General features: G+C 35.3%; 1 protein-coding gene and 1 pseudogene across 1 annotated transcript; both read left to right on the forward strand.

Moving 5' to 3' along the window:
- Positions 1-417: 417 nt before the first annotated feature.
- LOC133324628 (uncharacterized) lies at positions 418-1,311 on the forward strand (annotated as a pseudogene).
- Positions 1,312-7,632: 6,321 nt separating this feature from the next.
- On the forward strand, positions 7,633-8,265 carry LOC133324633 (protein archease-like). Its single transcript, XM_061533467.1, has 3 exons — positions 7,633-7,687; positions 7,776-7,800; positions 7,875-8,265. The coding sequence occupies exons 1-3, from the start codon at positions 7,633-7,635 to the stop codon at positions 8,263-8,265; spliced, it is 471 nt and encodes a 156-aa protein (XP_061389451.1).
- The last annotated feature ends 63,824 nt before the right edge of the window (positions 8,266-72,089 follow it).

Raw genomic sequence — 72,089 nt, forward strand, 5'->3', positions numbered from 1 at the left:
CCCGTTTCGTTTTTGAAATCTTCAAAATGTCCAAAAGTAGGGGTAACGTTACATGAACCTGATATTTATAATTTTGGATAAAATTTTTGACATCTAATCAGAACCCAACATCTTTGTATGTATTTTAAATGTACACCTCATTTCGGCAAGACTGAATCTAACGGCAATTTGACTTGTTTTATGTTCCAAAATTTTTTCGATATGGAAGTATTACCACTTACAATTTCGCTCTTACATAATTGTAATAACATTAAAAATTATGTAATTCATCTCGTTTTGTATTTGTTTTCTTTTCTTTAGAATTTAATTTATAGCTACTGAGAAATCGAATCGAATACGCACAGTAAACAAAGGTAATACATGAAAAAGTCATTAAAAACAATGACAATCATCAAAAGTAGTTACCAAAAGAAGGCAATGTCAATGATCTTGGCCTACGCTACAGCATTACTTGTCATTTGTGGCATCAACATTCCCACCACCGATGCCATTGAACAGCCCTCGATACGTGAAGAGATGACACGTCTGTTGGGCAAATGTCATTTGCAGAGTGAAGATTTTGATTTTTGTATGAAAGATGTCTTCAATGATTTCAGAGCATATTTTCCAACAGGTATGTATGCGTGTGTGTGTGTCTAAAGAATACCGTTGTTTTCTAATGAGATATTTTGGGTTTTAGGCATACCCGATTACAACATTAAACCCTTCGATCCCCATCATGCCTCATTTGTTGAATTACGCAGAGGAGATCAAAAGCTTCAAGTTGATTTTACGCAATGTCTCCGAATATGGTTGGACCCAGTCAGAGGTTACCAAATTCCATTCGGATTTTGAGCAAAATCGTATCATCTATTCACAATATTTCCCCGAAAAGAGTCTAAATGGCTGGTATGAATTTTCGGGTAAATTGTTTGGTACACCCATTAAGAGAAGTGGATTTTGGAATATGACCTTATATGATTATAGGTAAGTAAAGTTTGATATCTTGACAATAAAAAAATTGAATGTCTATTTTATTCTCTCTCTCTCCATAGTCAAACAACCAGTGTCAGACGTTTGGGCGGACCTGGTACCCTATTGAAAATCCACGTTGAAGTTGATCGCATTGGTGGCATGAAAATGCATGTGGGTGATGTTTTGGCTCCGGGACGTGCACGTCTTGACAATGTCTCAGATGGTGTTATAAATAGTGCTTGGCCTCTAGGCCTTCCGTTCATTAAACCAATGATCAATGAATTGGTTAGCACAGCTTTTACAGATATTTTCAATGAGTCATTTAGATATTTTCCCTTACATCATTTCATTAGTTAACCAAATTTGTTGCTATTGTTATTTGTATTATTTCGAGATAGCAACACTTTTTCTTGCTCAAGTCACTATTATTGCCTATTTCAAGAGAAACGACTGTTACTTTTAGGTTTATATTAGAATAATTTATGTTTTACTTTTTTGTTGTTATTTTATATGAGATGGTGATTTTTTTGTTTGGAATAGTCCTATGAATGTATACAAATATATTTTAGTTTTTCAAATGTACGATACTCAATAAACGAATAAATGGAAATAAAACATGTAACATATCTAAAATCGATCGGGACTTTAACATTGGGGATACATCATAGGAAATTTTTATAGAAAGATTTGACACCCAATAAACACCCAAAATATGTGTCCAAAATACCAAAAATTACCGAACAATGAGCGGTAGCGTTATAGTCGACCTTCCTAAGGAGATTTTCTACAAAGATTAGGAGTTATCAAGAAAAGCATTGTACATGGCAGTTAGAATTGGCCTTTTGAAACTGGATCATGCCACCATCATTCTCCATAGAAATACCACATTTTTTAATTCTTCTTGAAAAGTAACAGACTGGATGTTTTGCTTTTTAAAAAAGTCTTGCATAAATATCAAAGTTCCATGGTGAGTTTCTCCAATTTTTATACCCTCCACCATAATTTTGTCATTCCGTTTGCCACCGAAATATTCATTTCCGACCCTATAAAGTATATATATTCTTGATCAGGGTAAAATTCTAAGACGATCTAGCCATGTCCGTCCGTCTGTTGTAATCACGCTATCTTCCGAAGGAATTTAGATAGGGTGCTGAAATTTTGCATAGGGTTGTCTTTTGTCAGGTCAAGTTCGAACGGTCCACGTTTAGGCATAGCTCCCATATAAGGGTACCCCCAAATTTTCGGTATTTTGGGGTTCTTGAGCGCGTTTTTCAACCGAATTCGCTGAAATTTGGTACATTGAGTTCTTATTGGGTACAAAATGTCGCCACAAAAAAATATAAATATATGTCCACTTTTTCTGGTAGCTCTTATATAAGGGTACCCCCAAATTTCGGCATTTGGAGGTTCTTGAGCGCGTTTTTCAACCGAAATCACTGAAATTTGGTATTTTGTAGCCGTATATGGAAACAAATCTCCCTACCAAAAATTATTAATAGTCAACCCCTTTTAGGCGTAGTCCCCATATAACCCCCTTTTTTATATTAATAAATTTATCTGATTTTTTCCGCGTTTTGGGTTTGGTTCTAACACTCTGTTGTAATCATTTCACCTGCGAAGGTTATCGAGATAAAAAACTAGAACGTACGGTTCGATAATGAGCTATATGTGAACTATAGCCCGCATTTAGGCTTAGCCGTAGCCCCTGTGTGGGAGGTACCAGAAGGCATGGGCCGATATTCCTTAAATTCGCACTTGAACTAAGTTTGGAAGACATAATAAGATGGGATGAAATCAAAATTTTCTGAAACGGATTTGGTCCCAAGAAACGTGGTTTCTAGAACCAATATTTCGATGAGGCACATTTTCACAGTGTAGTAAAGCACTACCCACACTACCCAAGATGGATTATCATCACCACAAAAACCCGACTTTTAATGTGTCCGTGTCCATAAATTCAGAGTCCTCCAAAGTAAAGTAATAGGCAACTAACTAACTAACGTTACAAAATGAGTTATATATAGATATCGTCAGCTAAAATGCAAAAAGGCGTAAGTAACAAATGAATGAATTTTGAATGAATATTGTGAATGTCAATAAACTACATGTGTTGACAAAGTTTTACGCGTCTGCGGTCAAAAAAGGATCTTCTATTAACAAAAAACAAAAAGACGTAATTACAAGTGGGTTTATTTGATAAATGCAAAAAGGCGTAACTAACATAAATTCAAATTTTTACTTCATTTTATGACTGCCACTAAACTAAATAACTAAATTTGTTAAAAAAATTATAGTCTATTATTCGTCATATGCAATATCACCCTGCCGGGCATACTTTTTCATTCCAGATGACATGTTTATAGTTTTCATTCAAAACAGTTTTTTGCTTCTCCTACACAATTATGCTTTTTTTAGTTACGCCTTTTTGCATTTTAGCTAACAATATATATATATATATATATATGGGCAATATTGCCAATTTTTTAATATTCTATTTTTAAAAAATCGGCTTTTTTTGTTTTCGTGGTACATCAATGATTTTTGGAAAATGTTCTGACTCCCAAACCATTCGAGATCAAATTTTTGGTTGATGCGAGCAAAAGTTATCGAGGTTTTAATTTTCGGCAAAAAAAAAAATTTTTAAATTGACCAAAAACGTTGATATATAGCTTCCTTCGTAAAGTATGAATATGCAGATATTGTAATAACCGCGAAAAAAGTTACACATCTTTCTTGGATTCTTGGATTTTACTTAATCCCGTGTAGACGTTGTTTTATTTCCCAATACAGTTCGTACTAAATAAAACGCGGGTTCTTTCTGATTACGAATATTACAATGATTTTATTGACACAACTTTACGTTGCACGTTACTTTACAGCTTTACGTTACTTGACGGTTTCAATTCGCGATCTGATTCACAACTAACTCACTGCCTTGCCATTTCCTCTATTTATATGAGCCTTGCCTGTCGCTACAGAAGTTTCTAGACGATCTGGTAACACCTAGATTACGAACAATCTACCAATGCAACAAACACATACAAACTTACATTGAGTGAACAATAACAACAACACATATACAGGCGAGGGAGTAACAAAGAAAGAGGAATTAAGCGATCATCAATGATGACGTTTAACAAGAATTGTACGTCAATAACAAAATAGAAAATGAAAGAGGAAATGGAAGGATGTGGAAAAATCTATACAGTAGTTGTTGTTGTGAAGTTATTCGAATAAACTGCGTAGTAGACATTTACGTTACAATTCAAATTCTTAAATTAACGGAAATCATCTAAATTAACTTAAATCTAAAGTTATATTCGTAACAATATTAATAACATGTATCAGCCTAAATGTTAATTTAAAATTATCTACATAATCTAAACACCATGATGAATCAAATGATATCAAAATCACACAAGTCTGTGTAGTGGTTGGTAAATTACAGCGACAACAAAATAATATATTGAGGGAAAGTATTTGTTTTTGGTTCGAAGAAAAAATGTCATCATATTTATTTTTTTTTTTAATTTTATACAAGAAATTTCAGGAAAAAATTACATATATAAAAATAATCACTTTTTGTGTACAAGTATACACCTAGCGGATTATAGCAAGACCCTTCCGATAAATCTTGAGGTTCTATAAGTAGGAATAAATCTTAAAATAAAACTATATTATGAAATATATCTACATAATCTAAACACCATGATGAATCAAATGATATCAAAATCACACAAGTCTGTGTAGTGGTTGGTAAATTACAGCGACAACAAAAAGAAGAAAAAATAAGTAGGAATAAATCTTAAAATAAAACTATATTATGAAATATACAATTTAAATTGTGTATAAATCGCGTAATTCTCAAAATCAGTTGATGCGCATGCGGTTTCCAGGAAATACTGAAGTTTATATTCCAATCCATGCATGTTTTGCGAAATTTCATTTGACGGCTAAGATGTACTACATGTTGCATTGAAGTTCCCAAAAACTCGTAAAACGCGAATAATTTCCGAAAACTCCATATGTCATTAACGCGATTTCGGTGTGCACCCTAAAAAAATACAAAAATACATCTATACCGATTTCAATGCGGTCCATTAAGAACCATGGATGACCCAGGTCACTCTATTTTTGAAATAAATTGTGTACATCTCTCTTTCGGCTGAAGTTTTTAAAGTTCTGTTTTTGACAAAGATCAAAATCCGTACCAGGCCATTTATTGAAGCGGAAATGATCCACATACATCCTATATATTTTCAAAAACATTTTTTTTTGCCAAATTTCGTGTATTTGGAAGGCCAGTTCCGCCGTTCTACACCTTTTTCAAATGTTATTCAACACATTTCAATTGCAATTCGAGAATTTCATTCGTAATTCGAAAACTCAATTTGCAATTCATAACATTTCACTTGTAATTCGAGTATGTAATTTGTAATTCACAACGTTTCATTTGTAATTTTAAACTTTTCGTATGACATTCAAAAAATTCCATTTGAAATTTAAAAAATTTCATTTGTAATTCGAATATTTCAATTTGAATTTCGTAGAGTTTAAATTGAAATTAAAAGAAATCCATTTGAAATTCAAAGAATCAAATTTGAAATTCATAACATTTCAATTGTAAATCATAAATTTTCAGTTGTAATTCTTAACAATTCATTTCAAATTCATACATATTCCTTTTGTGTTACCAATAATATTTTTCGAATTTAAAATTAAATGTTATGAAAAACAAATGGAATGTTATGTATTTCAAATCAAATGTTAAGAATTTCAAATTGAATTATATAATTTTCAAATTGAAATTTTATTAATTTCAAGTGGAATTTTATTAATTTCAAACGCAATACTTGGAATTTCAAATGGAAGTTTATGAACTTCAAATGGAATTCTATGAATTTCGAAAGGTATTCTAGGAATTACAAATGAAATTCTCGAATTACAACTTATATGTTGTGAATTGCAAATGGAATTCTCGAATTGCAAATTATATGTTGTGAATTACAAATGGAATTCTCGAATTACATTTGATATGTTTTGAATAACATGTGAAAAAGGTGTAGTAGATGGATTTTCACGAAGGAGGTTTTATATCATTCGAAACGTAAAAACCCTTACTGATCGCGGGTACCCATATTATTCATTTGAACCTCCGCTTCAGCTATGTTAAAAAATTTGCAATATTGCCCATATATGTTATGTACAGTGAATATGTAATATGGCAGACTAGATAACGAAGGAATAAACAAAAGAGAGAATGAGAACATAAATGCGTATGCGTATTAATGTAAATAAACTAGAACAATTTTGCCGCACCTGTTATTATTCTAATTACTTCAGGTATTATTGTTAAAGGATTACCAAGCTTATCCAAAGTACAATTGTAAATATCAACAATTATTTTTAATAGTACCTCTTCCGAGAAGCACAAAGGAATATTTCTTATCACTGTAAAAGTGTCAACAAAATTCTTTGGAATGAATTCTCTTAAATTCCTTTTCCTTATATCTTCATTGGCAACCAATTTATTTGTCTACATCATGTCTTCAAACGTGATTTTATACATGTCATATCAATAGCTTTCATTTTCTCTAACTCTTTTGCTTTAGCACCTCTGTTTTTTTCATAAAATAAGGGTATACACCTTTTTCACATGTTATTCAAAACATATCAAATGTAATTCGAGATCATTTGTAATTCACAACATATAATTTGCAATTCGAGAATTTCATTTGTAATTCATAGAATACCTTTCGAAATTCATAAAATTCCATTTGAAATTCCAAGTATTGCATTTGAAATTCATAAAATTCCACTTGAAATTCACAAAATTCCATTCGAAATTTAAATAATTCCATTTGAAATTCTTAACATTTGATTTAAAATACATAACATTCCATTTGTTTTTCAAAAAATTTAATTTTAAATTCGATAAATATTATTGGTAACACACGAGGAATATGAATGAATTTGAAATGAATTGTTATGAATTACAACTGAAATTTTATGAATTACAAGTGAAATGTTATGAATTTCAAATTGGATTTCTTTGAATTTCAATTGAAACTCTACGAAATTCAAATGGAAATATTCGAATTACACATGAATTTTTTTAAATTTCAAATGGAATTTTTTGAATTTCATACGAAAAGTTTAAAATTATAAATGAAACGTTGTGAATTACAAAATACATACTCGAATTACAAGTGAAGTGTTATGAATTGCAAATTGAGTTTTCGAATTACGAATGAAATTCTCGAATTGCAATTGAAATGTTTTGAATGACATTTGATAAAGGTGTTCTTTCTTTCCGAACAATTGAAAACGATTTTTCTAACAATCAAATCCCATTGTCTGATTTCTTTGAAAACGAACAATTCATTCATTTACACCTCTGCCTTAATTGAATTTAATACATTTTGTAACGGAATATCAACACACATTTACCGGGTTAATCTATTACAATTCTCAAACATATGATATTGGCCGGCTAACAGCTGTTCTTGGCTTGACATATGAAAGCATGTCCCTCAACGCAAAAAAGTAAACAAACTCGATGACACATTTCTCAAATTGTTGCTGACGATCAGTCTGTGCTGCCTTTTTTAATAAAAAATAAAAATAATTTAAATTCTAATTTTGCATAAGAATAAAAAAAGAAAGAACTAAATAAAAATGGAAGTTGAATTCAGCAAAGAAGATTTTCGTCTACCCGACATTAAATACGAATGTAAGTATTGTTGGGTAGTGGGATGTGATGAATGGAATATTGGAGCAATAATGGATTTCACCACATTGATATTTTATTTCATTTGCAGATTTGGATCATACAGCCGATGTACAGTAAGTTAGAATACCAAGAATTAAAAAAAAAACATAATATCAAATTAATAACATCTTTCCCTATTCAATTTTAGACTCCACGCCTGGGGTGAAACTCTTCAAGAAGCATTTGAACAATGCGGTATGGCCATGTTTGGTTATATGACAGAACTGGACTATATATCCGTGGAGACCTGCTATCAAATTGAAGCCAAAGGTGATGATGTTGAGGGACTGCTTTTCCATTTCTTGGATGAATTGCTGTTCCTGTTTTCAGCCGAACCTTTCTTGGTCTGCAGACGTTTGGAAATAACTAAATTCGATTTGGAAAACTTTGAAATTGAATGCAAATGTTATGGCGAACCTTTCGATTTGGATAAACATCCTCAGGGCACCGAAGTTAAGGCCATCACATACTCTGCAATGCAAGTAATTCAGGAACCTGAAAAGAGTAATTATGAAGTGTTTGTAATTATAGATATTTAAGACTAATTTTGCTTTTAACTGTAATATATAGTAAAATTAATAAGATTTTATTTTGTGTTTACGAATAGACATACACATTTTGTACTATATTAGTGTTTTTCATGTTATGACAATATTTTTTCTAATAAATGTGTAATAAATATACAACATGAAGCAAATAAAGTCGTGTTTAAGAATTTTACTGGAATGACAAGCACAACTAATTATAACAAGGGTTCTTTCTATAATTCTTGAATACCTATAGAATGAATCACCAAATCATGTCTTACAAGGATTTAAGTTACCGTCGATATAACTATGATGAGTTGGAGCTATAAAATTGTATGATAGTGTAAACCATGGTACAAGATAGGCCATAGCAACTTATAAATTATATTTTTCATGTTGTGGCTTGTTATATCAAAATCGTATACAAAATGTGATACTGTGCGGCTAAAATTGTGAATGGTGTTTATGGTTCCGATACTGTAATTTTGCTTTTCGTAGATTCCGTTCAGGAATTTTTGATGTTAACGATGCACAACGCACAGGTAGGTTGTCGAAAAAGTCAATAAAACTGTTTTAAACCATTTACAATTGACCGGAAACGGCCAGAATTGGCCAACAGGAGAGGTGTCCTGCTCCACCAGGACAACGCTAGGCCACACACATCTACAGTGACTCGCCAGAAACTTCGGGAGCATGGTTGGGAAGTTTTAATACCTCCGCCATACAGTACGAATTTGACACCAAGCTATTATCATATTTTTCTTGCAAAAATTCTTTCATGATAAAAAATTCGTAACTAGGGAGGATTGTGAAAATCGACTACTAGAGTTTTTTGCAGATAGAGAGCAGAACTTCTATCAGAGAGGCATTATGAAGTTACCTTTAAAATGGTAACAAATCATACAACAAAATGGACATTCCGAAGCATGTTAAAATATAAAAATAATGGATTTCTTTTTCCCGAACCTAATATATGTGACAAATGGATAGAACGACTTGTTGCATTTGTTTTTATTTATTCGGGCCGTATAGACCATAACGTAGAGATGTATTTTTCATTATTGACAAAAGATACCAACCTTGTATAATTGTACTAGCGTAGTACGTATTTCGGTAAAATTGAAATATGTATTCATCTGATTACAATGTTACAAAGTTTTCTATCAAATAATAATTCATATTTTGCGTATGTGTGTGTATTGTTCCGCTCAGACATGTGTTTGGCATTACTGCAAAATAGGGACAAGGTCAGCAGTTAAAGTTGAAAAGGATCTTTCAGAGCCTCCCATACCGATCAAGGATTCAGACAAAGGTTTGTCATGTGACCGGTTTAACATCCTGCTGGAAAAGATCATACGAGATGCAAATGTGAACAGAAATGACACTCTGTACACCAAACAGCACATGTTACTCGCCTACGACATCGACATAATGGGTCGAACATTGCGAGCGGTAACAGCCACTTTTGAACGAATTGAGAAGGAGTCTGACAAAGTGGGACTGGCAGTAAATGGCGAGAAGACCAAGCTGATGTTATCAACGTGCAAGAAGTCCAGTAGACTCAGACCAACTGTGGAACTTGAAAACTGCAGCTTCGAGGTAGTGAATAATTTTATATAACTCGGTACCGCCATAAATAAAACTAATAACAACTGCTTTGAAATCCCGAGAAGAATAGTGTGTTGGCCAACATGGAAAGATCTCGGAACATGGTATTTCAAATTGAATGAGCTGTGCACAAGAGCGACGCGCCTGGAAATCTTTTTTGGTATTTCGCGATTAAAATGTTGACAGCAAGAGGAGACTAAGGCATGAATTCGGCTGCCTGTTAACCTTATGAATAAACCTTGGTCTAGTACTTTTTTCATAGTAAAACTAGTAAAAGGGAAAATGTTCCGTAACGGAAAATCATGGTATAATTATTACTTTTTCTCAGGGCGGCTTGTTCCTTGAAATCAAAATATTTTGTGTATGTGTGCGTACTGTTTTGAATACTATGTCAAATAAATTCAAAATATTTTAAAATTTATTAAATTTAATTGAAATGAAAATGATGTTTTTAACGCGTCCGTCTGGAAGTAATTACTTTGTTCATCCATAATAAATATTTCATGGTATTCCCTACTGGAATTTGGAAATAAATAATAACCTTTCATTCATTTTTCGCGTTTTTAGTTATGTGTTGAAAAAATGTCAAATAAACACAACCACTTGTTGCGTATATTTATTTTATATTTGGCAGAAGACGCCACCAGCTACATAGTTGTTTTTTTTTTTTGTTATTCAACTCAACCTGCGCTACCTTGTATTATTGTACCATGTTTACAACGTTACCTAAAATTCGACGGGGCGTACAAAAATATTCAACTTCCCCACTATGGAAAAAGGTTGTGTACGGCCGTATTACCCAAATACGTCGAATCCATATCTTCATGCCATGGTATAATAATAAAAGGTAACAGCAAGTGTTGTTGTACAAAAAACGATACAACAACCACATGGAAATTTGTTGTTGTAAGTTCTACTAGTGTCAACTCATTTGACAGAAAAATGTAAACAAACAAACAAATTATCATCAAATTATTTTTATTTTGAAAATGAAATATTTTCGAATCCTCAGAATAAAAATTGAAAAACATGAATGAAAATCTATCAAATTTATATTTCTATCGCTTCCACATCTTTCCTTTAATTGAGCCATTGCCATATATATGTGTAACACGTATGAAAATGCTGGGAATAACGAGTTATTCCTTTGCTTCCTCAAACTTTCCCAGCAGGCAGATTGAGTAAATTGAATACGAGAGCACATTAATAAAGAACAATTTCAAATTGTATGCGTTCCCAATTTTCCTGTTGGGTGATTTTTAAAAACATAATTTGTCAAATTCATATTGACACTAGTATTACATTGGAATCAAATCAGCTGGGATTTGCTGTTACCTTTTATAATTGTACCATGTCTTCATGCAAATAATAAAAACCGCAAAACAAAATTGAAAATTTATTAAATTAATCCACGTATTTTATTTTCCAGTCGAAATTTCAAATTTTCAGAATGTTTTGTTTTTGTTTCCAACAAAAGAAAAAAATGAAAAATACGTTCTGTCAATGTTGAAATTGTTCAACTTGAAATTTTGTACGTTCGACGTATTTCGGTAACATTTATATAAATACATGTGTTCTACTTTTGTGGTGAAAAACATCGAACGAGCTAGTTTTTTTTATTTTTTTAAATATCCCTAAGCGCGCTGGGAACTAAAAAACAAGGGGATTTGAACTCTCTGTGTACGAAAAACAGACTTTGTCTGTGTGCCTTCATGTTATATTTGTGATTTTGTTTCTTTTATAAACTTGACCATATCATGCAGATGTTCCCAGTGATGTTTGGCTATGAAATCTTCGACGGTGAAGATTTCATTGAAGGATTTGAACTTGCTTCTGATGTTGTCGTGTTTGGTGCAACTGAACAATATGTGTGAAATGGTTTCTTCTGCGTTGCATGTTTCGCTGTCTGCTGAGGGTACCGCATTCATTTTATAAAGGGTGCTCTTGCTGAATGTATGGTTGGACAAAATTCGATTCATCATCTTCTGGTCGTCAGGGTGTAATTTAGATTTTTTATACCAGGGGGTCCTTTCTGGTTTGGTGAAAATTTTGAAGTGGGAATTACTGTGCTCTGCAATCCTGGAGTATTCTTCTGACCAGTCTTCCCATATTTTGTCTTGTATATGGTTTATGGCATCATTTATGGGCCATCTGATGTTTAGAAAGGTGCCTTCATTTTCTGCGTTTTTCGCTGCTAGGTCTACTGTCTCGTTTTGGGTTATGTTGAGATGCCCTGGAATGTAATGCATTTCAACGTTGATCTGTGCGCTGTTTGATATGTGTACTAAGTCATCGATTAAATAGCTGTTATGGTTTTTGGATTTTATTGCTTGTATTCCACTTTTGCTGTCAGTTAATATTGCAATTTTGGTCAACGCGTTATTTTCAGCAAAGATTAGGACTTGATGGATGGCAATTATTTCCGCTGTCATGGACGCAAGCTTCTTGTCGGTATAGAAGGATTTTAAGGTATTGCTGTTGATATGCAAAAATGCGGCTCCACTGATATTGTCTATTACCGATCCGTCGGTAAAGAAGATTTCGAAGTTCTCTTCTTTCAGTTGCGCAATTTTCTCATTTATGAGTTGATTGACAATTTGAATGTTCGCTTCCGATTTTTTAGTGGCAATACCTTTAAAGAATTCTGTAACTATGTTGATGTATTTTGAAGACGCAGCTGTCGTTCTTGTTGGGGCAACGTTTAGGATGATCTCATTGAACTTTCTTAGGGTTAGTGCATAGCTGGAATTAATGTTCCCTAATTTTTGAACCTGCTCTATTACAGGGAGGCCGTATGCTTTGCTTTTTATTAACTCTTTAGCTGTACTTATCTGAAATCTGTACCGTGGTGGAAGTTCGGCTGTCAATTGGTAAATGATTGGAGTTGGGGTGGATCTGATAAGGCCCAGAGATTTGCGAAGCCATCCATGAATACATGTTTTAGTTCTTGTTTCTGCGGTTTTTGTCAGGTTTGACAAGGCTGCTGCACCATATTCGATTTTGGGACGCGCAAAGGCTTTATAGAAATGAAGCGCCCTGTATGGGGCCACACCAAATCAACATCCGCTGAGAATTTTTAGGAAATTGCAGGTATGATCCACTTTATGCACGGTTTCATCAACATGGACCCTAGCAGACCCACTGGCTGTGATATGTATACCAAGGTATTTAATACGGTTTGTTTGGTTCAATTGTTCATTGTTGATGCTTATGTCCAGATCGCGTGGCCGCCCACAGAAATGAATGATGTTGACTTTGCTCATGTTGAAGGTGAGATCGAGGTTGGCACATTTAGAAAACATATTGTGTAGCTCTTGAGTTAACAATTCTTTGGCTTTGTTGAAAAGTTTATCATGGCAAAGGATGAAAAAGTCGTCCGCAAACTGAAAAATGGTGGTTCTATCTGAGGTGGTGTGATGCAACTGTGCTGTGTATATGTTAAATAACACAGGGCTAAGTCCGCTGCCTTGAGGAATACCATTTGTTATGGTTTTGGTGCATTTACCCAATTCTAATCTTCTGGTTCTCATGCCGTCGAATATCCACTTGATTATATGCATGTTAAAGCCTTTCTCGAAAAGGATTCTTGATAGTTTGTGTACGTTGGTGTTGTCAAACGCCTTCTCCACGTCAACACAAGCGCCAACAACATGATTTCCTGATTTCATGCTGCATAAATGATCTCATCAATACTGTAGATCATTTATGCAGCATGAGGTGGATCTGCCTGGCCTAAATGCATACGATTTTGCAGTGATGATTTTTCTTTGTTCAGTGAACTCCAGGATTAGCTCTTTTATACCGCTTTCAAAGATTTTTTGCGCAGTGCACATTAACGCTATCGGTCTGTAATTGCATATGTTAACAAAATAGGTCTTTGCCCCTTTTTGGAACTGGCGTTATTCTAATTTTCCGCCGTTCTATTGGAAAGTCACCTTTTTTCCATATTTCTAATAAAATGTTATAGAATTTCTGTCTTTCTTCTTCTTTAAGACTGGCGATTATGCCGTAGGTGATATTGTCTGGTCCAGCAGCAGATCTGGAACTACGACTGGTCAAAAAACGTTCGAATGATTCCTTATTCAGTAGAGGGCGGTCACTGATTATATTTCCAAATGCGATTTCCATTGATCCTGTACTTGAATTTGCTTGTTCCGCTACTAGGTTTAGATAATCGAATTGTTGTTTCTCGTTCCACACGTTGTTGACGGGCTTTTCTTGACCATATTTTTTGGTGTTTTTGACCATGTTCCACATGTCTTTGGTTGAGTTTGCGGTGTTGAGCTGGCATTGAAAGATTTTAAAAAGTTTCCTCTTTTTCTTTGCTATTCTATTGTACAGCTTCCGTTCTGCTTCACCAAGGGCTAGAGCATCTGTCCATGATTTACTTCTGGTGTATCTTCTTCTAGCAGCCATGCGTGCTTGGTAGAGCTCTCGAATCTCCTCATCCCAGGGGCCCAGTTTGATCGTGTTTTCTTGTATTATTGTATTGACCTTACTGTTTTCTTGGTACATTGGCATTGACGGATGTTTCCATTAGAATGGGCAAATGGTTGCTGCTGGTGATTTTGTCGGGCAGGACTTTCCATGATATTGCAAAATTTGGTGAGTTTATGAAAGATAGATCAATAGCCGAATGCGTGTCATTAAGAGTGAAGGTAGGGTTGCCATCATTTAAGCAGAATATATTGTATTCGTTTATGTGAGTTGTTATAATATGGCCCTTCGCGTCAGTGATTGAGTTGCCCCAACTGACCGCTTTCGCATTGAAATCTCCAGTGATTAGAGTGACACCACTGAGCCTTGATGCGGTTTCAAAGATAGCCTTCTCATAGTTTTGAAGGCGTCTCTTTGAGTACTGGGCGGAATGTATGCAGTGATTATGTTTTTCCGTAGATTGTGGGTTGTGATACCCATTATTTCGTATTTCGGGTCGAATCCGATGATACTGTAGGTGATATTGCGTCGTATGGCGATACCAACTCCACCATATCCATCCGATCCCCCCTTGCTCAGAAAATTATAGTTGCATAGACTGACTTCCGCATTGTTTTTGACCCAGGTTTCTGCATTGTTTTTGACCCAGGTTTCTGCTATAGTTGCATAGACTGACTTCCGCATTGTTTTTGACCAAGGTTTCTGCTAGCAGGGCTATGTCTATATCTTCGTTTTGTAAAAATATTTCAAGAAGATCCTTGTTTTCTTTTTTGTTGATACTTTGTATATTGTATTGGAGAATTTTCATTTTGCTGTTATTTTATGGAAAAGAAGAGTAACGTGTTTAATTGGTTACATATTCTTGAGATGATTACATCTCCTGTACTTTGGATCTCATTATGAAGGTGTCTATGTCAGCTAGCTGCCTATCGATCTTTTGCTTAAGTTGAATGAGAAAGCGCATATGTTCGTTTGCAATTTTACCAGTGTTATTTCTGTTGATGGTTCCGAGATCTGCTGAGATTCCAGTTAAGAAGTTTCCTAATTCCTCAACTTTGTTGGGGTTGACTAGTGCCGTGCCGTTGCCGGATTTGTATACGTTATCCACTTCAAGTGCTTTTTGGTACTCTAATATAGTTTTGGCAGCGTTCTCTTGCTCACGTTGTCGATTTAAGTTTACTTTGGGCACCTTGGCATAGGATTGTTTGGCATGGATTAGTTTTGCCGACTCCACATAGCTATTTATTGTTTCAGTCTTTTCTCCTTTACTTTTGTTGGACGACTTTGGAAGTGCCGGGAAATTGCCCTCTAGTTCCTCATCGAGTAAACTATAGCGATTTGAGAAATCTTTAGCGTACTTGATGCGAGCTTCGCCTTGGGACACGTTCTCCATGGTCATGATTCTTTTAATCTGGTAGGCTCTTTCCCTTGCCGGGCAGTCCTTAACGATGGGTGAGTGGTTACCTTCGCAGTTGGGGCAGACAATTGGGAGAATGCATGGTGCATTTTCTTCATGTCTGTGGTAACTGTTGCGGCATGAGCTAATTTTTTGCTTGCAATGCTGTTCATAGTGGTTGTGCCGGTAACACTTTAGGCACGTTCCAAAAGAGATGAAATGTTTAACGTCACGTTTGGTAAATTCGTACAGTCTTATCGTCTTGGGTAGATCGAGGCCTTTGAAAAGAATTTTAACCCTGGGTATATTGACACGTATACCTTGTTCCATTTTACTCGGATCACCTTGAGGATGTCCACATCAGACTGGATGGCTCTTGTGAGTTTGTCTTCAGTGATGTCGACTGGAACTCCAAAAATGATTCCCATTTTCGAAACGAAATGTCCAAATATTTTTCCTTGGTATCCTGACTCCATCAATTTTTTATTACCAGCTAGAATGTTCGCCGCAGCAGCATTTCTGCATACAACTTTGGCCCTGCCAAAGCCAATCTTATTTACTTCTAGGACGCCAGCGAAACCTAGATCTTTAATAACACTGGATAGTGCGACACTGTTTATGGAGGAGATCTTTCCGTTTTGGTCTACTTTGTCCACGTATACAATGTATGGACCACGATGATCGACAACGTATTTAAAATCACATTTACCACCATTATTTTTTTCTAAGTTTGAGATCTGAGAGTTTCTACCCTCAACAGAAGGTACGTTAAAATTGTCTTGGGTTTGGCTCATTTTATAATCTTCTGAATTATTGCTGTTTATTTGGATTTCAATAATCGAGTTATTTCTAGAAGGTTCATCATCTACGCGTGGTTTTTTTCTCCTCCATTAGGATTTAACAAGTAACGCATTGTACGTTATTTACGTGTTCGAGAATGATCTCGACCCAGCAAGTTCGTTTCGGTTTACCCGCACACACACACAATGTTCTGGAGTTTTTAGAATAGAACCGAAAAAGGTAACGTGCGTCTACGCACAAATACACACACACACACAAAGCACGCCAACAGCAGCCCGGCCACAACGAACACCAAAAACACCACAATCTATCTAGCCAAAAACACCACAGACTAATTGGGAATGCAATTTTGTTCCTTGATGGATTTTTTATGCACACTAAAAGGCACTGTGTTTGCACAGAATTATGCGCATTAGATTTGTAAATTTTCCACCAACAAAAAAAGTTTTTGGTCTTCACAAAATGTTTTCGTTTTCCACAAGATCGAGTTCTTATTTAATTAATCTTTTTGAAAAAGACTTTATTTTTCACAAGAAATGTTTTAGTTTGATTTGCATTTGTTCATATAATAAGTTTGGTTAGTTTTTTTACTGTTTTGATAGCTCGGTTTTTTACGCGAAACGATTTGCACTCAACGAGATCTAGCTTACGATGGCGGAACGAGCTAGTTGAATTTTAGGTAAGGCTGTTACTGACAACTTTCAAAATGAATATTATTCACCAGATTGATAGGGTTTCATTTTCAAAATCAAAACCAAGGCACATATATTAGGTAGTCGCATCGGCGAATTACTACAACAAAGCAATTTTTTGGTAACATAATATGTCAAAATTGGTGAACAAGGCAAATACAATTCAATTCGCCTTGACATTCCAAAATTTAGGCTAATTTGATTCAACCAATCAGAACAAAATATTTGTATACCCTACACATCTATGTTAAAAGTATGTGTTGCCTCAAGATTTTGACTCCTAGACTCAAATTTTTGTATATCGTTTATCATCTGTCCGTCTGTCCATTATAATTTGTAATATGATTATCACGACTCGAATCAAGTCGTGATTGAAAAAATTATGTTCTGAAAAAACAACATTAGCACAATTTTCAACAATTTCCATTGATGAATTCTGGAAATTTTGTATGATTATTCGGTTCTAGCCTAAGTCGATTTCTATTCGGTTTGGTAGTGACCGCTTTATATTTAGAGGAAATTACGGAGACGGGTATCTGGCCTACGATACCCGATACTACTGAAAGATATAGATATAGATTAATAGTATATCCAAGAGGAGTGGTTGAATTTTATAAAGACAGCAATTATATTAATGTATGTACATGTATGTGGGATTTATAATTAAATATTTGCAGGCACTACATATTCTGAAATTATCTAATACTAATATTATCGCACATTCTAATATCGGGCCGATCGATACGTGACCGCATAAAGTTCAAAGATGTCACAAATGATGATGAATCAATATCCTTATTTGTTGTTGTTGTAGCAGCTAGTACTGCTGTGTTTTTCCAATTTCTTTAATCTGGTTCTGCTTCTAACTCCAAATTCAGAAAGGCTGCGACCTGTACAGGTTGAGTCCAGAGAGAAGATGGGGTTAGGAGAGTGGGCTTGGTTGGGCAGTTGAACAGATGTAGCGTGTCATGTGGTCCGTTACCACATGCCGGGCAGACATTGTCGACCTCTCCATCAATCCGTGCCCAATACGAATTGAGGCGGCTACACCATCCAGATCTCAGTTGTGCCAAGACCACTCTAGTTTGTCGAGGTAGCTGCTGCCTTCTGCGGCTATCACAGGCGGATGGTCCCCGAGGAAGGTATTCACGCGATATTCTTGAACTGCGTCCGTGTGAATACTGTTCAATCCTGCTTGATAGGCCTGTTGATCTAGAGGCTACCTTTTGTACCTCTGGACCTCTCTCTCCAGATCATGGAGATCCTTCCTGAAATGCCTTGGTGGTGGGTGCCTATCCATTAGGTAGCGGTTCGGATGGCTGCTCCTATAACACCCAAGCAAGTATTGCATCGACAACATCTTGTATAAAAACATTTTGTTCTGATTGGTTGAATCATTTCTTGAAAATAACAACTAACATTACGGGCTCTTGAAGTGTTAAAACACCTTTCAAGAAAATCTTTTCAGTTTTGATGTAGCCTTCATATAAAATTCCTGTCCATTTTTAGGTTTTTTCTTTCTCTCGAAGTAAAATTCCGAAACTTCAATTTTTTGTAAAAAAAATAATTAATTTTTTAAGGCGAATTAAACATTACAACAATTTGTTTTGACATTCAATGTTACAATCAACTGGGTCGATGCGACCAAGGCCTATATAAGGTCGGCCAGTAAGCAAATTCATAGAGAAAACTTAAGTTCAACGTCAATTTTTTTGCCGAGGCGAAAACTAATTGTTTCGCCTTTAAATGAAAAATACAGCCAAGACACAACACAATCTATAATTTGTAGGATAATTTACTTGAAAATCTTCTTTAAACTCTTGAAGTAGTCCAAATGTGCTTCACAAAGACAATAAAAATTAAAATTGAATTGAATGTTGAAAAATATTAGTATTTTCGTTTTGACGTCTGATATAATTTTGTATGTATGTATAGGTTTCAAAATATGGTTTGACAGCAAACTTTATACTCACCTGTGCTTACTGGCCGACCTTATATAGGCCTTGGATGCGACTACCTAATACATCTACCTTGAAGGTAACCGTATCAAACCAGGTGATGGTAACATTAAATGTCACAACATATTTTGTTTTTTAATTTGCCGTAAAAATAAATATAATTCCAAATAGAAACTGGAAACATTTAGAAATAAAGAACAAAAAACTAAGAACAACAAACGAATTGAGAGGAGACATTGGGATTTCAAAAAGAAGAGCATTTGGTGGTAAAGAAGACTACGGATGGAAACATGACTGATAAGCCGCCTATAAAAGCACCGACTTTTATAAAATGATCGGTTTTCCTTTGCGAAGAAACACTATTTGGATATTTGGAAAAATAAATATGATATAAAGCCGATAAACGGATATTTTGATTGTATATAAGCATTTTTCGGTTTCTGTATGATGTCCCATTAGAATTTTATTAAAAAGTCAATTGAATTGAAAGAAGAAATTTTGGTCTCTATAGCTCTTTTATCTTCTGAAAACAAAAATGCCGTTTGTTTATTATGTATGTAATGTTGGTCTTATATAATCTTTGGGTCTTTTGGTATTCAAAAAATCTTTTAGGCTTATATAAGAATATGTCCTGATCATGTACTTGAAGCCTATTCCCAAAGGTATATAGTTTATCAAAACAATGTTTTGGAACAAAATTCTACATCCAGAATATTTTGTCCGTATTTGTGAATCTTGGAGCAGTTAAATTTTGCTTGATTTCCGACACAGAAACACGTTTTGTATGCCTTTATCATGGTATATTTAAATTTGTTTCTAATTTCTTTTGGAGTCCATGAAATGCATTAAAATTCAAGGATAAATAGTCCACGTCCACAGCGAATTTAAGTCGCTGTTTGATGTTCTTTTTCATTCACCAATCTGAATTTGCACAAACATTCACCATTTTAAAAATTACCAAGAAGTAAACAAATATTTTTAATATTTCAAAGTGATGAATTCGGATTGGTTGAATGAAATTCGCTTCAAATTTGTTACGGCGAATCAATTATTATTCGCCTTGTTAAAAATTACCAATTCGCCGATGCGGCTACCTTATGTATCTAAACAAAAATATTTTTGGCAAAATATTTCAAAATGATAATGCAAATAATGCAAACCGCAAAACAAAATTGAAAATTTATTAAATTAATCCACATATTTTTAGTTTCCATTCGAAATTTCAAATTTCCTGAATGTTTTGTTTTTATTTTCAACAAAAGAAAAAATGAAAAATACTGTCAAAGTTGAATATTTTCAACTTGAAATTTTGTACGTTCGACGTATTTTGGTAACATTCATATAAATACATGTGTTCTACTTTTGTGGTGAAAAACGTCGAACGAGCTAGTTGAATTTTAGGTAAGACCGTTATACACAATGCGTATTTGGGTGACATACATTGAAACATGGTACAATAATACAAGGTAGGGCAGCTTGAGGTGAATAACAAAAAAGCAACTATGCACGTGTGGCCTCTTCTGCCAAAAATAAAATAAATATACGCAACAAGTGTTTGTGTTTATTTGACATTTTTTTCAACACAAAACTAAAAACGCGAAAAATGAATGAAAGGTTATGATTTCTTCCCAAAAATCAATAGGGAATACCATAATATGTTTGTTTCTCCCATAACAAAGTAATACTTCATCATTCATTTCAATTAAATTTGAATATATTTCAATTTATTTTGAATTTATTTGACATTGTATTCAAAACAATACACACACATACGCAAAATATGTATTTTGATTTGATTGAACAAGCCACCTTGAGAAAAAAATTGTAATCAGTTGGTAGCTGTGCCCTACCTTGTAATAATTATACCATGCATTGAAATACATGTATTTAACTTTAAAGGTGAATAAAATAGTACGCATACGCATGAATTTAGGAACGACCCTGAAGAATAAGTAAATCAAGGTTTATTCATAAACTTAAAATAAACAAGAAATATATTTATTCGAACCAAAATATATGTGCACATTACTATCGTTAGGTTTTCCTGAAATATATTTTGAGTTTTTATACTGTTTTGGATGGTATTTCGCGATTAAAATGTTGACAGCAAGAGAAGACTGAAACTGTAGTACCTTGTATTGTTGTACCATGCATGTACACCTAAGTCTGTTTTTACACGGTCTTTTTGTACACGGTTTGAAAATTTAATATTTTTAATTTTTTAGACGATTTTATTCCATTTAGCACGATTTGAAATTTTATGTACTTACATTTTTTTGTCAAATTTAATTTTTGCGAAGTATGTTCATATCACAAAAAAGTATTTATGAAAGAAAAAAGTCTGAAACCATCGATAGTATCGATAGTTTGTGAACACTATCTTAAAGATTTAAGTGAATTCCCCTTTAGCGCGTACAAACAATTTTTACTGGTCAAAGCAAATGTGAATAGCACTAATTTAGGCGAATTCCCTTTATGTATAAGATCAATGTTTTTTTTTACACGGCTTCTTCTGGAACCAATCTACCGTGTACAAACAGACTTAGGTGTATTTAACTTTTGAGGTGAATAAAATTGTACTCATACGCATGAATTTAGGTACAGGCCCCAAGTTGAAAATGTGTATTTTGAATTTTTTGAAAATAGAAGTTCAGTCATTGAAAAATTTGTGTAAATATTGACATTATTCGATTCGATATTTTATTGCAGTCACATTTTGAATTTAATATTTCCAAATATGAATATGAAATTCTGTATTTTTCTATTCGTTTTCATTATTGTCCCGCTTAATGGTGGTGGTGAGTATCATTAGACAATAACTAAATAATTCATGCAATTAACATCTCATATCTATATACTTAGTCTATACACTGCATTGCCATAAATGCAACAGGGACGTTGAAAGCAATTGTCGTGCAGAATTGGGCAGTGATAAATATCTGCAAATTTGCCCCAAACATTTGACATATTGTGCCGTCTTAAGGAATGTATACGGAGTGATAAGTCGTGGCTGTTCCAATGGAACCTTTTGCAAAGAATACAGGTCTAGAGATGATCAAACTTGCTGCCTTTGTCAGAAGGATGGTTGTAATGATTTTGTACGTTGTCCCTGGATAAAAGAATAAAAATATATTACTTAGATTCAACCATTTGTACATATTTTACGGACAAAATAATGTACGTATGTATGTTTCAATTATTGTCATCTTGGAGTATAATAAACATAACCCCCCACATTATGGTCCGAACCCATTTATGTACGTCAAATTACAGTTTTTTTTTCGCTTTCAATGTGTAAATTTTGATTTAAAGGGACCCCCCCCCATTCTCGGGGCCAAAAAATTTTTGACTTAATTCGAATTTACACTAATTCTAGATTGTCCCTACAAAATTTCAAGTGAAAATCTCAAGAACTCTTGAAGATATCGCCGATTTTTTGTGTCAGCATCAAGTGACGGCTGAAGGGCTTCTCAAACTTTAAACGCGTTTTTCTCTAAACATTGGTTTGCGAAGCCGACATTATTGCCTTACAGGAAATGCGATGGAAAGGGACAGGCGTAAGTAAATCAGATGATTACGCCCTGTATTATAGCTGCCATGAAACGAACCATGAATTTGGCTGCGGATTTATGGTTAACAGGAGAATATAAGACCTTGTCTCCAGATTCACTCCAGTAGATGAGCGAATTGCTATAATCCGTATAAAAGCGAAGTTCTTTTACATCAGTCTAATTTGCGCCCAAGCTACGACCGAAGATAAAGATGAACAGACCAAAGACATTTTACGAGCGCCTAGAAACAGCATATGACCGTTGCCCTGGCCATGACATTTAAATTCTGCTAGGAGATTTTATTGCAAAAATCGGAAGGGAAAATATCTGTGGCCCCACCGTCGGAAAATACAGGCTTCATGAAGAAACATCCGACAACGGCATGAGGTTGATTGACTTCGCGGCAGCAAAAAACATGGTAGTTAGCAGCACCAGATTCAAGCATCTCGATATACACAAGGCCACCTGGATCTCTCCTGATCAACTAACGAGAAATCAAATTGATCATGTTGTGATAGACGGAAGGCATTCATCCAGTGTTTTAGACGTCCGATCGATCCGAGGAGCGAATATCGATTCGGACCATTACCTTGTGGCAGCCAAGGTACGCACCCGTCTTAATGTAGCAGCAAAGGTGCGATCTAATACAAATTTGACGTCGAAAAGCTGCAAACACAACAGGTAGCTGAGGCCTACTCCGCTCAACTTACCCATCTGCCCGAAGAAAGCACTTCTTGTCCCGATAATAGTATAGAAGCACAATGGCAAATAATTGCCCACTCCCTACAAACTGCAGCAAAAAGAACAATTGGGTACCAAAAACCACCCCCAAGAAACCCATGGTACCATCAGGAGTGTCGTAATGCTGCTGATGTGAAAAACGCAGCGTATAGGGCAACCCTGCAGACAGTAGCAACACGTAACGTGATGGAGAATTATCGGGAGAAAAGGAGAGAGGAGAAACGTGTTTTCAGAAAAAAAAGAAAGAAAAAGAAAAACGTGAACGTGAGCAAATCGAGATGTACAGGAGTAAGAATGAAGTCCGGAAATTTTACCAACGAGTAAAACACCAATCCGAAGGCTTTGGTGCAGTCACATCCTCCTGTAGAGATGAAGAAGGAAACCTGGTGACAGATACAGACAGCGTGTTGAGGATCTGGAAGGAGCATTTCGAAAAGCTTCTAGTATCAAATAGTGGCGGTGAAGAAGATACCCCAGAACCAATAAGAGATGATGGTATAGAGTGTATACCACCTAGCCAAGATGAGGTCATAAAAGCAATTAATCGGCTCAAGAACAACAAAGCAGCAGGAGCCGATGGGTTACCATCCGAACTATTCAAGACTGGTGGCCAGATGCTGGTCAGGAGCATGCACCAACTGATTAGCACAATTTGGCTAGATCAATGCATGCCCAATGATTGGAACCTCAGCATCCTGTGTCCCGTGCACAAAAAAGGAGACAAGACGATATGTGCCAACTATAGAGGAATAATTCTCCTTCCCATCGCATATAAAGTGCTATCCACTGTGCTGTGTGAACGATTGAAGCCAATGGTCAATGACATCATCGGACTATACCAATGCGGCTTCAGACCTGGCAAATCCACCATTGACCAGATTTTCACTCTGCGCCAAATCCTGGAAAAGACCCACGAAAAACGCATCAACACATACCACCTATTTGTCGACTATAAAGCCGCATTCGACAGCCCTATCCGTTCAGAGGCGTTTAAAGCCATGTCTGCGTTCGGCATTCCTGCTAAATTAATACGGCTATGCAGGATAACTTTAAATGGCACAAGGTCAGCAGTTAAAGTAGGAAAGGACCTATCGGAGTCCTTCAATACCGAACGAGGATTCAGACAAGGTGACAGTTTGTCGTGTGATCTTTTTAACATCCTACTGGAAAAGGTCATACGAGACGCAAAGGTGAACAGAAATGGCACTCTGTACACCAAACAACAAATGTTACTCGCCTATGCCGATGACATCGATATAATGGGTCGAACATTGCGAGCGGTAACAGCCACCTTTGAACAAATTGAAAAGGAGTCTGCCAAAGTGGGTCTGGCAGTAAATGGTGAGAAGACCAAGCTGATGGTATCAACGCGCAAGACGTCCAGTAGACTCGGACCAACTGTGGAACTTGAGAACTACAGCTTCGAGGTAGTTAAAGACTTTATATACATTGGTACCGCCATAAATAAAACGAATGACATCAGTTTTGAAATTCGGAGAAGGATTGTGATGGCCAACAGATGCTACTATGGTCTAAGTAAGCAGTTTAGAAACAAGGCCACCTCCCGCCAGACCAAACTCACACTTTACAAGACGCTGTTACTACCCGTGCTATTATATGGATCAGAAAGAAGCATGGGTACTTGCGCAAGCAGATGAGGCAGCCCTTGAGGTGTTTGAGAGAAAAATTCTCGAAAGATCTACGGGCCGATCTGCGTCGACGAAGAATATCGGCGTCGAATGAACCACGAGCTTTACAATTTATACGCGGACATGGGCATAGTCAGTCGTATTGAGCTGCAGCGACTACGGTGGCTAGGCCATGTTGTGCGGATGAATGAAAATGCCCCAGCTCAAAAGGCATATACAAATGAGCCTACTGATGTTTCCCGTAGAAGGGGAAGGCCACGAATTAGATTGAAAGACCAAGTAGAAAACAACATCTTGGAACGTGGACTTCCAAATTGGTGGACTTGCGCACAAGACCGACGCGCTTGGAAATCTTTTTTAAGCTCGGCTTATGGAACAACCGTTCTGTTACAAGCCAGCTAAGTAAGTAAGTAATTGGTTTGCGAATGGCGGGTTTTCGATTCCAAATTTTTACACATGTCTCTGTGAGTGTATAGCTATCGTATGAACTAGGATAAAGCCAATCGGTGAAAATCTTCCTTATTTTTAAACTTGGTTTTTGGTCAAAAATCGGCGATTTTCCGAAAATATATTTTAAAGGTCAGCCATTTTGTTAATTTTAGAGCGATGTCAATAATCCTAGTTCATACGAGAGCCATACATGTACTCTTTCCAACACCGTTGGAATTTTCGGATTCCGATGTTCCAGTGACGAGTTGTCATGCCCGCCATCAAAAGACTTTTCATCAAAGGACTTTTCTTTAATTACAAAAAACAACAACAAAAATTGTTTGTAAATTATTTTTCTTCTCTTTTAAATCCTCAAATATATATTTGCAAAGTTACAAACCTTAACAAGCATTGGTATTGATTTACCAGTCCATTGAAAATCTTGAAAAATTAAAATCGTGAAGGGGGGGTTCCCTTAAATAAAAACTTTCCGTACTGAGGAGGCTCTGTAATGGTATGGCCGTATGAGCGCTGCCCGAGTAGGAAATCTCGTTATTATAAAAGGAATTATGGATAAGATTTGTTTAAACATTGTAAAAGATAATTTACAATGTAGTCCTGAAAATTTGGTATCGAGGACAACATTTCAATTATATCAAAATAATGACCCCAAACACAAGTTCCAGATCGTTCGACAATGTATGCTTTATAAAGGTTCTGAAGTGATTCAAAAATCTCCTCAGTCCTCGGATTTGAATCCTATATGGAGTATTTTGAAAAAACAAATATTGGAAGCCATACCATCTAAAAAATACTAGAAGGGGGAACACATAAGAAGACTTCTGGTCTGTTCCAGTACTTTTTTAATAGTAAATCTAGTAAAAGGGAAATATTGCAAAATTGCTCTCAGAGTACAAAATAATTTGAAAAGTTCGGGAACGGGCATATTCTAGTAAATATGCCAAAATTAGATGGCAATACTTCAAAATCAACGTAACAGCCAATCAGAAGTAGGCATTCCTGTTTACCATTTTTACTCGGCCAAATTTCTCGAGTAAAAAGTTTACAAAGAGAACTCCATTTTGTTTTGTGCTCTCTTAAATTTGATTCAATGTTTTACCAGTTTTGTGGGTTGAGGAACGGTTTTCGAGTAAAAAGTTGCAAAACATGTAAAATGAGTAGATTCTTTTAGGTTCTGGAACGGAACTTTCAAGTTGGTTTCTTTTATCGTAAAAGAATAAAGGAGAACGGCGTCCAAAATCAAGTTTGACTTTGATATTCCTTTATAAATTGAAATTCCATACAAAGCCAACATAACAGGCCAGGCCTGAATCTTCGTATGTGTTTCTCGACTTTAGTCTGGAAAATGCTTTACAACTACAATGGGGAAATTTTCTGACATCTTACACGGAAAACCTGGTAAAATCTATGTTGGCAAGGTTGAAAGGTGTAAAAGATAAATGTGGATACCATACAAAGTACCAACAAATTGAATTCACATAAATATCGGTTATTTTATTGCCTCCACCATAAGGTGGAGTGTATATTAAATTTGTCATTCCGTTCCGCACCTCGAAATATTCACCGGAGACCCTATAAAGTATAATTATTCTTGATCACTATAAAATTCTATGTCGATTTACGCATGTTGAAATCACGAAAATCAGATCTTAAGATAGAGCTAGAGAAATTTTGCACATACATTGCTAGTACTCCTAAAATATTTGGTATTGCAAATGGCATATATCGCTCCACTTTTTGGTGTAGCCCCTCCAACGTTACATCCAAATATTCGGAATTTTGGGGATTGTGGACACGTTTTCAATCTGAATTGGCTATAATTCCGCATTTTGGGTTCTAATGGTAATACAAATGTCCGTACCAAAATTACTTATATTGACCCAAGTTTCAGGGTAGCCCCCACATAACGGTACCCCCTAAAATTCGGTATTTTATTGATTTTGTACACGTTTTCCAACCGAATTGGTTGCAATTCCGTATTTTGGGTTCTAAAATATATAATTAGTTTAACTCTTCTGATATTTCCTCTACGAAATATTGAAGCATCTGAAATAGTGAATATCGTTTTGTACCATTACCTTGCACTCGTCTCAATGTAGCAGCAAAGGTGAGATCTAATATAACAAACAAACGAAAACACGACTTCAAAAAGCTACAAACTCAACAAATAGCCTATTTCTGTTCAACTTACCCACCTGCTTGACGAAAGCACTTCTTGTTCCGATAATAATATAGAAGCACAATGGCAGAATCGCCCACTCAGTAAAAGCAACACTTGGGTACCAAAGATGCTACTGAGTTGAAAAATGCATCGTATAGGGCAACCCAGCAAACTGTAGCAACGCGCAATGCGAGAGAGAATTATTGAGAGAAAAGGAGAGATGAGAAACGTATTTTTAAAAGAAGAAAGAACAAGAAAAACGTAAGCTTGAGCAAATGGAGATGTGCAGCAGTCGAAATGAAGTACGCAAATTTTTCCAACGAGTAAAACACAAAACCGATAGATTTGATGCAGGCACAACCTCCTTTAGAAATTAAAAGGGAAACCTGGTGACAGATACAGACATCGTCATTGATATTATTGGACCATAGCAATGCAGCTTTTGACCTGTGAATTCCACCATAGACCAGATTTTCACACTGCGCCAAATCTTGGAAAAGACCCACGAAAAATACATCGACACATTCCATCTTTTCGTCGACTATAAAGCCGCATTCGACAGCCAAATCCGCTCAGAGGTATTCAAAGACATGTCTGCGTTGGACATTCTTTCAAAATTAATAAGGCTATGGAGTTAAAGTCGGAAAATGACCTGTAGGTGTCCTTCAATACCGAACGAGGACTCAGACAAGGTGACAGTTTGTCGCGTGACCTTTTAAAGATCCTGCTGGAAAAGGTCATGCGAGATTCAAATGTAAACAGAAATGGAATTATGTACTCGCCTACGCCGACGAAATCGATATAAAAGGCCGAACATTGCGAGCGGTAACAGCCGCCTTTGAACGAATTGAGAAGGAGTCTGACAAAGTGGGTCTGGCAGTAAATGACGGGTAGACCAAGCTGATTGTATCAACGCGCATGACGTCCAGTAGGTTCGGACCAACTGTGGAGGTAGTGAATGATTTTATATAAATCGGCACCGCCATAAGCAAAGCTAATAACATCAGCTTTGAAATCCGGAGAAGGGTAGTGTTGGCCAACAAATGCTACTATGGTCTGAGTAATAAACTTAAGAACAAGGTCCCTTCTCGCCAGACCAAACTCACACACTACAAGACGCTTATACTACCCGTGCTGGTGTATGGATCTGAAACATGGGTATTTGCGCAAGCAGATGAGACAGCTCTTGGCTGTTTGAGAGACTATTTCTCCGAAAGATCTATGGGCCGATCTGCGTTGACGGTGAATATCACCGTCGAATGAACTATGATTTGTACCATCTATTCTAGGACATCGACATAGTCAGACATCTCGTGCTGCTGCGACTACGTAGGCAAAGAGGCCATGGATGAGGGTGACCCAGCTCAAAAGGCATATAAAAGAAAGACAATTGATTGTTAACGTAGAAATTGAACGCCAGGAATTCGATGGAGAGATCAAGTGGAAGACAACATTTCGGAAGACGGTCTTTCAAACTGAAAGAGCTGCGCAACAGACCAACGCGCCTGGAAATTTTTTTTAAGCTCGGCTTATGGAACAAATCTTCTGTCGCAAGCCAGCTAAGAAAGTAAGAAATAAAAAATTACTAAATATATTATATTTTTGAAGAATATTTTCCATATTTATGGTCTGTTCCAGTACTTTTTTAATTAAAGCTAGTAAAAAGTATCAAAAGCTGTTCTATTTTATATTTTTGAAGAATATTTTCCAGATTTAATTGTTATCGGAATTGACATGTATTGAAAATCTGTAATATAATTATGTATTTATTGTGTTGCAATACCAAAACTTACCTCAGATCCATTATATGCATTTTTAATTCAACACTACTTCATCTTGTAACGAATTAAATAATGAACGCTTTTCATTCGAAAGTAAGTGACTGCCTTTCGTTCGAAATAGAATAACAGGCTGAAAATCAAGCCATTTGTAGTATTTTGTGCTTTTCAGACCTTTTAATATTAGAATATTTCTCACAGTGTATTTCTGCATAATAATCATAATATCAAATTTGCAACCACAGCACAACAAAACAGACAAGTTATTGCACATTAATATAGGGTGCATGTTTCCGACGTCAAATCTGTCAGTGACGAATCCTTTGTAGCCCAGAACAATTGGCTACGAAAATTCCCATGAAACGGATCCATTGAAAGCTTTTGCAAACATCATTTATGTCAAATTGCCAAAAATTAAAGAAAGGAACCACAGAAATTTGCATTCAAAACAACAATGTACGAGACGCTGTGACGCAGCCGATGATGGAAAGGTGGTAAAAAGGGTGGGATTTCTTGCTACTCAAAAATTTTGGAAGGCATGCCTTTATTCACGACTGCATTTGCCGCTAATATTTGTTGCAAATACAACAATAATTGTGTTGTTGTTATTTTTGGTTGCCAAAGGAAGTGAACGAACTGCACAATCAAGGATACTATACCAGGTGAGTGTGTGTGCGTGTTTGTGTCCTTTTTAATACAATCAACTAAAATGTAATCTCTCTCTCACACACACACATTCAATGAATGCACAGAAATAATCTCAAATCGGGTTGAGATCTCACATCCTGTGCATTTCCCACAAAAACACGATCGAAGAAAATAATCAAAAAGGACCAAAAAAACGTCAGATAATCAAAAAATAACACAGCTCAAATTATTATTTTTACTTTTTATAAGATTTTGCATTTCTATTGAAGAGATTTGTTTGCCGATAAATGGTAAGATACGATTTCAAATAATGAAAGGTATCATTTCCATTCATGTTTAGAAACAATTGTGCATGTGCATCGTGACAATGGATCAAAGGTGTTACCTTTTTAATGCTTTGCTGAGCTACACGTTTAGACAGAATGTGTGAAAATCGGGAGAAGGGAACATCTCAAATTTCAGAAATCTGCAACAAATGTAAAAGTTTGTATCCCATAAACAAGAAATTTTGTACACAGAAATAATCTGGATTGCCACAAACAGCCACTTCGGTTGGAAAATGCGGATAGAACCATGAAAATGTCTAATATACGTCAGGGTCTTTATATGAGAGAATGGACCTATACATAAGATTTTTTATTTCTTTATTTGCAATCTATTTATATATAAACATTAAGCAAATTTCATAAAAAATAATTAATCGCCCATGTGACATGTTCCGAGAGTTTTTTAATTCCCATACTTTTTTAAATTCCCATGTTGTGCAAAATGGTGTGCTCAATTTCGAGCGAAAGTGCGGCTGTTCAATAAAAAAACATATGTTTCATTGGAATTTGCTATTTGTTTACCAACAAAATTAAGAAAAAATATGCCTGCTGGATACTGGAACGTGTTAAAATAAGCATTTATGGATATTTTGAGAGAAGTGGATCCTTTCATACACAAGGGTGCCATTCCCGAAAGCCTCCAGTTAGCAGGTACCTTTAGATTTCTGGCTGTTGGTGGGTTTCAGAGGGTAGTGGTAAATGATTTAAATATAAGTGTTGATCGCACAACATGTGTAAAATATTGTGGAGAGTAATGAATGTCTTGGAAGACAAAGTGTGTGCAAGCTGTGGACAGCTGCAGACCAGGATCCAGCCATGATGCTTTTATTTGGCATATGAGTGCAGCTAGGCAGCATTAACAAAAGAGGAAATGGTATGCAAAATAGTTGGCTTCTAGGAGACAGCGGTTACGCTTTAGAAACATTTTTTGACGCCCTATAAATAAGTGGAGCATGGATCTTGTCAACATCGATATAATAAAGTGCACACATCTGCAAGAAACATTATTAAAGGGACTATTGGAAATCTTGAAAGTAGATTTTTTATAGATTCTATTTTTATTTTGATCATATGGTGGTTGAGTGCCAGATTGATCTCAAAAATGTTACGCACTGTTTTTAATAAAAGGATCCCTTTTTATTTTTTTAAATATTGTGAAAACACGTTAAATATTACTTCAGAGTTATTTTTCAACGTGCTCAGAAAAATACGTACGATCTCATTTCGTTTTCAATCCACAAGGCTATATGTGCTCGAATTATATTCCCAATATTTTTTGGGAATTCGGAATGGAGCACACCAAATTTGGGAAAATGTTTCACATTCGAGAAACTCGAAATGCAACACATGAGCGAATGTGATAGATTTTATAAATTCCAGTGAATTTACAAAATATCTGTGATTGTTGGTCTTTTTCTAAAATAATTTATTATTTCATAAAAGGAAGATCGAGAACGTGTTGCCTTTTTAGCCTCCTGACTTCATTGCTATCATCAAGTAGAGTTATAGACAAAATGTTAGGATGATAACTCAACCTATATAGGTAGTTTGTACTATATCTTGCAATCTCATTTTTAACTTTAGGTACACCTAGATCCCTGTGGATGTTGTTGTTATTGACAAACCATGGGACATTTGTTATGGTTCTAAGTGTTTTAGACGGGTATCGTTGAAGGATGGTAGTACTAGCAGTTCCCCATAATTGAATTCCATAAGTCCACACAGGCTTTAATATTGTTTTGTACAATAAAACTTTTTTTCCATACTAAGTTCGGATTTTGGTCTAAGTAGCCAAAACATTTTTCTGGTTTTTATATTCAGCTGTCCTCTTTTTTTGTTGTATATGATGTTTCCAAGTTAGACGCCTGTCGATATGCATTCCAAGGTATATCTGGCTAAAAAAATTATATAATGTAGATCCCAGCACGCTTCCTTGTGAAACACCAGATTTAATAATTCCAAATTTTAGACTCTTCATTATTAATACTAACAAAGAAAGATCTGTAATTTATGTAGGATTTGAGTAAAAGATAGTATGGAGTAGGCAACTTTACTTTTAGTTCATGGTATAATAATAGAAGGTAACAGCAAGTGTTGTTGTACAAAAAACGATACAACAACCACATGGAAATTTGTTTTTGTAAGTTCTACTAGTGTCAACTCATTTGACAGAAAAATGTAAACAAACAAACAAATTATCATCAAATTATTTTTATTTTGAAAATGAAATATTTTCGAATCCTCAAAATAAAAATTGAAAAACATGAATGAAAATCTATCAAATTTATATTTCTATCGTTTCCACATCTTTCCTATAATTGAGCCATTGCCATATATATGTGTAACACATATGAAAATCCAGGGAATAGCGAGTTGTTCCTTGAAGAAAGATTTGCTTCCTCAAACTTTCCCAGGCAGATTGAGTAAGTTGAATACGGGAGCACATTTAATAAAGAACAATTACAAATTGTATGCGTTCCCAATTTTCCTGTTGGGTGATTTTTAAAAACATAATTTGTCAAATTCATATTGACACTAGTATTACGTTGGAATCAAATCAGCTGGGACTTGCTGTTAGCTTTTATAATTGTACCATGCTTTTAGTTTAAATAAAAGGCCATAGTGCCACACCTTGTCAAAAGCTTGTTTGACATCAAGAAATACTGAAAAGTATTGTTTTACCTCCAAGCAATTTCTTAATACATTTATTACTCTGTGACATTGTTCAGGTGTACCATGACTGCTACGAAATCCAAATTGATGGTCTGGCAGTATGTTTAATGATTCTAGCACAGCTGTTGTTATCAAAGCTGTTTGAAAGACTCTTCTATACTTAAGATGTATGCGAAGAAGCTTCTTACCCATCCAGAAACCGGGGTTTAAAAGTCACTAGGCGCTAAATCAGGCAAATAAGGTGGGTGGTTAAGCAACTCTTACATTAAATCGTGATTTAAGCAATTGTTAAAACACATCTGTGCGCTGGGGCGTTGTTTTGATGAAAAAGTATTTTTTTTGTGTTATAAGCCAGGACGTTTTCTCGAATTTGTACATTTAATTGATCCAAAAGGTTGCGATAGTATTCTGAATTTATTGTTTTATCCTTTTACAGATAGTCAATCAACAATATACCTTTAATGTCCCAAAAAAAAAACCATTGTCATAACCTTACCAGCCGACTGAATTGTTTTTGCCTTCTTTGGGGCACTTCCTCCAGCTTCAGTCCATTGTTCATCAGGATTGTTCTTTTGTCTCTGAAGTACAGTGGTGGACCAATGTCTCATCAACATTTATGAAATGATGCGTAAAGTCCATTTTATTTCGCTTAAAACTATCCAAACCTGGTAGGTAAGCCAAAACTTCGTTATTTGTTAGTATAATGCGATAGAGGAATAAGACGATTCGAAGAATTCTGTTTGGAACATGAACAGGTTTGAAATTTCTGAGTTATCAGATGATTTTCTGTTTCAAAGTCTCATACTACTTGAGAATGTTTACTAACTTATTGAAACTTTTAACATTATTTTTTAAATTATACTTAAAATTAATAAGAAAAATTTTGTAAAGTTTTGATTTTTTTAACGGTTATTGCCCTAAAATATTAAAATTTGGTATGGTAATCCCTACTGTGCAGTGTTGAGATGATATATGGTATGTTCCAGTACTTTACTCCGACAAATTTTTCGAGTAAAAAGTTTACAAAGAGAACGCCATTTTATTTGGTTCAATGTTTTACCAGATTAGATTCAATGTTTTATCAGTTTTGTGGGTTTTCGAGTAAAAAGTTGCAAGACTTGTAAAAATAGTAGATTCTTTTAAGTTCTGGAACGGAACTTATATTTCAATCGCTTCCAGAACTTTCCTCTGATCAAGCCACTACCACTTATATGTGTAAAACATATGAAAATGCTGAAGAAAGATTGGTTTTCTCGAACTTTCCCAGCAGATAGATTGAGTAAATTGAATACAGGAGGACATTAAATAAGGAACAATTTCGAATTGTATGATTACCCATTGTTTCTGTTGGGTCATTTTTAAAAACATAATTTATCATATTCATATTGACACGAGTATTATAGTACGTTTATATTATACCAGGTTTATAAAATCCAGTAGATCTAAATTGTCGATTGCATTATTCCATATGTCAAATAAATCATCATAGAGGAGGTTAACCCGGTAAAAATATCGAATGCAGTATTACGTTGGAATCAAATCAGCTGGGTTTTGCTGTTACCTCTTATAATTGTACCATGACTTCTGAAGACCCTTATTACGATGTAACGGAAATGTAACATAACCAATAATTTCAAATGACCAGTGTTTTCTATTTTGTTTCGATATTAAAGACTTGAAACTTCTGAAGACCCTAAACGCGCTTATACGATGTAACGGAAATGTAACATAACCAATAATTTCAAATGGCAAGCAAGAATGCCTATTTCTCATTGGCTGTTGTGTAAATGTGCCAGGGTGTAGGGCTTTTATTTTTGCTTGGGTTTTACTATAAATTAATAATAATATAAACAATAATAATCATACGCCATATATTTAGTATAATAAGAAATATACGCCCCATGGTACACTAATAGAAGACACGATATACTGAGGCAAACAACAAATATCAACTCTGTAGGTAGCGCCTTGTTCCGTCAGATATAAAATAAATATACACAACAAGTGGTTGTGTTAATTTGGCATATTTTCAACTATAAATAAAAAAAAATATAATATAAAAAAATTATAAAAATGAAGTTATTACCAAAATCTAGTAGGGAAGTCTTTATTTGTAGGAGAGAAACACAATGGAAATCGATTTTCTGGCAATTCCTTTTGTGTATTTAGTATTGTAATGTCAGTAATTTGAAATACCAATACAAATCCAGATTTTTTCGATGAGGGTATTTTTGTCTGCTGTTGTCATATTTCTATTATTTCTTCCTTTATTTTTTATACAAAAATATACACATTCACAAAATGTAAAAATGTAAAAAAATATTTCTTAAACCGAATTGCCTTGTGTAGACGCAAGAAGCAAGTTCAAAAGAGAGCTATAAAGGGGGAAACACATAAGAGGACTTTCTGGCTTGGCATGTTAAGTTGGTTTCTTTTATTGTAAAAGAATAAAGAATAACGGAGTCCAAAGTTTGATATTCCTTTACAAATTGACAATTCTTTTTTTTCTTTAAATACAGGTGGCAGGTCGTCATCCAGCTTGTTCACTTTCTATTAAAATAGAAGGTATAGTACCATACACCATATATAACGTGATCTTATATTTTTCGCTTAGTTCAATAGGTAAAACACGTGGCATGATAAGCGAAAACTTAACACAGTGCCATTTTGTAAATTTTTAAGCCTATAGGCGTGGTTAACTCTTTAAACGCGTCTTTCTTATGAGCCGTCCGAAGGCGAACTGAAATTGACAATTTATACGAAGCCAATTTTACAGGACAGGCCTCAATCCTCGTATATGTTTCCCCCCTTAAGAATTGCCGCAAGTGATTCTGCCTAATGTAAATTGGGACTAACAAAGTAAAGAGGGAAACGCATTTGACGATTCAGGTATGGCTTAGTAACAATTTTCTACGTAGTTTTTGTTGAGATGTTGTCGTTCTAGCAGCATGTACTGCTGTGTATTCTCTTATTATTCTCTTAATCTGGTTCTGCTTGTAGAGGATGGAGTTAGGTGAGTGGGTTTGGCTGGGAAGTTGAATAGGTGTAGCGTGTCATGTGGTCCATTACCACATGCCGGGCAGGTATTATCGACCTCTCCATCAATTCGTGCCCAATATGAATTGAGGCGGCTAAACCATCCTGATCTTCATTGTGCCAAGATCACTCTGGTTTGTCGAGTTAGCTTCTGCTCTTCTGCAGCTATCGTAGGCGGGTGATCTCCGAGGATTGTATTCACACGATATTCTCGAATTACTTCCACAACTGCATCCGTGTGAATAGGATTCAATCCTGCTTGATAGGCCTGTCGATCTAGAGGCTCTCTTTTGTACCTTTGGACTTCTCTCTCCAGATCATGAAGAACCTTTCTGATATGCCTAGGTGGTGGGTGCCTGTCCATTAGGTAACGATTTGGATGGCTACCTCTATAACCCAAGCAGGTATTGCATCGATAACATCTTGTTGTGTTGACGCACAGGAAGGATCTTCGTCTCCTCTTGTAGAGTGGTGGTCTATTAGAGTCATGAGGAGATACCCTGATGCAGTCCTCAGGGCGGCATTTTAACAGGATTGAAGACTTTTCCACTGTGTTGCACTGACGTTAGCCGACCACAGACCGACCTATTGCTGTGTATGTCGTTAACACAGTTTCTTGGTCAGCTCCCCAAGTGCTGCCGGCTAGCGCCTTGAGAGCCTTGTTTCTGCTTCTGATATTATCGCAAATAGCTGTGGAACCTAGAACCCTGGGGTAATTGATGGTCTGAATTGTGGACCCCTCAACCTCCACATTCAAAGATAGCCGCATCTCCGCTGTCCATGTGGTAAACAGTGTGACCGTTGACTTAGTGGCGGATATTTCCATATTCCTCGACCGGAAAAAGTCTGCAATATCCACGATATATTGGTTCAACCTCTCGCAAATCTCATCAATTTAAGTCCTGTTAGACTGGCTTCTTTTACCGTAAAATAATGCAGAAGAACGGCATCCAAAATCATGTTTGACTCTGATATTCCTTTATAAATTGACCATTCATGTGAAGCAAAATTAACACGGCAGGCCTGAATCCTCGTATGTGTTTCCCCTTGACTGACGGTATAAAATGCCTTTGATAGGTCCAGCGCCACCACAGCCATGTTACACGTCCTGTTCTGGTTGAGTCCATCCGCTATGTGTGTGGAAATGACGTGCAAAGATGTTGTTGTACCAAGCTGCTTCCGGAACCCATGTTGATGATCAGCAAAGCCGCAAGTGTCTTAGCTACTGGCGACAAATGTGAGATAGGCCTGTATGACTCACCTTTGCTGGCATCCTTGCCTGGCTTCAGTAGCGAGACCACCCTGCCCACTTTCCAGTTTATATGTATTTGTCGTAGTTAGTTTTATAGACAATTGGCAAAAATCCAAATATATTTTTGGTTATTTGCTTCATTAAATAATACTGAAAATGATTAACTAAAATCTTGTTTGTGTGAAAAAAAAACAAACTGTTTAATCATTTAATTGTACATTGTGATTGTAGTAGGATTCCAGCAATTCACTTTGAGTGGTTAATTTATTCCATATAGCCGGAAGTGATTTTATTTCTTTAAATATAACGTATTTCGTCGTAATCTATTACAATTACAAAATAATAATACAGCTGATTTACAACAACCATATGACGGAGAGACACCGAAACAGCTGTATTCCACTACAAACAAAAACACATGTGAGCATGTTTTTGTTGTTCTCTTTTTTCTGAGTTTTCTCAGTTGTTTACGACTGCAAAAATGCCGGTCATTTTTTGTCTTGCTCCGACACATGGCCCTTAAATAGGGGGAATCACAGATGACTCGCTGGCTGATATGTTATGCATCTCATTTTTCGAACTCGTGTATTGTTGTTGTTATTGTTGCATTTGGGGTTTGTTTACAAAAATGAATGCTAGAGTAGCCAGCAATTGTCAAATTGTGCCATCAACATGCGCTAACATGTGTGTTTGAGGGTGTGTTTATCGTCACATCAGCTGTAGTGGAAAAATGTAAACAAACAAATGAATACGAGTTGGAATTAAAAATAAAATCAAATAAAACAAAGAATTGCAGTTGGATTTCAAAAAGGATTTTTAAAAATTTTGAAAGGATACTAAAAAAAATAGTAAAATTGAATTTTACTTAGTAAAAACTGCAAAATTGAAAAATTGAAAATTTTTGTAATAGATTTCTCGTAGATCCAATTAGAAACAAAACAACAACATAACACTCTGTCAAAATTGTTGCCCTACATCCTCTTGGCTATAGAACCGTTTCAATCCCTATACCGCCTACATTGGCCAACCAGTATCAAAGCACACCGAACCGAACAAGAACAACGTATCAGATTTTACACCAATATACCCACCTCGCTGCACGACATTGTCGACGACGGCAACGACGAACTGCTGACAACGAGTGGACAACGAAACGACCAACCCATGTGTAGGGTATTGTAGCTTGCTGCTGTCACAGAATTTGTTGTATTTTGTTTCGAAAAACGCCAACACATGTACCGAACCGAACCACCGAGAGAGTGTCAAGTGAAGTGAAGTAAAGAAAAAATAATTGCTTAAAAGTCCATAGATGAAATTCATTCGCGAGACAGGCCCGTAAGCCACAGAAAACCCTAGTCGAATGTTTTAATTCCAATGAAAATTCTCCGGAAAATCATGAAATTTCATAAAACCAGGCAAACAAATGTGAAGAAATACTCAAGTGCGCTTTACATAAATTGAAGAATTTTTTTGTTCGTAACCTGCTGGGGGAAGAAAAAAGAGGCAAAACAACCAGTCAGCCAGCCAGTGAGCCAACCAACCAGCAAGTCAACCACAAATACACGATTCTCCTCGTATCGTTGCTTTATTTTGTACTTTTAATATTTTTTGTTGCTTCTGCTTTTATTGCGAACAAAAAAGTCTAGAAAATAAAATTTGTTCATATCGAAGACGGACGGACATACGGTCACCACATGATGAACGGTTGACGGTCGGTCGTGTCGACTTGGTTGTGGAGTGTGTTATGAAGTAACAAATCAATTATCAAATGTTAAAACAAAATGAAACCCACAACAGCATTGAATTCCAGAACAAAAAACCATACAAATTAGCAGTCGGAAAAAATCCGCAAAAAGGTGTCTCAAAAATTCAAGTGAAAGAAAGTAAGTTTGCCACCACCTCCTCTAACACCACCCCGCCTTTTATTTAATGTTCTTATTCTGTTTCTTATTGTTACTACTCTCTCATTTGTTATATACCCCCTGTCCATCCCAGCAATGTTACAACCACGGATCTGGAATTGCAAAAAATCATGCCTTTCATTTTCCTTTTTTTGAATTTCTCATATATGTGCATGTGTGTGTGTACGTGTGTTCTTTCGATGTGTTATCCTCGCATTTTTTATTTAGCATTTCTTCCTACCTTTTTTACAACTATTTCCACTATCATATGCTGCGCCGCCAAATGGAAAAGTAATTGACAAACGAAAGCCTGCGAATCCGCCTTCGTATAGCAAAATAATTAGCTGACAAAAAATTATGACCGGTCCTAGTCGGGAATTATGGTATACAACGGGAGCATAGCGTATTCACCGCATTCACATATCCCGATTGTGTTGTTGCAAAACCTATTGTTGTGCGCTTTATTCTCTTCGCGATTGTCGTCATTGTCAATGTTGAAATGCAATGTTACGAAATACCATTTCCGAACATTAGCCGTTATCATAACTGGATTTTGTTATTTTTGTTATTGAGTATATAAACTTTAGATAAGTTGCAGTGTATGGTCACCTAAACATGTACCACTACCGGAAATTATGCAAAAACAATGTTTAATGTTGAATTATTTAAAATAAAGTGGAAGGCGACAGGGCTAAATGTAGTCTTGGAGAGGTCTATATTTCTCGAGAAAAGGGCCTATATACTACCGTCAAGATCCTTGTTTTGTCCCATTCCTTTTAAAGGTTACAAATACTTCCATAAACCATATTTCCATAAGTCGCAATATAATCAATTTTAAATAGATTTTTTTTTGTGGTATGAATTAGGAATATTTTACCATAGGTAGCCCTCCTGATAATGTTTACGACAATGTATGTGGAGTTCAAAGTTTAAAAAAATATCCTCCCTTTTTATACCCTCAGCCTTATGGCTAATGAGGGTATATAAACATTGATACAATGAAAATGTGCATCATCGAAATATTGGTTTTAGACCCGATATTTCTTTGGACCAAATCCGTTTCAGAAAATTTGGTGTCGATTTACAAATGTCCGTCCGTCCGTCTGGATGGCTGGTGCGCACGATAACTCTCGAAGGGAATAATCAATTTCATCCAAACTTTGCACATCATAATATTTCTCCCAAACTTATTTCAAGTTCGAAGATGGGGAGTATAGGTCCCCTTCTTTTGGTACCTCCCCCACAAATTGGTCAAAATTGTGTAAAAAATTAATTTTATGATATGCGAATGGACTATCCGATTTGATCCAAACATTTGTACAACCTATTACCATGGCCAAGCGTATATGAAGTCCGAAGATCGGACCCATTGGTCCACTCCTTCTGCCTTCCCCACAAAGGGTCAGCATTTTTTAATATTTATAAATCCCTCTCTTCTCTTTGATAAAAAATACACCTTATATAAAGCGAATAATAAAACCTGTGTATAATTCCGAAGCCCTCTGGTAGCCATAGGCAGAGGGTATATATCTGTCGCAACACCGACTGGCACTTGTTTACTTATTATTAAATTATTATTATTTTTAAGATTACCATTCTGAAACGTTTCAGATTTTTACTGGAGATAGCCCTTTTGATACTGATTAAATCCACATTATATTTGGGGAATAACTTCATTTTTTCGGCGGTATGGGGTTCAAAATTTTGAAAATAAACCCATTTGTTTTTCATTTGGTCTTATGGGAAGTGTAAGGGTTGAGTTTAAATTTGAAAGTTTAGGTGAAAGTTTTAAATCTACGGCCGAAGGTCGGCTATTTTGAGAAAAGACTGACATTTAAATTAATTTGTTTTTCAAAATTTTAGAAACCCATACCTTCGGACATAGAAGTATCAAATTCTTCTCTGGCTGTATTTAAGTACTATCTGTAGTAAAAATTTTAAAACGCTTTGCAGTGGTATTCTTAAAGATATTTAAAAAAGTTCGAACATTTTTGGAACTTTAGAGCCCCATATCTCGGGAAGTACTAATATCTAACCGAAAAAAACGTATGTTGTTGTAATCAGTGTCAGAAGATCTAACTAAGAAAGAAAGGTATCCGTATAGAGCATTTACTCCATAGATACCAACACTGGCTAAGTGACAGAATCTCATTTTAAATATAAAGCGTGGAAAATACCAATTCACATATTAGTGAATTTAAAAAAGCATGTAGTCCAGAATGAAATGTTAAATCGGAAATTGGTTAAGATTGGGATATAGGTTAGGTTAGGGATGTACGGTTGTTAATTACAACCGTTCACTCAGAGACAATTGTCCATTGTGATCATCCTTGATACCTGAAAAGAAAAGGGAAAAGAAGAGAGAATTGAAGAGGATTATTTTAGCCATGCCAGTTTTTTGACTAAGTCTAGGATCTGATAGGGGTCTGTTTTGGAGAAGAAAGCTAGATGATCAATGTCATATCTTTCAAACTGTGTCTTCTGCCACTCAGCGATGGACATCTACAGAGGATATGTTCAATTGTTTCTAGCTCCTTTTCGTCCTCACGTAGACGACAGTAATCCTCTCCGTTGGAGTCCCATTTCGAAGTGAGGGATCTAATCTTCCAGTGACCTGTTATGATCCCCACAATTATTTTGATCTCTCTCTATTATTATGTGACAACAGCGAAGAAGTTCTTCGGCGAGAGAATTCAGGCCTGATAACTTTCGTGATTCTGCAACCAGGTTCACTTGACCATCTGTTGCCAACTACATCGCTAATGGGTGGTTGTACAGATCTCTCAATCGGAAGATTGGACGACTGCAAACCCCCTCGAGCAAGCTCGACGGCTATCGGATTCCCTTCTATGTTGCTATGTCTTGGAAACCAACATAAATTAACTAACCGTCGTATATCATGCAGACAGATAATTCTTATATATATTTTCGTCCGATTTAATATAAATTGTGCTCCAAAGGCCCAATGTGACATCCGTTAAGTTTAATAGATATTTTCTTTAGATTTGATTTAAATTATTCACGAAATATCTTAACGTTTCTCCGATTGTGATGAAATTTTTCACAACATTCGAAAGTCAACATAAAATGGCGGGTGAGGGGTTTTGTTGAAATTGAGGGAATTCACTGTGGGTGAAATTAAAATCTAGCGGAGAAAAATTAATAACTTTAAAAATAATGTATATAGAACATTGAAAATTGGAACATATGTTGGTCGTGTGTATATGTATTATCCTTTGAATAGGTCCACGTTTTTATATAGCCCCCATATATAATTCTATATTGGATTTCAGGTAATTTAAAGGTTTTTAATATTTTTTTTTAATTTTGGCTCTAGTTAATAATTAATCTGCGGGTATAAGATCGTATTACAAAAATTTATGAATGTAGGTTTAGAGTATAACGGTACATTATGGTTAATGCCACACTTCGAGGAAGTTTTTTCTTTTGAAGATCATTCTCTTAAAATTGCAATAAAATGAAAAAGGCAAATGAAAATTAAGAACTTACTTCCTGGGAGTGTGTATTTTGAAATAGAAAAAGTTTGAATGCTGGACAAGGCAAGGCATTCAAGTTGGAGCTTATACAAAATCATATTAATGGGAAAATTACATACAAATATTGATTATTAGTTTTAATATGTCGCACATCCCAACTACTTGATAACATTAATATATGAATTTATATTGGCACTAAAACAAATATCAAAAAATCGATTTTATCAGCCACAAACAAATCCTTCAAATCAATGTACCGCTATAATGGCCAAAAACAATAAAATTTTATATTTTTTCTACGTTTCAGTCCACCAATAAGATTTAAAAGATACTAAAAAAATGGGAAAATATGCAGTGGGAAATTTTTGGACTAGATTTGAATTTCGTCCACTGAGGAATGAGACAAAATTTTGCACAATCAAAATTCAATCGGTCACTATTTAAATAGAGTATTTGTATTTACGTTCCACCCTAATACACAATGGTCACATATTGGTACGATACAACCTAATATACAGTATATGATCTTAATTTTTATAAATACTTTTTTATTAAAATATAAATGGACCCCAACGGTTCTAAGTCTTCCCAAGTGATATAAAAAATTTGCATCGGTTGCCGAATGACATGTGTACGGATTACAAATTTCATTTCGTATCAATTTAATTTCATATCAATGGACTTTCAAACATGCTACATTTGTTACAATAAAAATCTTTGGAATATCTTTTGAAGGGTATCATATAGTCGGTCCGTTCGATTTTGTGTTATTTACTGGTTTTATTCGCAATTTCGGTTTATGACTTTTCACTATCCACAATTCTGGGATGCTCCGAATTCTTTCAAGATGAAATGTATTTTGGTTTCTTGCTTAGAAATGACGGACCGGATGACTTTCGTGAATTTACAATGATACCGATCCTTATATATATATATATATATATATATATATATATATATCGTTAGCTAAAATGCAAAAAGGCGTAACTAACAAAAGCATAATTGTGTAGGAGAAGCAAAAAACTGTTTTGAATGAAAACTATAAACATGTCATGTGAAATGAAAAAGTATGCCCGGCAGGGTGATATTGCATATGACGAATAATAATGGCAGTCATAACAATTAAGTAAAAATTTGAATTTTTTGTTAGTTACGCCTTTTATTTGTTAATAGAAGCTCCTTTTTTGACCACAGACGTGTAAAACTTTGTCAACACATGTAGTTTATTGGCATTCACAATATTCATTCAAAAAGTCAAGTTTCAATTTTTTGTTAGTTACGCCTTTTTGCATTTTAGCTGACGATATATAAATTCGACTTTGATTGGATCAGTATAAGTAATATATGAGGTTAAGACTGATTTTGCAAAGATTTTTTTTACAAAAATTTTAGATGACCAAAATAATAAATAGGATATGCTATAGAAGTTCTTTTCATTTCTTGAGTTTGTTTCCTAATTCGTTTGACACACATTTATCCATTCTATTCATTCTTTCTAAATTTAAATTTAATAACATTTCTAAAAATAGACATTAGCAGATATACTTTTTGATGCTGTGTTTTTTTTTTCTTAAGAAACTACAAAGTTCATTTTTGTTTTGCTATCATTCTAATTTTTATTTGACTCTTCTCATTTATGTACTTCTTATGTTCGTAGATTTTTCCTTTCTTTTTTTTAATTTCTTATTCCATTTTTTATTTTTTATTTATCTCATAGGGAAGTCTTGGTTATAAAATTTTCTGCTTGTTTTGTGTAACGACCTGGTTAACTAGAAATCGTTGTTTTTGTTACGCTAACGAAATTATTGATGTCCGGGTTTGGGCGCGCAACAACAAAAGACAGAAAGAAAGAAAAAATTGAAATTATTGCTACAATAACTTCTTAATTTAACGCTAATTGTTGCGATCGACATTTGGGATGCGGCATTTTGCCATGATGATGTACTTATTGCTGTTGTTGTTGTTGCCTAAGACAGGTGAAAGTAATGTCCAAAATATGTTCCAGTCTTCAATTATTGTTGGTGTAGAATTTTAACTTTCAGTGTTTCAGGCGCATAGAAAGAGAAAGGCAAGTCAAGTTATATCATTTCCAGATGATATTTCAGCGAAAGTTAACATTTTGACTGTGACATTAGTTTTCATAAGCAATGAGAGTCTATAATGAAAATTTATTAGAATCGCCAGTCGATCAATGTCGCCTGTAGAATATTTACTGATTGATGGAAATATAATCCGCACATAGTAACAATTGGTGATAGATTTAGAATCACTTTCTGAATTGTTACAACAAATATTTTTTTATCCAATTATTGTTAAATTAAATGTTAACTTCTGGTGCATTGGACGAAGAGAAAAATGAAATTTTACAAATTATTTAGTTTGGATATATAGTTCCTGATGCGAAGTGGTTTATTGAAGTCGGATTTGGAAAACTTGTACTAAAACAGCAAAACAACGAATGAGTACCGTTAGGTAACAATCCTCAAAATCGGTATACTTTTAGTTAATGGAGTTGGAATGCTCTTAAGAAAATCCATTCCCACAATCCCTTAGTGTACTTTTGGTAATAATAGGTCTAAAATTGGACATGAGTGTCAAAGTTCGTCTCAACAGATTAAATAACATTGAGAAGAACGAATTTGTAGAACTGAGTAGATGGGAGGACTAAATTTAGGATGAGGTTAGATTAGGATATAAATGGATTAAAAAGAGAATGAGTACTTATAATCCGTACTACGGTGTTCCTAAATACCCTATTTGTGGACTATTTTGTTATGCTTTGCATTGAGAAAGTTAAAGATTTTGTAATTGAGTGTATTTATACTATAATGGTTTATGGTTTCAAAAGTAATTTACGGGAAATATGACATCTGACAAACAAAGTTCTTTTCACTTTTTGCCACTAAAGTCAATTTACTTCTTCGAAAACAACGATGGAACGACAGTCAACACCAATTTGGAACGTTTTGTTCATACAATAACCGAGTTTTTGTCTGCTATTGAAGAATACGACTTTGAGAATTTGTGGTTTCACATGCCACACAACTCGAGCGAATATGGTTTTATTGCAAGAGACATATATATCCTGGCCGCGTACTTTTTTGTCGTGCCAATATCAATCGAATAATCATTCGATTTGACACCATTAGACAACAAATTCGCGTGGAGGTCTTTTAAATGGTGTATGTATAGAATAACGTGTTAAAAATCGGAACGGATTGGTTTTTCTCAGATCGTGCCCGTTGTCGTTGTTGAGATTTTTATAGGACCATCTTGAATTAGTATATTTTCGAATTAAATAAAAAAGCAAAATTCAATACACGTGATTCTAAACTCAATAGAATATTTTATGCGAAATTCCATCCCAATGGAACAGAATGGAATTCAACGCGATTAAATTAAAAAATAACATTGGATTTTTTGGTGTTATATAAAAATATTTGGGTGTTATATATAAATCTAAACCAATTCCAACGAAATTTTTTATACATCATTCTATAGTTAATACGATACGTGTTAATAAACATGTTCATTTTTCCCATTACAGGTACTTAAGAATTGAGTACAGAACTACATAAATTGGGTAAGTGAATTCTGAGTTTCTATATTATATTACATATATCATATTATGCTTATTGATCGTATAAATTACAAAATTAGTTCTCAGAGCATGTACAGCCAGACAAATAATAAACGACCCCATTTTATAGTGTTTTGGCCAGGGTGTGAGACGTAGCAAATGAGATATTTTGATCCCACCGTTTGAGCACCTAACACTATAATATAACAACACTATAATCTGTAGAAGATATGCAATTCTGGGGAATGTTGCTTTTATTATGAAATGATTATACCCATTTTTGTCTATCATTCATTTAGGTAGTCCAAATAGTGGACATGGTAGATGTAAATGTAATATTAATGATTTCCATAGAGAGATAGACGTACATGACCTTCTGGACATTGACATAATTAGCATACTCTGCAGCAAACATTTTGGACGATTTTATAGTTAATAAAAATAAATAACTTGCATAGGAAACCGTTTGACACTTTATTTTTCTCTGACCATCTATGTCATAAGAGTAAAGTGATTAACTGATTTACTGACTCACTACCATTAACCATTCATCAACGTCCAGACAAAACGGCTGAGATAGAATCTTGAAATTTGTGGTAACTCTTAGTTCGAAAGTGTCCAATAAGGCTGGATTTTTGGAAATTCGTACTGGAATGAGGGTCACTGATGGAGTTTAGGATAGATGTACAAAAGGTGTTTTTTTGAAATTCGAGCAATAAGTATCCGAAATATATTAAAATTTGTACAATTTCGTAGCATGTTAACGCATAGAGCTAACAACCTGAAATATGGAATGCGAATCAAGGCTGAGAAGTAAAGCCTATATAAGTAGTTGGTTTTGGAAGTGAGCACTCATGTATACGAAAAGTACAAACACTACTAAATTTGGTACAATTTGAATTTGGAGTAACAGCTAGAGCTATGTAAACCAATAGAGCAGAAATCCTGAAATTGGGAAATAAGATTATATGTATTTGATACAAATTGGATTTAGGTGAACCCCCCATCCATTTGGAATACTGATGTTGGGAAATATCATTTCTATTGGATTGTTGAGGTGGGAACTTATGGAAGTTTATATTAGTGTTTACTAAATGGTACTAAATTTGATACAATTTCGATTTAGATAGATAGAAGAGTAATGCTGAAATTTGGAATTAAGATTACTGTTGAAGTGTAGGATTGGGGTATGGATGTAGTTTTGGAAATCTGTACTTATGTGTACTAAATGATGTTAAATTAGTTACAAATTGGATTTGGGAGAACCGATGGGGCTGGAATTCTGAAATTTGGAATTAGTTTTGGAAATAAGTACTACAAGATTACAAAGGGTATATAAATGGTACCGAATTTAGTTAGATCTCGATTTCTGTGTCAGTCAGAATTGGCATACAGAGGTACTAAATGGTACTCTTCTGACCAGTGTTGCCAATTCAGAACTTTTACTGCTAGATTTAGCACTTTTCAAACTCGTTTAGCACCAAAAAAGTGATGTAGCACCTAACACCTTTTTTAGCATTTTTATTTTATTTTTTTTCTGGAATGAGATAATACTTTGGCATTATTTCGGTTTCACATTGAGATATTAAAATTATCCTATGTTAGACGGTAAAAATTTGATTTCGGGTACCTCATATAATTACTATAGCATTTCCTGGTAGTAGGTTCTTTATTTGGTAAAATTAATCGTATAGGAGCGATGTAAAAGTCATGAACATAAATTGGGAAATTTCTGGAAAGGACTTTGTTTTCACTTCAGAGTACCGATAATGAGTCGAGTACAACTTTATAATGGGGTTATGTCAAAAGATGGACTTACATTGAAATGTAATTTAATAACATATTTTGAAATTACATCCTCTTTGGCTGGAAAAAGTTCTAAATCTTAAAAGTACCCAAATAGGGTGGAGCCTTTTTTTGATTCCGGGCATGATAACCCCTCAATGGAACATTAACTTCGGTGAAAAATCAACAAAATAGCGGACCTTTGAAAAACTATTTTTGGAAAATCGCCTATTTTTTTACATCTTATTTTAAAATAAAGGAGTGTGAGGAAAGAGCAATCACCAAATCCCAAAATTACTTATAGCGCAATTCTTACAAATTGGAAGATCTATTGAATACTTCACCGCACACGAAAAATAGGAATACCACAAAGATGTGAGGATGTGAGGTGAGGACTCAGGACTTTATATCAAGAATGAAAGATGTTTCAAAATGTTTACGGACAAACAAGCTTCAGATATATTGAAAGAAAACCCGTATACAGTTATAGTGGCCATTGAGACAATTTTATTGTGTGAAAGGGAAGACATCGCCTTGACGGGAAGTGAAAAATGTTCGGAGAGTACGCCCAAAAATAAAATAAGTCAAAGAATGTTTCCTTTGCTACATGGAATTAAAAGGATTAACAGGAAAATATTTTTCGACTGTCATAATAAACACAATAATCAGGTTGGGTATGGATCGAACTGTGCTACAAAACAACAAAAAAATCTATTCAGGGGTTCTAATGTACCAATTCAGTTTAGTTGGAGTCCCTGGAACACGAAAATACCGTTGGTTTTTCTGGGTAACTTCAAAAAATAGTTTTACAACGGTAAATGTAGAGAAATACGTGGTCTCATAGATTTTCAATTTGAAGCGCGAATAACTTATTTACTTTATAACGGATTTATATTATTCTTTTTTCCTTCGAAGAGTAGAATTTTTCCTTTCAAACAAGATATATATTTGGGAAGTCGGTTGAGGATTGGCTGAGTTACAGCGGTTGAAATGTGAAAAATGCGCATAAAAAGACAAAATTGATGTTTCTTCGGACTGTACGATGAAATTATGATATCAAGCCGTATAAGTCTTATTATATTACGGGGAAGAAAATTAAATAAGCTTTCGAAAAAAAATCGGTTAAAAAATGGATGACTTATACACATTTTTGTATTGATTCTATGCATATTCTCTAAAGGAACTATGGATCTATCTCGTTTCATTTTGCCTGTTATTTTTGAGATGAAATGGCTCTAGTCAAATAGAATAAGAACTAGTTGTTATATCCACTCAAGAAACAGTTTTTCAATACATATTTTTGTCGTAGCGAGGGATCCACACATCTTAAATTGCTCGAACGGTATACGCATGTTTTAGTGTAACCTTCGAAAGTGTCAGAGCGTTAAGTGGTCTAGCTACAAAAATGTCACTCATAAGATATTAGATAGGGTCCTAAGATACCAGAAATCGATATTCGTATGCTTTTAACGCCCTGCTCAGAAAACCTTATATCTACGAACACTAATAAATTTCGTGTAAATTAAAGATTATAAAGAACTCTAGAATTCTTCTGCTGCAAATATTTACCATAAATAGATCTCATTATGCCAAACAACTTAATAATATTTATTTGTGGGAGACAAACTGACGACTTTTACGACCTTCGTCATTGAAAAATCGTTGGCTACGAATGTGAATTCATTAAACCAGTTTTTCACAGTGTTATAGGATCGTTTTTGATGACCATACAGAAATCTAAGTTCATCGACGCACTGTTATTGTGAAAATCCGTGTCAAAAGTTAAGAATAATTATCTCAATTCAATTTTTATATAATTTTAATTCAATTTTTATATTGAAAGTCACTGTAAACAACACAAAACATGTTCGTACGTCAAATAGTACTGAGACATTTATGCTGAAAAAATAGGAAACTTTCCCATGGAAATGTCAATTGGCGTAGGTGTGCTTAAGTGAGAATTGTCAGGTCGTCCAGCGACTGTAAAGGAAGCGCCTATATCGTAGATTCTACTCTTGATGAATCAGATATGTGGACAATCACCAGTCCCAAATGACCTCATTTCAAGTCTGTTCAATGGCTTAGTTTACCGAGTTATTGACTTCTGATTTTTTTTTCATTTTATCGACTTGACGCCCTCTGTCCGAGAACGTTTCCGTTTAGGAAATTTTGTGTAATTTATTTTTCACCCTTCATACCTTTTGTCTTCAGTCCCAAATGACCTTATTTCAAGTCTGTTCGATGGCTTAGTTTACCGATTTATTGGCTTCTGAATTTTTTTCTTCATTTTATCGACTTGACGTCCTCTGTCCGAGAACGTTTCCGTTTAGGGGTCGAAAATCGCGTATCATGCCAGAGAAATTTTGTGTAATTAATTTTGCACTCTTCATCCTTTTTGTCTTCAGTGCCGTTTGCAGCCTTCTTGTCGAGAATGCATTTCGAACGAATATATCCTAATTTTCATACAATGTTTTAGGGATTGAATGCAAATGTTTGCATTCAATTTTAGGTCCATTTAATATTTATCTACTCTAACGGTACTATTATAAATTTTCACATATACATAATTTCAATTACAAAAATGCATTTGAAATTAGCCTGTACTAAGTGTAAAGGTCATTAAACTATAATTCTAGGTACGTCCGTCCCCCATTCAGATAGATTTCATTTCACGAAAAAGAAGACCGACCGACCGAAAGAAGTAGAATAAATATTAGTATTTGATGGAATGTGTGGTTGGCTGTGGAACTTGGTGGTGGATGATGGTTGGTTGGCTGACTAGTGATGGTGTTGTTGGTCAGACAATCGTGTCAAGCAAGTTTCGATTTCAATTCAACCGCAAGGCATAGCTAAAGACTAAATCGCCACCCCACTTCAAATCGTCGTTTTTTAATGAAACGAACCAGCAGCAATGTTCTACCCGGTCGTTGGTTCGGACGGTAGGTTATTTGTTGATGGTGTTTTGGCCCCCTCAAGAAATACTACCATGAAATTCCCCATAGTTACTGTTATTGCTACTGCTGCCACGGTCATTGCCATGGCCATCACCATCACAACTCGGGTGTTGGTGGTGGGGAATAAAAATATTTTTGCTCGCTCTTTGGTATGTTGTTAAGCGGGTTCTGCTCTCTACCTCTCTGTCTATCCATCTATCCGGGTCCAAGTGAGTGGCTGTTTTGTAACACATACAGCAACTAATTATTAAAGTAATATCAAATTAGCCACATTTCAATGATCACTAGTTGTGCCTGACCTTCCCTTGTTCGTAAACGGGAAAAAAATAATTCATAACAATATTTATGTTTTCCTATTCGAGTTCAATGGTCCATCTCTTTTGTATGCTCGTTTCGCTTCTTTTTTCTTTGCAAATTAGAAAGAGTTTTGACTTGAATGTCTATCTCGGTTTTCTTCTATTGTGTAAAGTTGATGTTCATCCGCATTTGCTTGCAGCTCCAGCGGACTTCTTGTTGGCTCGGCTGGCCTGCTGAACTGCTGTCGCTGTCATTTATCATAATGCTTGACTCCGTTTAGCTGAGCTCAGTTGATTTGGTTAATTGAGCAGTTTAGCAGCTTTGTATAATTTTTGCTTTAAATTAAATCATAATATTTGTAGTTTTCATAATAATATATATTTTGCGCTAAATTTGTGTACGACGAGGAGAGTGGTATGATAATTGGGGAAATCTGTTATAAATTTCATTAATAATATTTATCAGGTCATTAGATAGATTTATTGTGTCGAGAGGAATAAGTTTATCCAAAGCTTCGAATATTGATAAACAATCCGATATCAAAATTACAAAAAATCCATATTTAAATGATAAAAATTCTATATAAAGGTAAAGAGGTTCTTTATGCCTACCTAATATATGTGAACACTCCAAAATCGTCGCAGAAGTAAAGCGCATTTTTCATACTTAACATCTCGAAGTACATGACACACAGATTTGAATCGCAAAAAAACTAATAATTTAAAATTTTACGATTTAAAATTAACGATTAAGTATAAACTTCATGAAAAGAAAATATATAAAATATACACTGGAGGCCAAAACTAAGGCAACTGAATTAATGACCTGTAACTTTTTTTAAAAATAAACTTTTTTCATGTCTAAAAAACAAAAAATATAAACGCAAAAATTTATTTTGAAATAAAAAATATTCTATGGAAACCTAAATTGATCCAATTTCTGCATGGTCAAAACTAAAGCAACTTTTTGCATTTTTTCCTTTAAATAAGGAGGAGGTTATTGTCAAGCTGAAACACCCAAACAGCGAAGAGAACCATAGCGTTTTCCAACACATTTGTATAAACAATCAGATCCATTACTTCATATATATCGTTAATATATCGAAACCCATAAAAAGAATAAGAGTCCCATACCATTATTGACCCTCATCCATGCTCTGTTCATGAGGTTATATCCAACGAGAACCGTCTCACCGTTGATCAATACGAACTGATGTTCTATGTTGTTCATGGAACCACTACACCGAATTAAATGGTAGCCTGGCGATAAACTGTTCATATGGCGGCATGAGCAACAGAAGGTGGGTAATACTACAGACGATTTATTTTGCACCATGACAATGTAAGCTCTCATACATCAGCATGTTAACCATCTTTTAATCATCCTTCATACAGCCCCAATGACCAATGATAAGATGATGTTAAAGCGTTTTGGAGGTATCTCAATTGAAGTGAAAAAAATGTACATTCAAAATCGTTAAAAACTAAAAACATTTAAAATTTATTGTTGTTGATAAATATTGTCATTTTCACCATTAGCTCATAATTATTTATAGAGAGGGCTTAAACTGACCGGTTTTTTGTTGCATTTGCTTGCAATTTTGCGAGAAAGTGCAAACTCTAATGAGAGCACTGTCATGTGTGGTAGAAGCCCATTCTCGATTTTCGCTTCGAGTTCGTCTCAATTAGTCTTCCTTAAACTTATATGAGGCTCTGGTGTTAGTAATTCCAACGAAAATCATTCTATTATGTAATATGTTAAGCGTTTAGAACGCTAAGTAGTCTGGTAATATTTGTGTTGTTCTGGGAACCTAGGTATCAATCCTAGCTGGCCTCAGCTTAGATAATGTTTGATTTTTGCCTGTAAGGCCGAATATCATTTAGGATTTTTGATTAGTTTTCCTCAGTCGAGTTGAGCGTTATTATCGAAGTTTTACAATGGAAAGAAAAACTAGACATCTACCATTATGCGTCGCTTTTCGCCGTTGGTATAATACATATTTTTTTAATTTTGGAGCTGTTGAACATCGTCAGCGAGGATGCAGATTACCCAAGAAGCAATTTTCAAAACTTCCTACACCCCAACAATGATCCTAACTCCAAATATCCGGATTTCAGCACTTTTAATCAAAAATTAGTCAAAAATTCAAATTGTACAAATTTAGTACACAGAAGTACGAATTTTTTAAACTACAATCTGTAATCTTATTTCCAAATTTCAGTGTTTCAGCTCTTTAACTTCACTCAAATCCAAATTGTACAAAATATAGTATCATTTAGTACTTTTCGTACTCATAAGTATACATATCCAAAACTACCTACATATCGCTATCCTATACTCCGACGGTAATGTTAATTTCAGGATTCCAGCTTCATCAGTTTCTCCAAATTCAAATAGTGACAAATTTAGTACAGTACATTTTGAATACTTATAGTTCGAATGACCAAAGAAGCCTTTGTTACAAAGGATATACTCCATCAGTGACCCACATTTCAAATTTAAGACTTCTACCGGTTCGCCAAATACCAATGATATCACATTTAGTACTTTTCGTGCCGTTCTAGTGCGGATTTGCCCATAAAATCCAGTCTTATCTGACAACTTTGAACATAGAGTGACCCTGACCCCTAATTTCAAGATTCTAGCTTCAGGCGTTTCGTCTAGGCTTAAGACAGTCCGTGAATCCCTTCACTCTCTTATTAGTATATTGGATGACATTTGGCACAGCTCATTTATTTGGCCCAAGGACGAACTCTATTGAAATTGGGAGTAATCGGTTCAGATTTAGGTACACCTCCCATATATATTTTTGTCCGATTTAATTGAAATGGTGCAAATTCTTGTCAGTGTTCTTTCGAAAAGGCGACGTCTGTTAGGATACTATGTAGAATATACCCAAAGTGGTGAAGGGTATCATATAGTCGGCCTAGTCCGACTTTACTACTTTCTTTAGTGTTTTTTGTATTTTTGATTCTTGGAGCACATTTTCCAAATGAATTGATTTAATTTCGTAGTTTTTGAGCAAAACCTTCACATTTCACCCATGTTCGCATTCCCGGTCCCTGAGGCTCTTGCCGTAATTATAAGGTTTGATTTAGGTTTGGTATACCATTAAAAAGCATAAATCTACGGCTCGTGAGTAGGTCTGTAGTCAAACATTCTTTAGTATGTCTTATGAAAACAAAATCTGTCGGAAGTGATATTGCAAATGTCACGTCGGAAGTTTGTTACTTTTCTGATGAAAAAAAGGTTTATAGTGTTATTTTTTAGAAGAGAAGTTATGTTGTTGACCTTTGTTGCAGCTTCCGTCATATGCAATTAGATGCATTTGTGACACTGACCTCTCTTGCATTTCCTGTATGACAATCATATTTTATATATTTTTATTTGAACTCCATTATTTTTCACTTCACAATCACCCCACCTCGTAAAAATGAACAAAAGATGTGTCAGTAGTGGAAGTAGATAGAATCTTTGTGATTGTTCTTGTTCTTCTTACGACTTTTCAAAAAACAATGACGTTGTCATTTATTACAGTGTGATGACCCCATCCATCGTCATCATAAGACGTTACTAACCATAAACAATATTTACTATTTCAAAATCTAGCCAAAACAAACGAACACACATAATTCCACCAACCAACATACCAACGAATGACTAGCTGGCTGACTGCCCCGAGCCCATCTTTTTTCTCTTCATTCCCAACATTCATTGAACCATTCAACTGTTAAGTGCTCACACCACCAGCAGTTTAATGCCTTTTCTAGCGAAAAATAGTAAAAAACCAAAACAAAAATAAAGCAAAGAACTAAAAGCCGAACTGAACCAAATTTGTGGTTCAGTCTCTGAAAAATGTTGTGTTCTATGCCAGCAGCTGCTGGATCTGCCTCTGCTGCTGATTCTACAGCTACGTCATCAGTTCTTTTTCATTTCTTTAATAGTTCTTGTCTTTGTGTGTGGACCTTCTTTGTTGTCATCTTTGTCAACGAGTATTCGCATTTTAATTATTCTCTTCTCCGCTTCTCCGCCGTCTCATCGTCGTCTAAACTAGTTAATTACTTTCACATTAAATTTCACTTAAGGCCAGCTTGAATTAAAATATCAAAGACTCCACTCGAACAAATATTTGCATATATTTTTAGCCAAAACAGGATTTCCTTTGAAGGGGTTGTTGATGTATAGCTCCACAAGTATGTCTTGATTTATAGTGGACTATCGACAAAGTTGTTACACAAAGAATGCTGGCTTACAAAACAAAGGGAGCTTTCTTATGTAGATATCGGAATTTGGAATGTTCTAATATTGATGACCCAAATAAAGTGTGATATTATATATGGATCATACAATACCGAATGCGAATGAAGCGGTTTATTAAGACGTCATTTGTATTATAATCACGGGACGAGAGTATCATAGAGCTGGAAAGAAATGTACTAAAGATTGGGACAGGGATGCTGAATAGGAGTCGTATTAAATTGCTAAACCCAGAATTTCAGTCGGGAAAAAATAGTTTACTCTAAATCTAGGTCCATCTTACACATTACACTGTGGCACACAATCGTGGTCATGGCCTGTGGGTGGAAAATTTCCTACTTTATTTTTTGTTATATAATATGCTACAGAGATATTTCTATAGGGTAAAGATCTGATGAATTTGTTGTCCATTATAAAACCCCGACTTTTGACTCCCGCAACTAAACTTTGACATGTTTTGGTGTAGGTTTGGAGGTTATTGTCAAGCTGAAACACCCAAACAAGCGGTATATTTTCTTCAGCAAAGGGATCCATAGCGTTTTCCAACACATTTGTATAAACAATCCGATCCATTACTTCATAAATATATCCAACTCCATAAAAAGAAAAGCAATCTGGTTTTCCGATTATTTTCAAAAATAATATAACCTTTTTGATAGTTTCCGGGCATGTAGGCCTGCTACCACAGATCGCCCACGCTCGGTTCTTGAGCTCCACGCTCCAACGATAACCGTCTCACAAATTCCGTTGAACTCTTAAACGAGTATTTTTTACAGATATGACAATTCTGGTCAATTGTAAGAGATTTAAAAGAGTTTTATGGTCGATTGTTAGTTCCTGGGCGATGTTATGACTGCTAACATGCCGGTCAACTTCGATCATTTCTCCGATTTTATCGATATTTTCGACGACGGGCCTACCAGTGCGAGGTGCATCTTTAACATCAAAAATTCCTAAAGGGAATCTACGAAACCAAATAGCAAATAATTGGCTATTACAGTATCGGAACCATAAACACAATTCACAATTTTAGCCGTTTGGCATGCATTTTCGCCTTTGTCAAAAAAGTATCGAATATTCTCTTTTTTCACTTAAATTTTTAACACCCTGTAACTCAAAAATGAATGCTTGTTTGGTGCATAATGCAAAATAATTTTTTTACTGCGAAATGTCACCCTTCCAACGTGCATAAATCAGAAATTTGTTGATCGATGCTTTAGGAGAAATCTATCAGTACAGCCATCTGCCGAAAAAATAATGGATTTCTTCCCCCACATAATATATAGTAGACCTTATCTTCCACGTGGTCCTAAAGGCCAGGTCGCAAGATGTTAAATCACACGATCTCTGTGGCCAATTGTGATAACCTCTTAGAAAGATTCAAACGGTCCGGAAACTTTTCCTGTAAAAGAGCAATGATTCTAAAAACGGAGCATAGGCTGAATTGTTGATCCGCCCTTATTTAGAAATAGTAAAGCTCACAAAAAATCACATGTAGGGGCTTCTAAACACTAACTCTTGAGTTTTCCGAATTGGGCAGGTTTTTCCACCTTCTTACCAAAAATTACCAATATGCGTTCAGTTTTTAGTTTAATTTTCATAATTTTGATTATTTCAGACATATTTTAATCAACTTGAATTTAACCAAATATTTTGAGTTCTCATTGGTGCAAAACTTCCTACCAAAGATTATAAATATCGGCCGGTCTGTGGGTATACCACCCATAAAAAGGTCAAACCCTGTTATAGGTATTTTATGTTCCTAAGCTTCCACTTAAGTTTAATTATAATATATATCCGCATTACGAAGTGATTATAATTTGGACCTTGGTTGGTAAACAAGTTTTTTACATAATATTTGTAATATTAATCATGTTTCTACTTAAACCTCATATATGGGTCATGCGTTATTTTCGGTATGTTCAAGTTCCTAGCCTAATTTTAGTGTGGTATTTCGCAATCTCCTGGGAAAAATTTAACTTGACGAAATCGTCAGTTCGGACCAATAGTCGTCGAGTACATTTGTACCTTTTTTTAATACAAATGCTGTAAATTGTTCAAGTGAAGATATTTGGATCAAATTTTGAGAAATCATTGTTGAGGCATTTCTACCCATAATTGAAGAAAAAAATTATAAATATTTTCCATATATATGTAATTTTTATAAATTTTTTAAAGTAAGTATCTACGTGGTACATATCTCCGTGGTACATTTGTACCATTTAAAATGGGGCTATCATACTTTTTTTTTTGTTTTGAATTAGTCTATACGGATTTGTTCTAGATGTAGGAACACCAAATTATATATACATTAGAAGAATATATATTAAAATCCAAGTTTATGTAAAAATCTATCTAAAACTATTATTGTAATTTCGTTATAGCTTTCGAATGGGTTTAGCTTGTGTAATTATTTTTATATGGACCTTATTTAGGAGTTCCACAACTCCTCTGCAAATTTTTGTAGCCCTAGGCAACATGGGACCATCAGGGTGACTCGTGGAAGTCAGCAACTAACTTGGCTTTCCTTTAGTATAAAGCGATTAAATTAACGATTATTGTCCGTAGGCTTAAGTTATTATGTGGCCCGAACGAACTTATCGATATTTTTTACTTGCTCTAAATTAAAACTCTCCATTTCAATTGTAACGATTTTTGTCAAAGATTTTGTTTGCAAAGACATATACAAGTACGTCATTGTGGGTAATTATGTCGCGATACGACATAATTGCGTCAGATTCCGCATTTTTTTTAATTCATTGCTTTTGAATAATCGAAAATAAATGTAACGACGATAAAAGCCACAAATACAAAAAATATGCATACGAATGTTAGCACAATTTACTTTACTACAAGTGCTAAAAATAACATTTCGTCATCGGAATTAATTTTTATTGCGTAGCTGCAATTATTTTGAATGTTTTTTGTTTGGCTTTGTTTTGCAAAATATGGACAAAATAAATATTTCACACATTCTGTATTTTTCTTTTATGCGACACATGCAGGGGGCTATGGAGGGTATTATGGTGACAACAAAGTATTAATATCGAAAATACAAAATAAATAAATAATTTGTTATTGTTTAACAATAAGTAGGTTATGGAGGATAAAAAAACACAATAATTCATTTAAATCTTAATAGTGGGAGTATAGAAAATACGTTGTGTGTGTTGGGGGAAGAATGACTGTTCTAAGTTAGGCTGCATTATCTTGGACCATAGCTAAAATATATTTATTTGATCATCTGACGTTTTTATATACGGGCTTTGTTTTATCATCAAATAATTTTTTTTGCTATATCGCTGATTTAAAATTTAGATGAGAACACCAATTTATCTTTAATGTTTAAAACCTACTTAAACTTGGAGTCGTTTACACCCAAATCCAACAGGAGGCTGTGATAGTCGCAACTTAGTAAACGAGTCAAAAGAATAAAAAAAATGATCTTAAAACCAAAGGAAAAAGTTATAACCCGTTTCCGACTATTAGAAGTCTATTTTGTTACACCTCAAATATTTCTTCCAAACTTAAATCAAAGTCGACGATCGAGAATATCGTCCAAATCCATCTGTTACCTACCTTCCCAACAAAACGGCCGAAAAATAAATTTATGCCAACGGAAAATCTGATTTGATACCAACATCGTCTGGTATCATTAATCCAAGTTCAACAAAGTTATTCACCGAGTCTTAGATCTTGTTTGCATTTTCATGTGGCAAATTTGGTGTTCAGAACAGGCTGGCATACCTCCAAATGAATTATATTTACATCCGAATAAGCTGTTCTAGGAAAATGTTCGGCCATGCCAAAATCACGGTTTTAACCGTTCGAACATGTGCAGGGATGGTCCGTTTGACGAATTTTTACGTTATCGACTGTCAAAAAGTTGTAAACGTCGAAAACGTCATATACTTGTATAAAATGTAATAAATGTAGTAAACGTCATTTACTTCAATATTATAACCATATACAGTTATTTTCAAGAATATATATTATTTTTACGTACATCTGACTATTCCTTACTAATGCTGATAAAAAATTCTAAACTTTTTTGAGAAGAAAATTTTGACATTTTATATGGATTTGAGTAAAACATGCGTAATTTTCGAATTGATTAATGGGAATAGCTATCTTGTCAAAAACCTAATGGTTTTGGGGGGTTTCCGACGTTTCTGACGTATGTATTATACGTCGGAAATGTATGTCATTTATGTCACTGTTTCTGACGGACCATCTCTGAACATGTGTTCAGAGACCGCGTTTTTAACAGTCCAAGGTTCCTAATAAGCCCGAAATGTTTATTACCTTTGAATAGTTTTCCCCGTCAGAGCCATTGTTGCCGTCTCACCCCGGATGAAGGTTTATTTAAATGACCTCAATCAATTACCCTCAAATAAACGATTTACTTGTGGGTAAGTCATCTTCTCCTCGACTCCCTCCATTTTTGGTGGGTGTTTCTCCTACACTACTTGTTGTTGCTTCCTTGTCTCTAATCCGTGCCTTCCCAATCTTGTAGAAGGTGGCGTTGGTATCTCGCCTTAGACTAAAAAATAACTCCCAATTACTTCACCAGCAGAGTGTTTTTTTGTAGAACAAAGACTTCGAGCATTCGTTTTGTCGTGAACTCGTTGCCCAACCTCCGATGAAGACGGCTACCATTTTGTAATTGAGGAATGTCTATTTTGCTCACCAATTTGTAGCATTACAATTGTCCAGATGGGTGGGGTCCCGCCCTATGTAGCACGTGATCCATGATCATGATCCTTATGGATCTCCTTTATTATTTTACCGGAAGCCAGATCTCGTCTCTATAGTGCTTCCTGGCAACTTTCACTAAGATGGCAACATCTTACTAACTGTTGGTCTCTTCACTCTTTGGTACAATCCGGTGAGTCTTTTTGGATTCCCGGTCTTTACTGAATATTTCAATGCAGCGCTCGTCTTCAGTGTACTAGAGTCAGCTTTGGTGTTCTCAATCGATAAGTTTGTGCTACCGAAACCTTCGGTCAGGTTTATAACCGAAACTATTTCCGGTTAAAATCCAAGCAGTTCGAGACTGGTCACCCACAGACTATAGCTTCTGCCCAGCTTCATAGTCAAAGCTACTACCATTAGAACTAATATTTGGAGGCTCTCTACAATGAAACAATAGCTGAAAGGGGATAAAACGCAAAAGTGACCACCAACATCTTACGATATTGGCAGACACCATGCATTCCACCACTCCCGAAACTACTACCAGGTTCTCCATAATGGAATAAGCCTTAAAACGTATAAAAAATAGATGCAAAAACTAACATCTCTCGATGCCAGTTTCCACACCATCTCCCATTTCCACTCGATAATCATTACACATGCCTACAAAGGGAACGGAAATGATACATTACTGATTTCGATTCATGGACGAAACAAACACTAGAAGCGAATTTGAGTTCGAGTCCCCGACTGTCTCGGAAAGTTGGGTTGAGATTACTCCTCTCCGGTATTTCTTGAACTTAGATCGCTAACCAATAGTTCGCTGACCAATAGTTTTGAGAGAACAGAAAAAATTAAATATATTATCACTCCCATACATACTGATTTTGAATACAATGCTGGTAGTCTCTTTCAATTTCAACCTGACCCTTCACAACTATGTTGTCAGGGTATTATAGCTTTGTGCAGCCCCAAAAGTTTGTAACGCCGCGAAATATTGGTCCTGATTTTGAATATAATGCTGGTAGTCTCTTTCAATTTCAACCTGACCCTTCACAACTATGTTGTCAGGGTATTATAGCTTTGTGCAGCCCTAAAAGTTTGTAACGCCGCGAAATATTGGTCCTAGATCCATCTTTAAGTATACCGATCGTCATATCTCGACTAGCTGAGTCGATGTAGACATGTGTGTCCGTCCGTCCGTCTGTCTATTATAATTTGTAAACACGATACAAGCAAAGATTGGTAAAGATCGGTTAATATATAGGAGATGAAATGGACCAAATACTAATTTTTTGTCGGTTTTTCTGGTCGCTCCAGAAGCCACAATTATGGCCCAAACATCGCGAATTTTTACATGGAGAAGGGGATTGGGCTAAATAATAAATATGCCTGCTTTGATATAGATCGGTCAATATTTAGCGGTTCAAATGGACCCTGACTTTTTATGTGAAATATGACAAAATTTGTATTTTATAGCGTATATATTTACTCCTGAAGGACATAGATCCGAGAAATTTACACTATATCCAAGAGGAGTGGTTGACCTTTTAATTGATACCAATTATATCGTCGTATTATTCGGATGTGGGAGTTACACGTAAATATCTACAGGTGCTTACGTATTCAGATATTATTTAGTAACCCATTTCCACACTGTAGCGCGGAAATATAGCGCTGATCGCTTTGAAATGTTCCATGAGGTTCCGTTTATGGTCAAGGACAACGCCTATAATTTTCAGTGATGATCAGATAATAATTTTGGGGTGAAGTGGAATATGAATAATTAATTAGAAGGACTGTAGTGAATTAAGAATTAGTGAATTAGTAAGATTCGGAAAATATGTCAGTGTAATGAAGAGGTGCGGTTGACCACTAATCGGCAAGATGGTGTAACTATCACGAAATATTACTCAGGCTCGGAATAAATATCCGCAGAAAGATAGAGTTCCGTGGTAGTTGTGTAGGGTATCGTATGGTCGGCCCCGTCCGACTATACTGCTCCGCTCACTGGTTTTAAAATAAGCTTTTATACGTTTTTGTCGCCCAAAAAATAATGCTTCCGTATTCATTCTCCACTTCTTTGCTACAATTTTGTATTTCATTTTATTTCATATTTAATTTTGTTTTATTGGTCAGCATTTTTCCCCATTTTATCCATTCATTCAATGGCAATGAACTGTGAGAAATGACAGTTTTTACGGGCAATCATTTTTTTTTTTTGGTGAATATTCATTCAGTTGGTGATTTTAATAGTTTGGTGGCTTGTTTTTAGCTTGGCAAATACACATGTAAGTAATAATTTTTGGAAATATTAAAACATAATTTAAATGTTAATGTGGCCCCCTTTAAAACACAACCTCTAAATATTTGTAAATGTGTCAATGTACTCGATGGTAGGTACATGGGAATAGATTTGAATAAATTGAATGTTCTCTGTTCTAACATACGAAGTAATGAGGAAAAAGTTGACGGTTATAAGTTTTCGGAATTCTCTGAGTCGGACTCGATTTATATTTGCTTATTAAAATATGATTAGTTTTGAATACGAAAGTAAATTTGGACTCGATCCATACATATTTGGGACCCTAAATGGGATCTACTCAAAATTTGGACTTGAATTCGAATCTGATATTCCGAAGTGCCATATTACATCCAAATGAGGACCTTCGCTAAAAAAATGATGTTGCTAACAAAATTTTTGAAATTGTACGGAGCAAATGTACGCACCTTGCCTTCATTAATGCTGAAAGAACCCATGTTTCTCCGAAAAATTTCTCCTAAAATTACATGCTTCTTGGATCTCCGATTGTTTCTAAGCTCTCCATAAAATTTCCCAACTTGAATGCCTAGTGGCATCTTCAGTAAATTATGTGACTCGTTTGTTCGTTACACATGTGTTTCATAAAATACCACAGATTTTGTTCTGGTCTGTCATTATTTTGTTATTGCAATGATGAATAGTAACAAAATACGAGATATGGAAACCTATTTTGTTGTTCGAACTCTAGGAATGACATGCAAATTCAAGCATAATCATCGCCATATTGTTGGCGATTATGCTGCCGAACATAAAAATCAACACCATAAAGCAAGCAAAAAAAGTTTTTTATTGTTGGCTTCTATGTGAAATGTGTCGCTCTGTACATACATATGCATATTGGCGTTCAACTACAAATATTAATTAAATTGAAGTCAAAAACGAAATGACGCATGTCAAGTTATTCTGATTTATGACTTCCTTTACAAGAGCAGGAGATGGAGAGTCAAATACAAATAATAAAAAATGAAATCTCAAATAATAGAATGGCTCATAAATATTGCCAATGATTCATAGAAGTGAATATTTGTGTTATTTGGTTAATTTATCATTTTATTGTTTGCAGAAGATGTGCAAAACAGGATAGTACCATCAGAACATTATTTATGTGGCTATTTGTAAAAAAAACGGCTCAAGCAAAACATTTTGAAATATTTTATTTAGGTTAGTATTGCTTCGTGTGGAAATTTGTCGCAGGAAATTCGGATGTCGAAAGAACTCCTAATATTGAAAACACAAAACTATCATGAATAAGTTTAAGCGTGGCTTGCAGTTGGATGAGGATGATTGGCTCAGGCCTTCTGATCTGGTGGATGGGGCTGTACAGCACTATCCTTCGGGAGTGTGTTGTTGATAGGTGGAGGACTAGGACGAACAGTGACAAAGGGAGGGAGCTACTTGTGGTTTTGCTACTACGTTTATTATACCCTTCACCACACTGTGGTACAGGGTATTATGTCATTGTGCATATGTTTGAAAAGGAATCGAAATAGGCCCATGGTTCCTTTTGAGAATACGCATAGAATCACTTTTTGAGTCGATTTAAGCATGTCCGTCCATGTATTTTTGTGAACAAATTACAGGTCGCATTTATGATCCGATTTGGATGAAATTTGGCACAGCTCACTTATTTGGTCCAAGGACGAACCCCAATGAAATTGGAGAAAACCGGTTCAGATTTAGATAAAGCTCCCATGTATATATAGTTTCGTCCGATTTTAGGTAAATGGTGCACCAAATTCCCAATATTGGTCCTATTGAGACAACATTTTGCACAGAGTACTGAATTAGGTCTCTATTGATATATGCCAAGTTTTTAAATCGGTTCAGATTTAGATATAGCTCCCATATATAGTTTCGTCCGATTTTAGGTAAATGGAGCACGATACTGCCAATATTGATCCGATTGAGACAAAATTTTGCACAGAGTACTGAATTAAGTCTTGATTGATATTTGCCAAGATAGGTTGAAATCGGTTCGGATTTAGATATAGCTCCCATATACAGATTTGTCCGATTTTAGGTAAATGGTGCATCAAACTCCCAATACTGGGCCGATTGAGACAAAATTTTGCACAGAGTACTGAATAATCGGTTCATATTTAGATATAGCTCTCATATATAGTTTCGTCCGATTTCATGTAAATGGAGCACCATACTGTCAATGATTTTCGATAAAGACACAATTTTGCATACCGTTACTGCAGGTTGACATCCATTTAGATATAGCTCCCATATATATTTTCGCCCCTTTTCATCAAAATAATGTACCAAATATCTAAAGTTTTCCGCTCAGGACGAATTAGTGCACAACGTACCAAATCGTGTATTGGATTTTGTGCCGAGATAAATTTTGGATAACGCACAAATGCGTCCATTTACATATAGGTCTTATACATATATTGCTCGCTGATTGGCATTAAATTTTTCATAAATTTCAGATTGGTATGTGTATGGGTTGTTTTAATTTAGTTCAAATATCTATAACTTCATGCAGCTAATTTCATCCTATTCAATTTCAATGGTCTTTCAAAGATGCTATGTCTATTCTATCTAAAGGATATTGTACATATGAGCGTCTCTTGAATGAAGCCAAAGTGGTGAAGGGTATCATATGTGTGCCTTCTGCATGCTCTCTGATTGGTACAGCACTTCGCTGCTGGTGGGCGTAATTCCGCCTGTGTCTCAGCCACTGTGAGGTAGGCCAATAGGCAGATACTCACATAAATTTCTCATGATACTACCGACCAGACAAACTTGGCCAACAGAAGCATGGGTACTGGTGCACGGAAATGAGGCTGCTCTTGGAGAGTTTGAGAGAAAAATGCTCCAAAAGATCTATGGACCGATCTCGGAACTAGACATAGACGGACGGATCCAACAGCAGCGACTAAGTTGGCTAGGTCATGTTGGGAGAATGGATGAATGAGGATGCCCAAGCTCAGAAGGAATATAAAAGCGAGCCAACTGGTGGTTCACGCAGAAGGGGAAGGCCACGAAAGATCGAGTGGAAGACAACATTTCGGAAAATGGTCTTTCAAATTGGAAGAGCTGTTCTGTACAATCCCGCTAAGTAAATAAGTGTATAACAAACTAGCTTTCGTCCAAACAGATTAGGTATTTGGAAAGTGCGAATTTTGAGTAGAGGATATGTTCACATATAACATGTCCTTTTAAAACCAAAATATGCGAATCTTTCATTGCTCCATATTCACCGAAGACCCCATAAGATGTATATTCATGTTGCCACGATAGAGCTCACAATAATAAATATAGAGCTTTAAGATTTTGCATCGAAAATGTGATGTATTAGACTTTTTTCTATGTGTCAAATCTTACCACCAAGAATGTTAAATATCGGTCCACATTTTGTTATAGCCAGTATAGTACGTTACTTCCAATTTTCAGCATTATGAGGATTAGGTAGGAAATACACATAAGCCTTTTAAAGGGCTGTTGTCAGTTCCAGAATAATAAGAAAACAAGTAAATAATTGTAAGTCGGTGTTGCAGACCGATATATACCCTTAGCCACTGGTTTTCGGTACATTTTACAGTTCTTCTTAGACAAAGGAGAAATTGAAAGCCAAGCGGCTAAAGTTGTGAATGGTGTTTATGGTTCCGATACTGTAACATCCAATTATGTGCAATTTTGGTTTCGTAGATTCCGTTCAGGAATTTTTGATGTTTAAGATGCACCTCGCACAGGTGAGCCGGCCATCGAAAATGTCTATAAAATCTACAGTGACTCGCCAGAAACTTCGGGAGTGTGGTTGGGAAGTTTAATGCATCCGCCATACAGTCCAACCACCAAACTATTATCATCTATTTCTTGCATTGAAAATTTTCTTTAATGATAAAAAATTGGTAACTAGGGAGGATTGTGAAAATCGACTACTAGAGTTTTTTGCAAATAGAGAGCAGGACATCTATGAGAGAGGCATTATGAAGTTACCTTTAAAATTGCAACAAATCATACAACAAAACGGTGCATATTTGGCCCAAATCGGACATTTCAAAGCATGTTAAATAATAAATGTATTTTTCCCCAACCTAGTATGTTTGAATGTATCAGAAGGAGTGTATCGATGGGTCCCATTATCCGACATGATCTTGGCTTGGTAAAAGTATTACGATTTGCAAGGTTTGAATCAATTCCTTTGATATTGAATTTAAAAAATTTAAAAAAAATCAAAACTTTGTGGGGGATGTATCGGACATGCTGTGCAAAGTGTAGATCAAATCGGACATTCCATTCGCTTGATACTGGATTATCAAATTAGGAGTATTGGACGATGGGACTCATCTTCCGACATGATCTAGGATTGGTAAAATTATCACGATTTGTCAATATTGGGCTTATAAAAATTACAAATGTTGCCTTTGTGGGGGAGTTACTAATAGGCATGCTCCGATCAGTACCATATACAGGCATGGTTGAAGTATTAAGTTGTGCAAAGATTGGTTCAAATCGAAATTTAGTGCAATTGGAATAACTTTGACCATTTCAATCTTCGAGCTTAGTTTGGAAGTAATATGACGATGTGCAAAGTTTAGATGGCCATGACCTCAGTTATTGACGAGTTGCGCTAAAAGTTTTGGCAAGAAATTATTTATAGTTTTTTTTTTTTTTTTTTTGCATTCAACCTCCGTCAGTAGGATTGTATTATATGTTATATGATATTTTGGTTCTTCAATTTTCTGTGTGACAGCAGTTGTCAATGGATATTTGTGCTAATGTTCCGCTATGCCATGAGTCACTATTCGGTATCATAGTTTCACATATTTTATGATAGAATTGATCTAATAACGCTCTTATAGATCCAGTGTTTCATCTTTGGATTGAAGCCCCTTTTAGAGCCTATTGCTTTTCTACAAGAGAACTAGGCTTTGTCAACCTATTGTCATTTAAGTTTTCTGTCTAGGATGACTCTCAGATATTGAACTCTGTTCTATATGGCTTTCACTTGGTTTTGGAAAATTGTTTTTAATACTGTCCTATTTTGATATTTCTAGCGAAAAGACTCCGTCTTATACGGACTCACATAAAAACCCTTCGATCTCGCCCAAACAAATATAATGTTTAACACCGTGTCAGGCATTCTGCATAACAAATTAGGATTCCTTCCCCTCAGAAATATTAGAACGTCGTCTGCATAAAAGAGTGATTCAAATCCCTCTTCAGTTAGTGTTCTTAAAAAACGTTTAATATTAGTGACACACAGGAGTGGTGTCCCTTGATCTACTTTGTCCCTGACGGTTATGTAGTGTAGGGTGCATATGGCGGAAAGAATGCACACCTCATTCTTTCCGCCTTAAAATATGGCAAATATGGTCTATTTACCATTCTCTAATATCAAAGAAAATTTAGTATTGAGGCTCCTGGTAAGAAATCGTTATTGACCTCATGCCATTGTTGGCCCGGCGTCTAAGAACAATCCCGTTAGAGATAGATACATGATTTTTATTTTTATAGAGCTTAAATTTTGTCCTAAAAAGTCCTTGGCATATGCCGAATTTTCCCATCTAGGCATTTGTTCCTAAAATAACATTTTTTACACTCAGATCGTTTTGATCTAGAAACAACTTCTCAATGTTCTGCCCCCAAAATCTCGAGCTATAATTTGTAGAACAATGCTATTCGTCGTGCTAGTCATTGAGTAAAATTCTTCATTTCGTTTTAACATTAAATTTTTTGCTAATTTAATATTGTCGAAAACACTCGACATTTTTTAAAAGAAAATGTGGTTTTGTTTGGCCATTTTATTTTCCAGATTATCCGATATGGCTGGCAGCACATCCTCTATTTCCAGATTTTCTTCATTGAAACCACCTGTTAAAAATCCAAATCCAGTTTCATCGCTGTGTGTTTTTTCCATTCTCAACATTTTACACAACATGAACTGTCAAAACCTAATTAATTAAAACTCATTGAAGTGCTACGGTATGTGGTCAATGGCCATAGTTATCTCAACAGAGGCACAACAAGAAAAGAAAAACTTCTCTAAAGGATCAATCATTAACAAGGATCAATGAACGCAACTTGTTTGATGATTGTAGTTCGGTAGCTTCCATTTTTCTTGTTTTTCAAAACAGCAGATGTTGTAAAATTACAAAAAGCAGGAACGCTCATGTCCTCTGTAGAATATGCAACAGGGTTGAAAGCAACCTCAATTACTGCAGTAGTAGCATTTGTTGTTATTTTAAGATTTAGATTTACATAGAAGAGCAGCAACCCAGGGAGTCACCACTGAAGACGTCGACGATGACGAAGAAGAAGATACCCTATATAGGCAGGTGTTGTTCATATTTCTCGTGTCTTGTCAGCAACAGCAGCAGTATGTCTGTCTGTCTGCCTACCCTAACCTTAACATTGTTTACTTCGCTCGCCTCGTCTAGATTCTAGTCTAACCCCCATAGTTTCGTCGAAATGAAAACAATAACAAATCAACAGATGTCCTTTAAGGCAACCTCTCCGTTAAAGGACTTCGGTAGAAGTTATTAGACATGCAAGTTATGTCTGTGCATGCACGAGTCGTATGTATCTATGTCGATATGTGACTGCAATGGAGGGTAGATCATTACCCGAAAAAAAACGAAACGAAAGAAAAGCAATTAAGAAAAGGAAAATCCTTGGGTTGTTTGTTTAGAACTTAATAGGATTTTCGCACAGGACATAACTGTGGATTTTTACTTAACACACCTTTGGGTTTTGGCGTTGTTTTTTTCTATCTCTGTACTAAGAGGAGGGGTGTTGCAAGTTTTTTTGGGTTTAGAGATTTTTTCTCCGTGTTATTTTTAAATATTGATTTATGTCATTACACATTAATGATTTTTTGGAACTCTGTTTAGGACTTTCCCACAGTGTGGTGGGATTGATGAATGTATGCGAAAAATTATTGAAATTAGAACTCAAAATATATTGATTCGTCGGTATATTCACATGGGTTCTATGACATTGTGTATTGCATTCCAATAAATCTTTTATCTTCTAATAAATGCAAAATTTCAGATAGTAATGTTAGAAAATTCGGGTAGGGACTTTAACATACCTAAAATATTTCGGAAATTTCATATGGAACTGTTGAAACTTTGATCTATATTGACACTTTTGTTGAATGTGTTTCATCCACCGCTACTCACCACTAGATACTTCGATTTAAAAATATACTTTGAACTATCGACAACCTAAAATTGGCCGGCACCTTTATTATTGATACTATTTTAAAACATGGACCTATGTTGAACATTTTCTATACATAAAATGTCCACTGTTTAAGAAACTGGAAGGCCTTATTTGTTGCAACTTAGATTGAAAAAATACCGCTAAGACTTTTAACATATCCAAAATTGATTTGGACCAGTATATTGGGACTATGCCAAAACTTGGAACAATATTGAACTTTTTTGTGAATATTTTTCACCCACCAAGAAGCCGTTATGCCAAATTACAGCCCCTTTGGTTGGAAAATATGATTAGAACCATTAAAATACCTTACCGAAACTTATTATTTGGGCTGTGCCAAAATATGGACCTATATTCAGCATTTTCTCCAAATAAGTTGTTCGCCTTCCAAGAACCTGGAATACCCAATTGTACATAGACTTCGATTGGAAAAGTCGGCTAAGATCATCAACATAACGAAAATGGTTCGATACCTTACTTATGTTGGAAAATGCTCCTAGGACCATTAGAATATCAAAAATGGTGAGGAACCTTTATATAGGGGCTTAAATATATATAGATTATTTTCTGCGGATAGGAGGAAGGTAAATGATCATAGTAATCGATTACAATCCTTTAAATCTGGAGTTAATGGGATAGTTTAAATACCCATCATTATCGTCTTGTTTACGTGGACCAAAACAGAATACAGTACTGTTCTCCTAAAACAAAAAAAAATTGAGACATTAAACTGATAGTACATTTACATTGCACCGAATTTCCTTAACCAAGTGGATTTAAATTATCAATTTTATTGTATATATGTCAACAAATCCTCTTAAAGTATGTTAACCCTGTAAAAAGTTCTAATGTAATTGCAATTATAACTGAATACCGGCGGGTGTCGTTTATCGACCCACGAATCGCGCCTCGTCGACATTCTGCGATGGTGAACATCTCCTACAGATGTGGGTGCCTTGGCATCTAAGGGTTCCGCTACAAACAGGCAGCTAATATGCAAAATGTATCTAAGTTTAAGAACCACGAAGGAAAAACAATCTTAAACTCAACAATCCGAGACAGGCGTCGACTAAAATTGCGAATCTGAATACGAGATTAAGACCAACATAACCGTCTCAGAATGTCGGAGGAGCGAAGAGGCTGAACATATGGTCTCTTGAAGAGCAGTTTAATGAAAAGTTTCCAAAACTTTAAAAATACCTATACCAAAAAGTATACATTGGTTTACTTTTCAACATCAAACATCCTAAGTGTATTAGTAATGTTCAAAGCTCTATCAAATATATATTAGGGTTATGACTATTTTACAACGCAGAAAAAAATTTAATGAATATTTGTTTTATAATTTCATTAATAATTTATTTTTTCCATATTGTGCATTGGCCTTGCCTAGAATGCAAGTAAAAATTATAAGCATGAGAAAGCCACTATTTATTTCTAAAAATGTAAACATTTCATTAATATCAAAACTATTTTCATACTTCGCTCTCCCACGGTTTTTTTGGTATAGTCCTCTCCCTCTCCCCCCACTTAGAGGTTCTTAGTTTTGCATCCTTTGTCTAACGTTTCTTTTGTTTGCTACCGCAGTCTCTACACTCACTCAATTCTTGCTAGTTTTGCATTCAATTGGTTCTTTATTTCAGACACTTTTACCGGCATTGGTGTTACAAAATTCGCATATGTGTTTTCCAAATTCTTACGATATAAATGCAAATTCAAGTGTTGATACGATCAAAACACGCAAGGAATTTATATATTCCCTTTGTCATTGAAGAGATGAATTTTAGAGGGAGGTTGTACTTGATTCGGCTGGAATTGTATATGTCCTGTATATCCTTCATCGCACGATGATTGGAGAGTTTAAATTTTTCTGGTGAGTATTCAAGCACTTGGCAGCTTTGGGAAGCTATGTAATGTCGCAGAATGAACAGATTTTACGCCACCTATTCCGGGTTTCAGGCATGACAATAAACGCAAGAATATCTAGCATGGAAGGAGAGTTCCAGCATGCATTGTAGACATTTGGGATATGCTTGACTTGTTTATCAAAGAGATCCAACTCCGTTCAGTGTCAGGAAACACGAGTGAAGTGGAATGGAAACGTCATGTAATCTTTTCAATCGCCTACTTGCCTCATGACAACTCATTAAATTGGGAGGGGGGTAACCTTTTTCATTGAACATTTTCTGCAGTTGAACTTCGTTTGGA

Source organism: Musca vetustissima, unplaced genomic scaffold (assembly GCF_032173495.1).
Source record: "Musca vetustissima isolate MV318-11 ecotype Yass unplaced genomic scaffold, APGP_CSIRO_Mvet_v1 utg19773, whole genome shotgun sequence".
NCBI classification, from domain to species: Eukaryota; Metazoa; Arthropoda; class Insecta; order Diptera; family Muscidae; genus Musca; species Musca vetustissima.

Coding starts and splice junctions, on each gene's coding strand:
- LOC133324633 (XM_061533467.1), top strand. CDS start 7,633: ATGGAAGTTGAATTCAGCAAAGAAGATTTTCGTCTACCCGACATTAAA. Junction 7,688..7,775: donor ACCCGACATTAAATACGAAT/GTAAGTATTGTT, acceptor TTTCATTTGCAG/ATTTGGATCATACAGCCGAT. Junction 7,801..7,874: donor GATCATACAGCCGATGTACA/GTAAGTTAGAAT, acceptor ATTCAATTTTAG/ACTCCACGCCTGGGGTGAAA.